Source organism: Schistocerca americana, chromosome 7 (assembly GCF_021461395.2).
Source record: "Schistocerca americana isolate TAMUIC-IGC-003095 chromosome 7, iqSchAmer2.1, whole genome shotgun sequence".
NCBI classification, from domain to species: Eukaryota; Metazoa; Arthropoda; class Insecta; order Orthoptera; family Acrididae; genus Schistocerca; species Schistocerca americana.
Genome location: NC_060125.1, coordinates 353,982,156 through 354,054,244, shown reverse-complemented (window position 1 = coordinate 354,054,244; position 72,089 = coordinate 353,982,156).

Here is a 72,089-nt window from a genome sequence, read left to right as displayed (position 1 = left end):
AGGGTTTAAAAAAATGAAATGAGCGTGTGGCGTTTTTGTCCGGGAATCACTATCCGGGGAAGTTCGGCCGCCGAGTGCAAGTCTTATTTCAGTCGACGCCACATATTGATACATATAATGGAACTTTGCATCTATTGCATTCCCTCGTTGTTTCACTATTTTTTTTATCTTACTTGCAATTATTTCCCGGCCGATATTCCACGGGTCAGGATCGTGCAGTTTACATTTCATCCGAATGATGTACCGCGATTGAGACCTGTAACGTTATATTTCGCACCACCGACGTACCGCGTGCCAGATGTTGTGTAAGCTACTGTGCGAGTCAGCACACACACAAACAAGGAAGGAGGGAAATTGCAATGGCCGGGGGCAGGAATCCATAAATGATCTGTACATAGCACTTGCAGATTAATAGAATGTTTTATTTCTAAAAAGCGAAGAATCATAATTTAACTTCTCGTTATGGGGTGGCTCGATGTGCTTCCTGTGCCTCCTTCATACAATTATTTTTACACTTTATTACTACTACTTTCACAGCGCAAAGTAAGTATCGTCTTCGTATTACTACTGATGCTCTCGAAGTCTCAGACCGAACTGGGCCGACAAGCGACGGGCGGCTGGTTAAGTCAGCGTTGGAAGGGGGTGCTGAACTTTGTTTTCCTGGATGTGCGGTGCTGCCCGCTCTTTCCACTGACTCACGGGTGAGCGCCTTCTTGATGCCGTTTCGCGGCGCGGCGCTGGTGGGTCTGCAGGCGATGCTTTAGGACAGCACGTCGGGCTCGTGATAGTCGCATTTGGCCCTGATACCGGACCACGAGTCTCACACGTGGTTGTAGGTTAAGGGGTTAAACATATGATCTGTGGGGCTGGCGGAACCTCAGCTCAGGGGGCGTGGCACTCTGGCGGCCGGCGGCTGATGTCTGATGTACCGCGATTCAGACCTGTAACGTTATAATTCGCACCACCGACGTACCGCGTGTCAGATGTTGTGTAAGCTACTGTGCGAGTCAGCACACACACAAACAAGGAAGGAGAGAAGTTGCAATGGCCGGGGGCAGGAATCCATAAATGATCTGTACATAGCACTTGCAGATTAATAGAATAGAATAGACCCTGCTACTGTCGGAAAGCAGAGGAACGTCTTGTGCCAGCTTCTGTACCCGGAACGATTGCCCCCTGTGTGGAATTGATTGGCTACAATACCACAGGTTGCTCCGCCCACAGCCTCGGACATTGTAGGATGGGTGTTAGGAAGTTGGATGTCTACTAGACGGGCTACTGGAGACTAGAGTCAAAGACGCTTTATACGATGATAATAATTCCAATATTTACGAGCGCCCATCATGAAAGTAATTTTAAGACCGACCAGAAATCTCCATGCAGTAATAATGTAACTCCTTCTGACCCTCAGGGACATCTACACTGCTGGCCATTAAAATTAAAACATCCTGAAGGCGGCATACGTAAAATGTCAAATTGCTTGATTCGTACTACATGCTTGCATATGGAGACTGTTAGAATTTCACCGCAACCATAGAAAGTAGCTATGAGGAGGAAAGTGAGTACGAGGTAGCTTTATAAGAAAAAAATTCTATTGTGAGTTAGAAAACGTTAATTTCCTCAACATATTTCTTGAAGTCAACAGATTTATGTCATCTTGGTTCCAGCTTCTTCACACATCTAAAGAAAGATTTAAATTGTGCTGCAAATCACTCATCCACAGCCTTTCTGGCTCCATCAGTGTTCAGAAATCGTCCTCCCTTGAGATGTTTGTTGGGGTTTTGGTACAGATAACAGTGCTAGTCGGCCAAATCAGATGAACATGGTGGATATTTGAGGATCTCATAGTCAGGATGTGCCAACTCATGCTGCATAATGTGTGGAGGAGAATAGTCTCGCAGAAACAAGATTCTTTTTTTCAGCTTTGACACTTGGAGACCAATTGTTGCTTGAGTTTGCCGTGCAGTTCAGCATAGTATTTTGTCGTAATAGCTGTACCATGGTCTGTGTAGTCAATAAGTAGAAACTACCTTTATCTCATAAGACAGAAGTGAACAACTTGTTCGCTGATATTTGTGCTGAACTTCTATGAACGTGGAGAACTACCGTGTCTCCATTCTGTGGACTGTTATTTGAGTCTGGATCATATTCATATAGCCATGTTTCATCCATGGTGTCGAGATGATCCCAAATTCCCACAGGATCCCGTTGTTACTAAACAGAAATAGACTCTGAAGGAACCACTCGTTCACGCTTTTGGGCTTCATTGAGATATTTGGTAACCCATTTGGTTGAGAGCTTCCTTATGTCCAAATTCTCAAGGGTGATATAGCCCACATGTTCTAAGGACACGCCCAGTGTCTCTGCTGTGTTTTTTAGCTGTACTTCGACAATCCAGGATCACGGAATGAAAAGCATGGTTTATGGAGCTCAGACTTGAGTTGACCTTGCAGGACGGCCCTGTTTTAAATGCAGCAACCCAATTCTCGATAGTGTAGAAGGAAGGGAAGTTACCACCAAATGTACCAGACACATTCTAATAAATTTATTTGTCCGTGTTCCCTTTTAAAATAGATACTTAATCACAGCACGACCCTTTGTCACTTTGAATTTTCTGTTTCTTTTGCGGCATGTTCACTTCAAACTTGTACAGAATACTGAAAACCAAAGTTCGTACAGCGAATATATTATCACATATAATATAAAGGACTAGGTTTAGTGCCAAAATATCAGAAATAATCTACATGAGTTTATCTAGGAAGAGCTAACGACTTACCGGCACTGCTTCGCAGTAGTAACGTTATGTGCATTGCTTGTAAAAGGAAAGCTTGCACCACATATTTATCTTTCCGAATTCTCATTTGTATCTTATTTGTTTGGAAGAATATTGTGTTATGCTCTGTGTAAGATCGAGGTATGTCCAGCATCACGTGTCGCATTTCGACAGCGCCATTATCGTGGCCTTTCGACACAGCAGTCAGTGTTCTGCAGTGTTGTTTCTTGAATAGGTCAGTCACCAACAAACGTTCTTGCGAATGTGGAATTGATGGACGCAGGAAGACCATGCTCAGTGCCACGCAGGATCTCAAGGGCCCCGGGGAACTAGCGCTTGAGAGATTACACGTATAGTTTCCTCGACAATGCAGATTCGTACATCTACGTCACGTACTGTAAGTAAAGAAGTGAACTTGTTGGCAGCAACGTTTCGTGCTATGACATCTACAGCACCATGAGCTGTCAGCACGGCCACCATAGTCACAGCTTAGATTAGTGTGGTTACTGGGAAAGGCACGAAGCCAGAGATGTGCCGAGCGACAACATTGGACACTATGTCATTCTTTCGGGCTTTCCAGGCTCTGCGTACAGCATCAGGAACGAGGAAACGTAAAATGATCGTATGGAATTTCTGGCAGGGAGATACCCTTTTGCGGTCATTCGGCCACCTAGTGCAAGTAGTTTTATTTGACGCCATTTCGGAGGCTTGTGCGTCGGTGATAAAGAGAATGTTGTGTCTAGACAAGACAGCCTAGACACAATGAGAGGAAGCCGAAAGGCACGCGCTAAGTTAAAGCAGGATGGCGGGAGGTCTGAAACAGGTTATGTAATGAATGCTATAAAGAAAAGTACGTAGCTTCTGGAATACTTAACTTTAATCCATCCTTTTGGTACATCTGGAGATTGTGGCGACACAAGTGAGACTCTTTAGATACATGCAATGTTACTAATGGCACCTTGCTAGGTCGTAGCCATTGACTTAGCTGAAGGCTATTCTAACTATCTGCTCTGCAAATGAGCGAGGCTTCGTCAGTGTGCATCGCTAGCTAATGTCGTCCGTACAACTGGGGCGAGTGCTAGTCCGTATCTCGAGACCTGCCTTGTGGTGGCGCTCGGTCTGCGATCACACAGCGGCGACACGCGGGTCCGACATGTGCTAATGGACCGCGGCCGATTTAAAGCTACCACCTAGCAAGTGTGGTGTCTGGCGGTGACACCACAGAGAACAACACAACACTCAGCCTCCGAGAGGATAAAATCTCCGATTCGACAGTGAAAAGGACTACCTCCTCCCCATCCCTCTACCCAGTATGACAGTCAGACGAGCTGATCGATCACCTACCGAACTCTGCGCAAAATTATGAGCATTTAGCTCTATGTGAACTTTTATTTAATTTTGTTTTCGAGTACATTTGTATGTAAAATTTATGTTTTCAATAGACCAATACATATTTAGTGAATTGTTGAATTTCTTATTCGTTTCACTCTCCTCTGCCTGTGCTTGCTCAGAAATTCTGTCCCTCAAATAACTAATGATTGATTCCACACTTGACAAAGAGGAACAGTGAGTGAGAAAAAATGAACAGTCTCCACAAAGGAACGGTCACCAGTGATTCAGTTCCCACAGCACAACCAGTTTCCCCACCCCTAGACTGGTCACATGAGGCACTCGTGAATAATTCTTGCCCACATGTTGACGCTGAACCAGTGCTGATGGTTGGCTGCTACCACGTCACGGGAATTTTCTGCAGCCCACAGGTGGACGTTCAGAAGGTTGACGATAGCGCTCCTCGTAAAGCTAAATCTCTTCTGCGGACGGACAGCAGACTTTCCAGCATTGTGGAGGCCTGTGCGACGAACCAACGACGAGACCACCACGGCGGAAGCAAGTCCTCAGGTTAGTAAGGCTGGTAGGCGCTGTAAGTTATACAGTTAGTGGCAGCTGTGGACAATGTTCCGCACTGTCATCTGCTGGTGTTGATATCGGGTCATATTGTACACGGCTCAGCAGCTCTTCCTCCAACAGGACTGTTGCTAGGTTTTTTGCAGTTCTAGGTGAGAACTGAATAATGACCCCCTCTTTTTTACCACCATCGTTCTCCCCAAAATCCACGTCGATCACCACCAACATCCAACGGCACAACAACGCAAAACTTCTACTATACTTTTAATGATTAAACTAAGGTGATCAGACGTACTCATTTTCTGAAGACCGTCCTCAGTGTTTACTCTTTGTCCTCTACTCCTTTGAAACTGGTTGAGGACAACAATGTATTCATCTTATTATTTTTGTTCTCGGTTCTTGTCCCCAGCTTTTAGAATTTCTCAAAGTATTTTAATCAAGAATAGGAAGAATGTGCCAGACAGAGTTGAAGCAAGGTCTCGTACTCAGTAGTTTTGACGTAGGTGTCGTCAAAGTCAGTAAAGTCTTATTAGGTAAGTGTTCCGTATGCTTTTGGAAACAATTCGATGATTTTATTTTTCCTCTTTTTCACATTTTTGCCTTACTTGCTCAGTTTTTTTCGCTATCTGACTTGAAATTAATTTTTTCCGCCTAGTCTTGCCTAACGGTAGAAACGGCTTTGTCCTCCAAGCCTCATGTACGGACAGGAAGTACCCTCCTTTCATTGCTACCCATTCACATAAACGAACCTGTCTCACTCAAACGACGGAGCACTGTTCCAAACAGTTTATGATGTGTTTGCTGTCAGCGGAGATACTTTTCCGGGCACAGTCGCACAGCCCCCACCCATTGCCATTTTCCTGTCCGTATGTGAAGATCATGTCGACCTGTTCCTGGCTGGTGTACCGGGCCATCGTCTCTCAGCGCCTCGTCACACGACAAACGTTCACGCCAGACCGGGTCAGCAAGTGCTGAGATGCAGATACCCCATACTACCGATGTGTGAGCAGGCGGCCGTCATGGAAAGCATTACTGCCGCCTTGAAGGTGGAGCTGTAACACTGTTGCAGACAGAACAATCGCATTTAACTGGTATTTTGTCATGCGTGCTTTCCATTATTGAAACTTGTGGTATAAAAGACGAGAGGGGCGTTTAATAAGTAATGCAACACTTTATCCTCGGCTATTTTCGGTTGAAAAAATGCGGTATTTGTTGTGCGACATCCTTGCACTTCAGCCACTATTGTTTCGTGAGTTTCCGATAAGTGGCAACGCTATACGTAGATTTCGAAATGTCGTCTATGAGGGAGATGCGCTCTAAGCAGAGCTGTCATTGAGTTTCTTTTGGGTGGAAAACCAGAGGATAACAGGTATTCATAAGCACTTGCAGAATGTCTAGGAAACTTGGAAGTGACCATAAGCACGCTGAGTCGTTGGGCGAGGTGTCTGTCATCACGGCAACAAGTTCGCGCAAACAGGTCCCGCGTGCAGGCCGGCTGCACACAGAAAAGTGAAGAAACAACTTCAGCGCGCTCGTCGCCACAAAAATGCAAACGAACTACTCTTTTTCCATGCCAACGCAAGGTCCACACATGTCTGCGCACAAAGGAGAGCTCACAAAACTTCATCGGATGGTTCTTCCTCACCCATCCTTCATTCCGGATCTCGCAACTTTCGACTGCCATCTACATCTACATCTACATGGTTACTCTGCAATTCACACTTAAGTGCCTGGCAGAGGGTTCGTCGAACCATTTTCATACTACTTCTCTACAATTCCACTCTCGAATGGGGCGTGGGAAACAGGAACAGCTAAATCTTTCCGTTCGAGATCTGATCTCTCTTATTTTATTATGATGATCATTTCTCCCTACGTAGGTGGGTGTCAAAAAAATATTTACGCATTCGGAAGAGAAAGTTGGTGGTTGAAATTTTGTAAATAAACCTCACCGCAAAGAAAACCGCGTTTTTTCAGTGACTTCCACCCCAATTCGTGTATCATATCAGTGACACTCTCACCCCTACTACGCGATAACACGAAACGAGCTGCCCTTCTTACCACATTTTCGATGTCCTCCGTCAATCCTACCTGGTGAGGATCGCATACCGCGCAGCAATATTCCAGCAGAGGACGGACAAGTGTAATGTAGGCTGTCTCTTTAGTGGGTTTGTCGCATCTTCTAAGTGTTCTGCCAACAACGCGCAGTCTTTAATTCGCCTTCCCCACAATATTAAGTATGTGGTCTTTCCAGTTTAAGTTGCTCGTCATTGTAAGTCCTAGGTATTTAGTCCAATTGACAGCCCTTAGATTTGTGCGATTTATCTTATACCCAAAATTTATCGGATTTCTTTTAGTACCAATCTGGATGACCTCGCACTTTTCTTTGTTTAGTGCTAATTGCCACTTTTCGCGCCATACAGAAATTCTCTCTAGATCATTTTGTAATTGGAATTGATCGTCTGATGATTTTACTAGACGGTAAATTACAGCATCATTTGCAAACAATCTAAGGGGGCTGCTCAGATTATCATCTAGGTCATTTATGTAAATCAGGAACAGCAGAGGGCCTATGACACTGCCTTACGGAACGCCAGATATCACTCCTGTTCTACTCGATGATTTACCGTCTATCACTACTAACTGTGAGCTCTCTGAGAGGAAATCACGAATCCAGTAACACAACTGAGACGATACTCCATATGCACGCAATTTGATTAATAGTCGCTTGTGAGGAACGGTATCAGAAGCCTTCTGGAAATCTAGGAATATGGAATCGATCTGAGATCCCTTGTCGACAGCACTCACTACTTGTTGCACAAGAAAGATATTTTCTGAATCCGTGTCGGTTATGTATCAATAAGTCATTTTCTTCAAGGTGGTTCAAAATGTTCTAGTACAGTATATGCTCCAGAATCCTACTCCAAATTGAGGTCAGTGATATGGGTCTGCAATTCAATGGGTTACTCCTATTTCCTTTCTTGAATATTTGTGTGACGTGTGCTACTTTCCAGGCATTATTAACAGACCTTTCGTCAAGTGAGCGGTTGTATATGTTTGCTAAGAAAGGCGCTATTGTGTCTGCATACTCTGAGAGGAACTGATTGGTATACCAACTGGACCGAAAGATTTGCCTTTCTTAAGTGATATGAGATGTTTCGCAACACCTAAGATATCTACTTTTATGTCACTCATGCTAACAGCTGTTCTGGTTTCGAATTATGGAGTATTTACTTCGTCTTCTTTCGTGAAGGAATTACGGAAAACCGTATTTAGTAACTCCACTTAAGTGCCTCCATCATCGGTAACATTTCAATCGCTATCGCGCATCTCTGTGGCGCAATGAAGGATGCACTACTTGGTTGACGAGGAGTTTATTGATGCAGCAAGAAGCTGGCTCCATCCTCGACCAGTAGAGTCGTACCATGCGACCATATAGGCCAATCCACTAAGGTGGCTTAACGCGGTCGCATTGAAGTGAGATTGCTCGTATGTTGAAAAATAGGGTTTTGTAGACAAAAGAATGGGGAATACTATGATTTATTGCAATCCTGAATAAAATCAACTTGCTTTCAGAAAAAAAGTGTAACATTACTTACTGAACGCCCTTCGTATTTTACGTCCACCTTCAAATGAGCATACCTTCCTTGGAACCCATTCCTAGTCATATGTCCATGTGACCTTTTTTGCTACTTGTCTTCTCGCTGATCGTTACGTGCAATATCTCCCCATTTTGAAGTATCATCCAGTGTAAATGATCTGATGAATAACGTCAGAAGCACTACGAAGCTGTTCACAGGTGACGCTTTTGTGTACAGGAAGGCTACAGAGCCGAAGACAGTAGCGAAATGTTGGTAGACATGGAGAAGATCGTCGACAAGTGCAGGGACTGATCATGAGCGTCAATAGATGTAACGCATTTCCATAGATCGGTGAACAGATCCATTCTGTCCGGTGAAGCTGTTGACCAAAAATCACTGGAAACAGTAACAACCGTAAAACAGCTGGCAGTAAACGCCCTAAAGTGGAATGACCACATCAAAAGTGATTATAGAAAAATCAGATGGCACGCTGAGATTCAATTAAAACCACACGCACGACCGTTTCTTGTGTATTTTTCATTATTCTAGGAACCTTACCAGGTTGGATTAATAGGACGGATACAGGAGATTCAACAAAGAGCGTCGCGCCTCGACACAGGATCGTTTACTAAGCGAGAGCTGTACGGAGACACTAAGTTGACGGCAGTGGCAGACTCTGTAAGCAAGACATTATGCGTCACGAAGCGGCTTACTCCGCAAATTACAAGAGCGTAGGGTTCGAACAAGTGTCGGATAACACATTACTACCTTGGACGTATAAACTGCGAAATGGTCGCGACAACAAGAAAAAAGTGAAATTAGAGCTTACACGGAGGTTAATCGACAGTCGGTGTTTCCACGCGCCATTTGTGATTGGAACAAGGAAAGAGTGAGGGGAGAGGAAGCAAGACAGTTTTCCACTATACATCGTCAGGTATTGTTCGGAGCTTAGATGTAGACGTGACAGGAAAAGTAGGGTGCTTCATACAGCACTGCGTTGCATACATTGGATAATGTTTTCTAAGAAATTAGCCAAGTACTTGGCGTTTCCCACATATGTATTTATTCCAGTTCTGTCGATCCGTCTTCTCTTTCCCCGTCTTTTTCTCTACTTCTTCCGCCGTTCTCTTTGTCCATTTCTACTGTCATTCCTCCTCTCTCCTTCTACTATTCCCTCTCTCTGTTCTTCTCTTCCTCCTCTCTGTCCCTCTCTCTTTGACCAGCTCCTCTTCCCTTTCTGTGTTTATTTCCTAATTCCTGTCCCTCCTCGCTATCCAGCTCCTTCTCTTTTCATTCTCTGTCCGTTTACTCTTCTCCCTTTCTCTGTCCACCTCTTCCTCTTCCCTTTCTCTGTCCATTTCCTCCTCCTCCTCTCTGTGTCCATCTTCCCCTTCCCTCCCACTCCATCCTTCTCTCTCAAAGTTGTTGTCAACCCCATCCCAATAGGAGGTTGCTAATCTTTACCCTACACTATTACTTTGCAGATAGTAAGTAATAATTGAACTAAGTTTGGTTGAAATCAATCCAGGGGCTTAGGAGGAGCTTCTTAGCCACTGCTTTGCCACAGTACGCACATGCAACGTACCTTTTACATTTGCTTACAAACTGTATCTGTAGCGAAATTCACTCTGCAGTCTCACTATCACGCAGCTCAGTCGCTAAGATTGCCTCCTGAACAATGAGTCGTGCAGTTACATTGATTACTATAGATGAATACTGCGACAAAATGTGTTGCGCTTAGAGTTAGCAGTAAAGAAGTAATAAATTAAAATTTCATGCTTGACGCCTGAGTTTCTCGAGTATCTCAGTATTTATAACGTCATATCTCCTGAACTATACGTCGTACAATGATACAATTTTGTAGGTACATTCAGCGGCCTATGAGGATACTGTCTGCAAAATGTGTTCTTCTTGGAGTTAGTTGTAGATAAGTAATAAATTTAAACGTCATGCTTGATGCGGAAGTTCTTAACGCATTTCAGTGTTCATGGCGTCATATCTACTGAACTTGAAACGTCCCCTTAGAACAATTATACATGACTGTGCTTAAACTGATACACAATATTTTTTTTTTACCGCAACGCAATCTGACTTTCAAAAATCCCTACAAAAAAAATGGCCCTGACTACCATTATCCTATGCGATTCACAAATCGCTTACCTCACATAAATCTTGGTTACTCGAACTACTACAATACAAATGGCTCTGAGCACTACGGGACTTAACAGCTGAGGTCATCAGTCCCCTAGAACTTAGAACTACTTAAACCTAACTAACCTAAGGACATCACACACATCCATGCCCGAGGCAGGATTCGAACCTGCGACCGTAGCAGTCGCGCGGTTCCGGACTGCGCGCCTAGAACCGCGAGACCACCGCGGCCGGCACTTCAATACAGCAAGCGTCACTACTGCCAGCTAAATAAAAGATTCAAACTATGGAAGGCACTAACTACTGATAGGGATAGTTAGCAAATGAAAGATATTAATAGAGAACGAACAATGTATTTACCTTGATATCATCATATATAAATATAGCAGTTCATGACAAATTTCAAAACTCCGCCATCTCTCTCCCCACATCCACCATTGCTGGCGGCTCACCTCCAACTGCGCAACGCTACGCGCTGTTCACATCCAGCTGCTGCTGCCCAACACTACAATGGCGAGTATTACAACAATGCAAAGCAGCCACAGACTGCACACAGCACAGCCAGTGATTTTCATACAGAGGTGGCGTTACCAATAAAAAAACCTAAACAGCCTACTTACATAAAGAAAACATAAACAGCCTACTTACATAGCCCCCATGCTCCCCACAAAAAATTTTTACAAATTGGATTGGGCAGTGGCCAATACAGATTTGAAAAAATTTTTTCATAATTACAATAACAAAGAAGTCAAATGCACACACTTATTGATACAATGTTGGTCAAAAGCTAAAATTTTCTCACAGTCCATAATGATAGTCCTGATCATTCATCATAATAGTAATTACAGTTTCTCATTAGTAAAAGAAATTGCACACAGAAGTAGTGGATTTCCATACAGTCTTGAAGAAGTAGTGTTGTCCTTCCAACGGAAAGACAGTGCTGACTCTTGACATGCTGACAGGTAATGGGCCACAATGGAGCAAACCCACAGCAGAGTCATTCGAAGTTTTGAAGAATATTGGTAGGTAGCTCATCACAGAGCAGACCCACTGGAGTCCTGGTAGAGATTGTGGTATTGGTGGGCCACCCGAGGTGCAGACCCACTGCAGTCCTTGTAGAAATAATGGTATTGATGGATCATCAAAGATGTAGACCCACTGTAGTCCTTGTAGAGATAATGGTACTGGTGAGTCATCAAAGATGCAGACCCACTGTAGTCCTTGTAGAGATAGCCAGCAGCCATCTGTTGTGACTGTGCAGGTGCACAATCACCATTGAAGAGTCTTGCGGGTAATATAGCAAGTCCATAACCACCACTTGTGCACTCACAAAGTTTTCAGAACTGTCCTTAGAACCAACAATGCTGTTATCCAGTCCCTTGCTGAATTATTAACACACGTGCAAACACTAACAGTCCCTACTTCTCACATATTGTCCATATACTATGACCAACAGAAACGTGTGCAGTGAAATGTAACTTACAAGTTAATAATAAGATGAACTGGTGTCAATTACAATTTTATAACACGAGAATACAATTACAAAGGTAAAAAATACATCATTAAAGAACATAACAATACAGAGAACATTTGTAGTACAAGCTTTACAAAAGAATCGAAATAACATATACGTCAGTGTTCCAGGAATTATGACATGAGTACATACATAAAAGATCAGAATAACTTTCGAAACACCAACTTCACACATGAGCATTAACACAAAACAGAATAAATAATGTCTAAACATCTTTACAAAGTAAATAACACATTATTAATGCCAATTGTATTTGAGGATAACAGTATTCCTCATCATAGTGAATGTAACTTAGTATTAGAAGAGAAAAAAGTTCTATGAAACAGTACACAGAGACAGGAAGAAAACAAATACACAAGGGTACACAAACATATAGTGGGCTAACACAAAAGGGAAAGGACAGGGTTTGTTTTACTGCAGTATTTTGCATGGAGATCTCCCTCTGTTCATCATTATTCCCAAAAAGTCCTATCTAAGCCTGCTTTCTGTATTCTGTTCATATTTCTTTCAAAATAATTATTTCTGATTGTACAATACTCATTTGGGCCCAAATCTTTTTTCATATAACTTCGCAATGCATTCTTTACCTATTCTCCATAGTCAGTTTCTTATATAGTCTACCCCCTCTTAAGCTAACATAAATCTACTGAGCTCAGATGCTAAACTAAGGGACGAGGCAATGCAGCAGCACATAAAACAATTAATATAAACAGCAATAAAAAAAATGGAAAATCGCAAAGCAAGCTACAGTAAATCTAAATTACCAAGCAATTCAACATTACAACTAATATGAGGCAATGCGCAGCAAACAAAAAAATAAATCTGGCTTAGCAGAGTAACATAAATTAAAGTTCAGTAGCACTATGCCTGGCAAACAGCAGCTTATATCTAAACATGACATAGCTCAAGCAGAAAAAATAGTACACTAAAGATAACAATGCAGATAAGGGAAATGTATAGTCACATCTTAATGTCTAAGTAATTAAAGTGGTGCACCATAACAACTTATTGTAAAAAAAATAATACCATGTACTTGAAAAGAATATTATGTATGCAGTTACTGTTACTAGTCCCTTCTTATTGTTCTTTCCTTTCCAAGTGCTCCTTTTTTGAAGAATGTGGATCACAAAATTATTATTTAATAGATCTGTTGACAGAAAGTGTTCACATTAGCAAATGCATTTAATTTTATATTATGAAACCAATGCTGCAACACAGCTGGAAAACAGATGTCAAATGAAATAAGCAATTATGCAAACCAAAGCATAAAAATATCATTCAATAGTCATGTGACATTTCATAAGTTACTAGAAATTCTCTCAACTCTCGTAGAAAGACACTTGTCATTATCAGGTTTGCAGATGTAAGAATATTTCCCATCATTTCATTAGGCATTTCAGTAAATATCACAAATTACGAGCTCCACAGTATGCTTTCAACAAGGAAATGTCAATATAGAGGATAATGGCCTCCCCCTTTTTTTTTCTACCTCTGCTTCCGGAAAGGCACACCCTAATGGCTTGTTCTCCAGGTGTCTGACACAGCGGTGTACCGACGACGCACGTGCAGGTGGTCACTTAACTTTCTTACGGAAATATTTACGACACCATTTTCCGCTACTGTGACAGTCTCATATACCAAATTTCACGGGTCGAGAATTTGCGTTGCAAATGTGTAGAAACAAAACCCTATAAATATAACAGTGTCCAAAAAATTTTCGCCGGCATTGTGATATATTCAAGCATTTACACACATTTCATAACTCTTAAAGTACGATTCTTGGTTTCCAACAACCTTTTCCACAAATCAGAGTCCCTAATCACTACTCATTATTCCTTACTTTATTCGTCGACACTTCTTCGGTATTTCATCATAAGAAATACGTAGCATAATCAAACTTTTATTCGTCGACACTTCTTCGGTATTTCATCATAAGAAATACGTGGCATAATCAAACTCCTCATATACGGTATCATCATCTTATTGATCATAAACATAACTCAACAGCATAATACACATCGTCGTCGTAATAATATCATAACATCTCAGTCAACTCTCAAAATCGTCGTAGCTTCCTCCAATAATTTCAAAACCTAAAAAAATTCTCTGCTCATGTCAAAAGTGTCATCTGCCTCAAACGTACTTTAAAAATCATGATCCCATACCAAATACATCATTCAAAGCTCTCATAGTATCACAATGATTCCGAAAAAATATGAACAGTTTACAAAGTACAGACAAAATACAGTTTCATAAGTGTGAAGTTACCCAACTGTGTATTGCGTAAACATGTGTCACTGATGTAGTAAAAAAATGTTTATCTCTCAGTTAAATGATCAGATAGCTGTGTAATTTGTGTGTTAGAGAAATATGGTACCGATGCGTAAAGTTGTATAAGCAAATACCATATTAGCTAGGGTTCCTTGTGGTTGCCACACACATGGTACACAAAGTAAGCGTGTACCCCCCTGAGGATTAATGTAATTATACCCTCAGGTGTTACAGAACACAGCAATGGAATGAAATGTATCACGGAAAACTTTCTTTGTAATTCAAAAATCGTTAAAAATAAATGTTTTAAGTATAAAATTAATCACTCAAATACGTGTACTGTAGCGCTAAATATGCGTCTTGCTGTAAGATAATCTCTGTGGAAGTATCGTAGTTATCGTCCTCCAAAAGCTAAGTTCTGCAGAAGTCAATGTACTGACCTCATGATAAACAAAGTGAAATGCTTTATATATAGATATCATACTTATTACGCTTGTTGCCACGATGAAGAAAGTACTGTGCTGTAACGTATTGTTGTGCTACAGAAAAGGCTGTCTCCTTGTAGCTATACCACAAAAGTTACTACTAAAACATGTTTTACTTTGCAGAATGAAACAGAAAAACTGTGCAGAAATAAAACAGAAACACTACAAAAGCAACATTGTAAATTGTCACTCATTAGTAGCGTCGTGATAAAAATCGTGTAGCTGTCACATAAACTAACCTCTGTGTCATCTGGTTTCTCTCAGAAAGCACTTTAAATTCAGAATGTATTTTCAAATAAACCAAAATGTTGCATTAAAATCTCATTAGCAGTACTGGTAAATGTTCTAAGTATGTAAGCCTTATAGTCGTTCCATAATCGTGCAACTAACAAGCAAGAATGTACACACACAATAACACTGCGGCGTCTGTTCACTATAACAATGCATTCGTCATTTCTGTTTAAATAAGTTCTCTTGGTTCTTGATTGGATATTTAACTTCAAACATTGTTGTATGTTAACAGATTCTAAGTCTGACAAAGCATACTAGTAATGTAAAGTGAAAAGTTATATGGCAAAGACAAAGTTAAAAAGCAGATTATTTTTCAGTAAACGGTTTTACATGTGAAATGTGGTGTAAACCTTTACTCTTCCTAGTACACAGAGGTTCAACTTGAACGGAATTATCATGCGGTATACGTCGGTGAGGAATGCTAAAATTTTTCTCAAGGTTAGCGTCTATGTTATTTTTCTCTGAGCCAGCCGGCGCACGCGGCTGCCTGCTGTGCGAGTCATTGTCTGTCTCTTTGTTGGCACGCGTCGTTATTGGGATTAGGAGACCTGACTTCTACAAATTCACCTTGACGAGAGGGCCCTGCTCTGTTTGAAGCTCGCCAGTTCTGATGGAATTTGGGTCTGTCGTTATGTCGGTAGTTTACATAGTTTCTTGTTTGTCGGTCATGTGGTGGAGTATTTCTACCAGAATAGTAACTGCGTGGTGGACCGTTGCGTCTGAAGCTATTCTGTCTCCCTTGATAATAATTATTTTGGTTCCCATACTGTCTGTTTCTATGGTTGTCTCTGTCAAATTCATTACTATGGAAAAGCGATCTTTCTCTGTAACTATTATTCCGCCAACGGTTGTCATACAGATGGTGTCTGTTTTGGTCACGATTTGTGTTGTGAGAATAGCCTTGTCACGTCCAGTTATTATTTCTGTCATCGCGGAATTGTGACGAATGTGACCTGTAATTGTTGTGCTCCTGTTTCCGCGTTCCGCGATTGTCAGTGTCAATTTCCAGTTCTTGTAACAGTCCCTGAAAAGCTTCAATGTCTTCTTTGCAATGTCCTGCTAAAATAATATGTCGTATATGTTCAGATAATTTGATTAAGCAAATGCGGATGAGTTCTGAGGGGCTGTATGGGTTTGACAGGTACTGATTCTTGTGCAACATGTCTTCAAAATATTTCACAAGACTGGAGAATTCAGATTGTTCGAAATGTTTCATCATTATGATACCATGTTTTACTCGGTCTTGTGTGGCTTGAGACCAATATGCTGAGAGGAAGGCATGGTAAAACTCTCCTTCACTGTGGCAATCGTGAATGACCGACCGCATTCTTACAGCTGGTTCATTCTCTAAGTAGCCACACATAAATTCTAATCTGAGCTCTAATGACCAGTTGGGAGGAAAACAATGAGAGAATTGATGGAGCCACGCTTGTGGATGAATGTCGTTGCCAGAATTCTTAAATGTTTTGAATTTACGTGTAGTAATGAACAGCTTATAGTCAAAATCATCGTGTCGGCGAGTCGCATGTCGGTCATTGTTACGTCGTGTCGGCGGTTCAATCTCAAAATTCGGTGCACATTGCCAATTTCTTTCATAACTTCCGAAGTGTCCTGTGTTATTATTTTGTGGTTGTTCTGTATTTCTAAGTCCCTCTTCCCGTATTGGAGTGCGAGTGGCCTCTGAAATACGTAATTCTTGTATTACCTGAGTCAGCTGATCTTGTACTTCCCGGATTTCTCTTTGGTGTTGTGTATTAATTTGATTCTGATTTTGTTTGAATTTCCTAATTTGTTTGCACTCTTCTGTGTCATTAAAGACTACTGGTTTTGTGTCGCTCAGATTATCATCGACCTTCGTAGATAAGTTAGTGAACTGATCCGAAAGTTCGGCTATTTTCTCCGATAGTGAACACATTTCCTCAATATGTTTTTCTGAACCTAGTTTCAGAGTGTCCATTTGTGTTGAAATCGAATCTACAGTGTCCTTTAAGTTTTCCTGAGTTTTTGCAAGTTGCGTAACCGAATCGGTAGATGCAACTGAGTCCATTTTAGCCCACAAGGTCTCATGATTTTCATGAACAATGGTTTGCAGTTCTTTTATGGCTGCTTCGTGATTCTGTAATATATTTTCATGCCGCGAAAAAATGGGTTGAAAATGCTCACAAATTTGTGTTTTTACGTCATTACAGACTTTTTGACATTTCGATTCAATGTTATGTAGCTCAGTAGTTAAATCTTCACGCGTTTGTTCAAGAGTTTGTTCCAATGAGTCTAACTTTTGAAGCTGTTGTTGTGTTTGTCTCTGATTTTGTTCCAATGTGTCTAACTTTTCAAGCTTTTGTCCCATTTGTTGCATTAATTGTAATAATAATGCACTGGTGTCTGAAACATGTTCCTCAGTGCTTCTCGGCAGTGAAGTTGCACCGGCAACATTCACATTTTGACAAGTGGAAGATGTGTCTTGACTCATTTGAGAAAACGGTGGGAACCCAAAACCTGAGTCTGCAGTATTTGCAATATTGTGTTCTGTCATTCCCGATTCCTGAGGCGAGCTGTTGCCGACCAATCGATCGATAACGCTTCCCTGTTCACTACCTGTTTCACTGTCTACACCATTGTTTGCCGCCCGCTCCATTTCCCTATGCGCAATTACCAAATTACTACTTTGAACATTAGTTAATTCATTACTCTGCGGCGCTAACACACTGCTTTCGTCTTCACTGTCATTTCTCAGTTTACTTTGGAGCCTAGTATTACGTTTTTCACACGCCATAATTGTCACAATATTTCACACGATAACACAGAAAAGCGCAATTTGAAGAGCAAAATAAAATAACATAGCAATGGAAATAATGTCTACTTAATTGCCAGCGCAGCTGCGAAATACTTGGTGCAAATCTACATGCATGCCACAACTGTTTTACTGTACAACAATGAAAAAACTACAACTACAAAGGAAATTCTCTCTATGATTACGCGCTATCAATAAACAATAGCTACACTAATTACACAAACTACAAGAAAAAAAATCAGAAGATTCCAGTGAGATATCCTCGGCTAAGGGTCGACATATGAAACGTCCCCTTAGAACAATTATACATGACTGTGCTTAAACTGATACACAATATTTTTTTTTTTAGCGCAATGCAATCTGACTTTCAAAAGTCCCTACAAAAAAAAATGGCCCTGACTAACATTATCCTATGCGTTTCACAAATCGCTTACCTCACATAAATCTTGGTTACTCAAACTACTGCAATACAGCAAGCGCCACTACTGCCAGCTAAATAAAAGATTCAAACTATGGAAGGCACTAACTACTGATAGGGATAGTTAGCAAATGAAAGATATTAATAGAGAACGAACAATGTATTTACCTTGATATCATCATATATAAATATAGCAGTTCATGACAAATTTCAAAACTCCGCCATCTCTCTCCCCACATCCACCATTGCTGGCGGCTCACCTCCAACTGCGCAACGCTACGCGCTGTTCACATCCAGCTGCCGCTGCCCAACACTACAATGGCGAGTATTACAACAATGCAAAGCAGCCACAGACTGCACACAGCACAGCCAGTGATTTTCATACAGAGGTGGCGTTACCAATAAGAAAACCTAAACAGCCTACTTACAAACTCTCTGTCGTACCATGACATAATTTTGCAGGTACATTTAGTGGTATTTGTGAATGCTGTCAGAAAATGTGTCGTGAATACAATTATTAGTAAGGATGTAGTAAATTAAAACGGCATGCGAGATGCGGCATTTTTGCAGCATGTACAGCGAGAATGTAATAAGCCATAAATTCCTTTCCTTTGATCATTTTGTGGTGATTGTCGTCGAGAAAGAGTTTCGTAAAAATTTCAGATTATATATAAAGTTACTAAGTTTTTTCTCAAAAACTGGATGAATAAATTTTACAATTTTTACAAGCTGCGACATCGTCGCGAAAAAACAGTGACCCGTATATGTAATAAGTCTCCTTTAATTTAATTCTACAATTCTCACTTCGTGGGCTAGACTACTCTTTCACCTGTCTGCAAAGCTTGGCGGAAATCGGTCTAGTGGTTTAGCAGTAGGTGTGGAACATACATACATCCATAAATATTTAAATACAAACGAGTACGTACATTCGTTTCTAAAGTATGTATGGATGGTGTAGAAAATCTACAATCTAAATATCTGCATACAGGTTATGAGATTTCTTTAACATTTACGTAGCCCATACTCTCAAAACTAATAATTTATGCGGCTTTAGTGTGACAGCGAACAGGTTTATTTATGAGTTGGTGGCTAAAGCAGAAACGGAATTACAGAGCAAACCGGTTATCATTCCACATTTTGTAGCCAGTCGTTCCGGCAAAACGTTCATTCTTTCTCTCCCAGATCGCCAAATTATTCTACTCACACGTCAAAAAGTTCTCCGTCCTACAGTGGAGAACAATGTGTATTGTTTGAAAAGAATGGTTTCAGTTAGCATGGAGCTGTACGTCTGTGTGTCGCATCATCATCAAACGTCTTTTCTTTCTTGTAGGACAGTAACGAAAATAAATGCAGTACTGCAAGATCGTTGAATGTCGTTATCGGCAAGGCTCGGTGTTATTTCTTACAATATATTATTTTTGCGAACCATGTACAGCAATGAGTGTCAACCTGCAGATAATCATCCCCCGATGAGTAAAATTTAATATTCTGAGTGTTAAAAAGCGAATGTTTAACTATGTTTCGGTCGGGAAAGTACACATATCAAAAAAAGTTTTGCATTACCTCGGTTACGGGAGTTCCGGAACCTGTACAGAAAATTAGGATAAAGATCAACATAAATGTCATTTCCGCCCTTTTTATTGCTCATGAAAATCACACATTGCATGTTGTACCACCATACAGCGAGACTTTCAGAGGTGATGGCCCAGATTGCTGTACACACCCGTACCTCTAATACCCAGCAGCAAGTAGTCTTGCATTGATGCATGCCTGTATTCGTCGTGGCATACTATCCACAAGTTCATCAAGATTGTCCCACTACTCAACAGCGATTCGTCGCCGATCCCTCAGAGTGGTTGGTGGGTCACGTCGTCCATGAACAGCCCTTTTTAATCTATCCCAGGCATGTTTCATAGGGTTCATGTCTGGAGAACATGCTGGCCACTCTAGTCGAGCAATGTCGTTATCCTGGAGGAAGTGATTTTCAGGATGTGCACGATGAGGGTACGAATTTTCGTCCTTGAAGACGGATGTATCGCCAATATACTGCCGATATGGTTGCAGTATTGGTCGGAGGATGGCATTCACGTATCGTACAGCCGTTACGGCGCCTTCCATGACAACCAGCGGTGTACATCGGCCCCACATAATGCCACACCAAAACAGCAGGGAACCTCTACCTTGCTGCAGTTGCTGGATAGTCGTGTCTAAGCCGATCAGCTTGACCGGGTTGCCTCCAAACACGTCTCCGACGAATGTCTGGTTGAAGGCATATGCGACACTCATCGGTGAAGAGGACGTGATACCAATCCTGAGCGGTCCATTCGGCTTGTTGTTGGGCCCATCTGTACCGCGCTGCGAAGATGGACCTCCCCATGGACGTCGGGAGTGAAGTTGCGCATCACTAAGCCTATTGCGCAGGCTTAGAGTCGTAGCGCGACATCCTATGTCTGCATGAAAAGCATTATTCAACATGGTGGGCTGTCTGTCAGGGTTCCTCCTAGCCATAATCCGTAGGTAGCGACCTTCCACTGCAGTAGTAACCCTTTGGCGGCTTGAGCGAGGCATGTCACTGGCAGTTCCTGTATCTCGACCATGCCCGAACAACATCACTTTGGTTCTCTCCGAGACCCTTGGACACTTCCCTTGTTGAGAGTCCTTCCTGGCACAAAGTAACAATGCGGACGCGATCGAACAGCTGTATTGACTATCTAGGCATGGTTGAACTACAGACAACATGAGCTGTGTACCTCCTTCGTGGTGGAATGACTGGAACTGATCGGCTGTAGGACTTCCTCCGACTAATAGGCGTTGCTCATGCATGGTTGTTTAGATCTTCGGGTGACATCTCTGGACAGTCAAAGGGACTGTGTCTGTGATACAATACCCACAGTCAACGACTATCTTCAGGAGTTCTGGGAACCGGGGTGACGCAAAACTTTTTTTATCTTTGTATGTTACGTGTAAGAGATTACTACTATTATCACTACTTCGAAATATTGAGATACTGATTACATAAGTTACCAATAATTACACTTATTTTAAACACTATCGTTAACACATGATACAATGTGATAGAGATTTCGTCTTGTGAAAGGAAAGTACAAAAATTTTGTTCCTCAAATATTCCAGCCACTACGCTTTGTAGTGTGCACCAATTGTGGTAAAATTGAGGTATAGACTTAACATACACTTAAATGTATCATGACAATGCTTTCTTGGAGTTGTAGGTGGTTCCCACAACTATTGACAGCACAACAAAAAAGCAACTGTACAATGGCTGTTGAACTGCTTTAGGACTTATAGTTGATTAGTTTTATTGTTGTTATTGTTATTATCACTTTTATAGTGACATTTGTGAGACACACAGCATTGAGAGCTTAAAATCTTCTAATTTCTGCCAACTCTCAGGTAAGGAAATTAGTAACCAAATATTTTACATACGGTAGGTCTTAGTATTGTGCACACATTTTAATATGGTTGATTTTAAATGTGGGGAGCGGGAGGTGCAGGGTGTGGGTGAAGCACATGTCGCTAGGGAGAGGAGTGGTCCAGAAAATTCATGTTTTGTAGCAAGTGTCTACCCTCAAAGTGGATAGTTGGCTACATTTTCTGAGGAGTTACTAATGTCAGTCGCTATGACCTGAGAAATGCTTCATCATTCTATTAAACAAAGTTTTTTAGAAATAAGCTACACTAATTGTCTCACTGAATGATTATTTTGAAGTTTAATAAAATTCCTACGAAAACTAAATATAATTTATATTTTTTCGTTTTAAAAATGAAAGGGTTTAAAGGAAATTCTATTTCGTTCTAAAACTACTGTTTTTATACCATGATATTTGAGTCTCTTTTTTTTAATTACGGGCGCTAAACAACTAGGTTATTTGAATAATAAAGAGCGTGTTTGGAGATTAAATTAATCTCCCAATATTGTTATGTTGCTTGTCATCTGGAAGCACAGGTAAGGAACATTAAAATGACACCATAGTAAGTTTTGTAGCTTCCACAACTTTGAAATTGCAATCGAATTTATTTCTGAAACTGTTGGAAAAAAATCAGTGAATTTCCCCGTTTTTGTAAACCAAGACAAAAGCCATTATATTTTGCAGTTATTGTTATCAGTGTTGATACTGTCAAATATAAAATATTCATGGCCACAGAGATCTAAAATTTAATGAAAATATGTTAGTCTGACATGGACTACCCAGATGTGGATGCAGTCATGGATTCGTTCCATAAGGCTCTTCATAAGAAACTTTGAACTTCAAAAGGATTGCATTTAGCTATACAGCGTCCCGCACGTACTGTTCCATCAATGCACTCGTTGATGAATGTTAAGGGCAGTCTACAATCTTTTTCTACAAAGGGCCTCTATAGTCCCGAATCGCAATGATTTGGGGTGAGGTTTATCCTGTTTCATAACAATACCAACAGTAGTTCGTAATACTAAGGAACCAGAGCAGTGGGCAAAGGGGTAGGGATGAGAGCAGACGATGACACAATCCATGATGCAGTGCTACTTTATGAAGTATCAACATTAACATCACTTGCTGACGTCATGTTTGGTGATCTGCCACAGGACGCACGACATCCTCTACTTCTCTTTACCCACTTCTTGCAAGCACTCCTAATTGTAGTAATGTTACATCGCGTCCTGTCTGCATTCCTGCATATGGTGACATTGTCCGTATGTTCAATTTTTTGCCCCTTCTCAGATTTTGGATTTGTGTAACTTGTACACGGAGGAATACTTCGAGATGACGACGGACATGGAACACGATTGCATATTTTATACTCATGAAGCAATTCTCATAAGGTTCATTCCCCATTACTGAACTTTTGAATGTGCACATAACACACTGAATCAGAATCGTTAACATGACACCAGATTCAATTATCATATTTTGTACCATTTAAATGATCATACTGCAGTGTGGCAGTTACTATAAACATCTAATTAAATAGACAGTTGTAACAATTGTGGGGAAATAAGCTTACAGAATAGGCCGTGCGCATGCGCTTTTGGTATCCATGAATCATGAAGAATTTGAGATTTTCGTTCTGTGTGTTTGGAGGAATATGTCGAAGGAATACAAAGACGCATAGTTACAGTTCTGTAACCTGACGATTCACTTGAGAGAAAACGAATGTGAATAATTGCTGAGACGATTATAACATGGCGTAATATTGCCGGAGAACGAACATCTCAGATAGCCTGTTACTGAAGTACGCCCCCCCCCCCCTCCCTCCGCCGGTCCTCCCACCACCCCCCTCGTGCTACAGTATTCTCCTTCATTTTCCGCAAAACACAAAGAAGAAGGGAAAGAAGGCATAGGATGCGTTTTGAGGCTCGTAGCCACCAGTGCCTCTTTAGTGGAGCCAGTATTGGCGCCAGTATCTGTTCTTCACTATCATCGTGCCACGACTTGTGGAATACGAGAGCCGATATACACTCAGACGGAAAATAATCGCAACCCCAAAAATTAGCCGTACGACATGAATGAAAGTTGGTACGCGTGTTTCTAAATTTGAAAGATGATGTCTGTTCAAATTTCACGCCAGTCGCTTAAGAGTGGCTTTAGTAGCGCCACTATGAGGATGCATATCATGTTTGCTTTAAATACACGCTGTAACGGTCGTGAGCGTTGGCTTCCTTTGAGATTGGACATGGTGTGTTTATCTCGGTCCAGAATGCTTTTAAGGCTTCAAAGACGTCATTATTGACATCTCACTGAGTCTGCACGAGGTCGTGTAATAGGGCTACGAGAAGTTGGATGTTCTTTCTGCGATATTACAGAAAGACTTGGCAGGAATGTAGCCACTGCGCATGATTGCTTGGAGCGGTTGTCACGAGAATGTACGGTCACAAGAAGACCGGGCTCCGGACCGCCACCAGGCACTACCGAGAGGATGTTCGGCATATGGCTCTGGCGCATCGTACTTCATCTGCAGCAGTTAGTTATGCCTCGGTGCCACTGAAGGCTGTGTGTCGGTTAGAAGGGGGTCAGTTGAAGGCCTGCAACCAACCTGTCTGTGTCCCTGACTCATGGGACCTACAGCTGGAGTTATGGTCTGCGGTGCGATTTCGTATGACAGTAGGATCACTCTAGTGGTTGCCTCATAAAACTATGTACGTCAATCTGGTGATTCGACCTGTTGGTCCTGCCATTCATGAACAGCGCTCCAACGGCTGTTTTAGAACAGGATAACGCTAACCCACGTACCAATGTTGTAGCCCAACGCGCTATACAGAGTGTCGACATGTAGACTTGGCCTGGTCGATGACCATATCCGTCTCCAATCGAGCACACATGAGACATCATCGAACGACAACTCCGGCGTCATCCACAAACAGCATTAATCGTCACTGTATTGACCGACGAAATGCAACAGGCCTGGAAATTCATGCTACACACTGACATCCGCCACCTGTACAGCACAACACATGCACGTTTGCATGCTCGTATTCAACATTCTGGTGGTTCCACCGGTTATCATTGCACCAGAATTTCAGATATGCAATGGCTTATCTCGCACTTACATTAACCTTTGGTATTGCAGTATACGTCCCTTAAACATGTTAACTAGATAAACATACTGCACAAATTTCATTGCTCTACATTATTTTTGGTACGGCGACTTTTTTCCGTCAGTGTAGTTCACAACGCAATGAGATGGCTGCACGGATATTTACGTTATTCAGGCAAGAGGCTCAATTCTTATGCCTTGTGGTTCTCTGCCGAACTATACAGTAAATTAGGGAGGAACGTACTGCAATAAGATACGCATAACTGTCTATGTCCAAAATTTTTGTCTTCAAACAGGAATGAAAAGAAAAAAAAGGACTGTTATTGTTATACATCAGGCAGATTGATGAGGGATTAAGCACCACATCAGATTCGATAAAGAGTGCTTGGAGGGTTGACGGCGAGGAGGAATCTATCAAAGGGACCATTACGAAATTCACATAACGTGCCAGCTAGGAGTAAACAAATCTGGATATCTGGATGGGTATTTGAAATCAGCTCCTCTGGTGCGGTAATATTTAATACGCCATCATGTCTCCTTTGGCGTGATGTTTCAATAACAACCAAACGCTTACGTCTATCCAGAATGTTGAGGTAAGAGCAGCGGATGTAGGGGAATGTTCGATACGAGTCATCCGCTTTGACCAGTAACACAGGAAACATGCGACGAACGCCGTAAACAAAATGACGACTATAAGGTTACGTAACTAGCGATTTTTTTCAAACGAGTCGAGCTACAGATCAGTCTGTCACCAAAACCAGGTTTATTTAGCTTCACATTTGTTATCTTCACCAACTCAGAACCAAACTGTTGCCTTCCAACTTAACCTATGCCTCGGGCTAAGTTAGAGATGAATTTTTCACCGCAACTTTTTTTTTATTTTTATTTCTTTTAAGTATTCGTTGACTAAGGACACAGTTGTGAATATGGGCACGACAAGGTGATATGACAGCAGCCATTTGCGTTATGCCACTGGCCAAAGCCTACGACTCGTATCGAACGTTCCTCCTGACACAGAGTAGCTTTGCTAACGGATGTATAGCGACGCTCAGTGTATAGATATTTGCTATAACGGCTTCCGTAAAAGTTAAAACTAGAATATATTTTTAAGGAAATAAAGCCGTTGTTTATTTCAGTAGTTGTCATATATTTTTTTAACAATAATATTAATTTTGTAACAAGAGAGAGAGAGAAAGAGAAAGAGAGAGGAATTCTGACTTTTTCTGGGGGAGCAACGGCGTTGTCGCATGATATCGGCAGCATAACAGAAAATTGAGAACATCTAGACTGAATGAAACCTTTGGCAACCTTTTATCAGCTAGTTATATAGATTAATTTAATCTTGTGGCCTCTGTCTTGGTGAATTTGGAAGTGCCAGTTGACATATTGTCGACTTTAGCATAAATACTGCTTCACTTGATGACAGTAATCAAGTTCTCGATAAAAGAATTACGTTTTATAACTGAACAGCAGAAATAAGATTAACTCTTCAGTGTTGTGTAGCACCGGAAGCCTTCCTTACTGTTCGGCAGCAGCTGTTTGGAAACTTTTTGGATATTTGTTATAAGATGTTATGGGACCAAACTGCTGAGGTCATCGATCCCTAAGCTTACGCACTACTTAATCTAACTTAAATTAACTTACGCTAATGACCGAGGGCGGACTCGAACCTTCGAAGGGAGGAGCCGCGCGAACCGTGGCAGGGCGCCCTAGAGCCCGCGCCCGCAACTGTTTCTTATGGATACAACAGAAACGCAGTTCTTCACAGCTCCGTAGGCAGCAACCCAGATATGTTCCAAGAGATTGTAATAAACGCTTTGCGACCTGGGATGTAATCACAGATTCACATCCTGTTATTCGTACCAATCTGATACAGCTTCGAAGCGAGGAGATCGGTGAATTCACTTGTCGATTGCACTGTGCTGCCGTGGAGTGATATTTGTTGCATAAGTTACTGTACACAACGACTTGTAAATCTCCGTCTCCTCACTAGCGAGTAACAAGGCCAGACGTTTTGGGAGAGACATATCATTGCAACTAAAAGTCCTGCACGTGAGTATACCATAATCGAACTGAATTCTACTCTACGTGCGCGGAAAATGCTGCACTGTTTCCATCAGTGTTGTTCCACTTCAGGCTTTGTTAAAAACAGTTTATCCTTTCGTGAAACAAGAACAACAAGCGGCTATTATAAATAATCTATTAGTTTTCAAATCTCTAAATACTCCAAAGCATTATACATACAAATTTTACTCATGCATGAATAGAACTGACCGACTTTGCAGTTCGCACCCTACAAGTGTTTCCTGAATGTCCCTCTGGACACACAACACACGTCCAAGTAGTAGTCAAGCTCGTTCCATATCTTCTGTAGCCACATCCTGTCAATGCTCGTCACACCAGCATTCATGCGTCCTTTGATCCAGTATTCTCCTCAGTGCGACTACGTAAACACAACCCTTCATGTGTCCCAAAACGAAAAAGTTCAGATCAGGCGACCTTGGGGGCAGAGGTAACACAGTCAAATCAGCTTCACCACTACGCCCAATCCAGTGATGCGGAAGTTCCTCCTTTGTGGAGCGACGAACATCGATACTTCAATGAGTGCGGGCTTCCTCTTGTTGATCATGATATTCTCGGAATCAGGAGGCAGTTGTGGGAACAACCTCAGCGGCAGAATATCAACGTAAGAGATGCCTGTCACAGTCTGCTCACAGAAGAGAAACGACCCATACGTCTTCGCCTGTGACGTTGCACAGGACACATAAACAATAACGAGTTTCGCTCATGCGCTACAATTTCATGAGATTTCCAGCGCCCCACGCTCTCACAGAGCGACAATTACTCTTTCCAGACAAATGGAAGCTTGGTTTTTCACCCAATATCAACTTGTAGGCGAAATGTTCATCCTCTAGTGCTTGCTGCATTGTTATGCTAGATTGAATTTGCCGACAATAATCTTCTGTTTTTAATTGTTGCACGGGCTTCAGACGGTACGGTTTAAATGTAGCCGCCGTCGAAAAATCTTCCACAAAGTTTGTTACGGTATTCAAAGTTCGTGACTAGCGTGGACCGTTGATTTTCTTGGACTGCGTACGAAACTTTCCCTCGCCTTCTCCACGGTTGCCCCTGACACATTTGGTCGACCGGTACTTTTCTGTTTACAGAGAGAACCAGTGTCCTTAATTGTCGAGACCAACGCACGGGCTCTATTTACATCCCAGTTCTTATGCATAGCTCCAAATTGCACGCTGCACTGTTATAACAGGTAATCACCTCGCATTTTCCAATACAAGGAAATTCTTTCCTTGCTTTGTATCCATTTTGTGATGGTAATTCACTGCTAACGCCGCTAGTGGGCACAATGCAAACTCGGTCTAATTACGACTCTATTCATGCATGAGTCACATTTATACCTGTAATATTTTGGAAAATTTAGAACTCTGAAAGTAAATGCATCTTTTATAGCTCCATGCACTTAACGTTCTGTAAGAGTATGAAATAGCACCGTCAAAAATTATCAATCAAAGTAAGTTTCCCTGCACACATAGCTCAGGTGCATATCCAGCGATCACAGCAGTCCATTGTTTTCACTGTAGTGAAACGAAAAGGGTGAAATCTAGCGCTTCACGACTTCTGGGGGTGGATTTTTCCAACATAAAGGATTGTTGTGTTTCCATTACAGATGTGGGTCAAGTACACTTATCATCTCGCACCATAATCTTTTCTTACAACGACAGTAAGAAGCATTTACAGTTCTTTTTATAACTTCCTCTGCTTAGAATACTACGTTAATGCATTACGGCAGTTGAATGGTGCTGCACTTCATCTTTTTGGGTCGACTCAGTTCTTTGATAATTATTTATTATAGTAGTTACGTAAATGTGTGAGAACGTAACACGCAAATTCCATTAGGCTATTAGCATTTCTTCCGTTTACTGGTGGTGGCACTCAGCGTCGCGCTGCTCCTGGTTCTCTACAGGTCGTTCGCGTAGAAGCACCTCCTCAGGACAATAACAATTTACTGTCCGCCTTTGCTTTATGAAAGAGGCTTGGGCAATTCTTAGCAAACAGAACGGTATGGAAGTTTTCAGACGTAGAACTAGCTTTGGGCTGACTTCGCATGAGTCTTGTAGAACCGTTACAGTTCATAATATCTCTAAATAATCGAAGATGAAAGCCCCATGAGGCCGATGGCGGGTTATTCTGTTGTATGTAGATAAATCATAACGAAATAAAGGTCGACCCACAGATACGTGGTGAAGCTAAGCCTGAACGTAAACAAATTTATCATATTACGCATAAATAGACAGAAATAACTCTTTGTTTTTGATTACACTATATCGAAAAAAAACACTGAAAAAACAGTCACATAAATTACATATCTGGGAAAATGCGCACGGAGCGCTTTAAAGTGGAACGATCACATAAAACTAGTTGTCGGATAGGCAGATGCAAGAGAATAATTGGAAGAATCCTAAGGAAGTGTAGTTCACCCACGGACAAAGTACCAGAAGTAGCCTTCGTTCTACCGACACTTGAGTAACTTCTTATTTTGGAACTCTTACCAGGTAGTATAGACAGAGGAAACAGAGCAGATCTTAAGAAGAGCATCTCGTTTCGCCACTGGCTCCTTTAATGGGCCTGAAAGTATTGCGGGGATTTTCATGCAACTCCCGTGGGAGAAGCTTCAAGATATGTGTTGTGCATCACTGTATGGTGTACTGCTTGTTTGCGTTCCTAGAAATCTCAACCAATATGTTACATCCTCCCTCATGTAGCTCGCGGAAAGAGCATGAAGGTATGATTCGAGGGTTGCGAGCTCCCAAAGAGGATTACCGACAGCCGTTAATCTAGCGTACGATTCGTAAGTGGAACAGGGAAGGGCTGATTGACGAGGTACACGAAGTACCCAACCCCACATACATACCAAAAGGGTCTTTTTTGGTCCACAGACGCAGATGTAAGAACTAAGGCGACAACAGTCTGTTGTATCTTTTTCTTTTACTGCAACTAGCGAGAGACGAAACAGAAGACTACTCTCAATCAAATTGTTTGTTTTGGCTGCGAAGGTCGTTGCATCTAAAAATTGTAAGGAGTGACAGATTAATGCGTCGTAAATTTCGTCTTAGCAGTTTCTGAGGCGTAATAGCTACGGATGGTCATTCCTTTCTTCCTTATACCGTACGGCTGTATGTGGTATCCCGGGTTCGATTCCCGGCGGGGTCAGGGATTTTCTCTGCCTCGTGATGACTGGGTGTTGTGTGATGTCCTTAGGTTAGTTAGGTTTAAGTAGTTCTAAGTTCTAGGGGACTGATGACCATAGATGTTAAGTCCCATAGTGCCCAGAGCCATTTGAACCATTTTGTATGTGGTAACATTTATTTTAACAAAGATTTTAGATGACGTTTTCCGGTGGACCCATTTCAGCTCTCCACACAGTTTTTCAGTGTGTCAGGATTAGGGCAATAACTCGCTCGCCGAGTGGCGCGACGGTTGGCGGCAAAGCGGCTCCCAATTTCTGTATTGTGATATGAAAGACAGTACATCAGTGGTTGCCGATTAACCGCGTAGGCGCACTTCCTACGCTGTCCCTCGCGGAAAACTCGACAAGCGCGCGATCACGCGCAGGCTTGGTTGCCGACTTCGGCAAATTTGCGCAGGAGACAACACACGATCCCCCGTTTCTGGCCTGACTTTTACCACGATATCGCTGTGATGGATTTCAAAACATAGAAACTCATTTTCGAAATGGGAAATCGTCCATCCACCTATAATATGAAGTTGAACAATTACAGTGACACAGTTCTAAAGTGTAAATTGTGGAAGGAGATTATAGACATATCTGGAGAAAAAGACGTGTCACAAGATGAAAAGAAAAAGGTAAGTAAGTAGATCGGCCTTTATTTTTATAATATGATTACATTTTTTACACGTGTTTGAATCTGGTGCTTCAGGTGTTAAGCGAATCGATCTTGCCATTGTAGTGGATTGACATTTACAATGTAATCTGCTAGTACATCTCTGTTGTGAGAAAAAATGGCTCTGAGCACTATGGGACTTAACATATTAGGTCATCAGTCCCCTAGAACTTAGAACTACTTAAACCTAACTAACCTAAGGACATCACACACATCCATGCCCGAGGCAGGATTCGAACCTGCGACCGTAACAGTCTCGCGGTTCCGGACTGCAGCGCCTAGAACCGCACGGCCACCGCGGCCGGCTCTGTTGTGAATAACTGATCCGTTTCCTCACTGAGCTGTCCCTCTGTTAGTATCCTCCAAACCTTCTTGTGGCATGTGCAAAGTCTGCTCAAAATTAACACCGTGTGTTTCGCGAATAGGTTGTGAAGAATACAGCAAGCTTTAACAATGTGTCTCGCCAAGTTTATGTTACCATTTAGAAGCCGGTATAATATCCGCCATTTATTAGCCAAGATACCAAAAGTGCATTCAATGTATCCAAGTGCTCTGCCGTGCCGATAAGTAAATATTGTTTCGGTTTTACTTACGTTATTTCCTGCATAGGATCGTAAAACACCTTCTGATAGGCAGAATGCTTTGTCACCTACAATTAAATAAGGAACTTGGCCTTCAATACCTTCTATTTCCTTATCGTTAAGTATTCCTAAATTTGCACCCATCAGTTGTTTATAGAAGAACGAAAATTCGAAAACCGACGGCTTCATTGGAGTCTTCATCAGAACCTAGCACTGTCTGACGCATACCGCGGTTAACGTCAAAGTACTGAACTGCGTATGGAAGAGTTACCATATTTCCTCGCTCTGAAGCGTCTGAAGAAGCAGAAAAATGAACGGATTTATGAAGCTCGTCTATGACTACATTGCGACTGCAAGGGCCAAGAATATTTTTCGATATAGTTATTGCCTTAGTCCTTCCACGTGAAATTTTAGGCCTGCCGCTGTGGCCGAGCGGTTCTAGGCTCTTCAGCCCGGAACCGCGCTGCTGCTACGGTAGCAGGTTCGAATCGTGTCTCGGTCATGGATGTGTGTCATGTCCTTAGGTTAGTTAGGTTCACATAGTTCTAAGTCTACGGGACTGATGACCTCAAATGTTAAGTCTTATGGTCCTTTGAGCCATTTGAACCATTTTTTTTTGAAATTTTAGATGAAGTATTACTGCCCGTAATCAAGCAATGATGCAGATCCATTTCGCCCTAAAATGACTTGTAACTAATGCCGTGTTTCACCCTGAGATAAACACATCCAACTTGAGCATGTATCACGGCATCGTCTTCAGACGTAAGTTTATTCTAAAAGAAAGTCGTATCTGTTTTATCTTTATGGCACTTGTTGTACCGGAATGTATGCTTGTGACTTCTGATGATCCACTACAGCATTTCTTCCGTCAAATTTTGTCGAAAACGTGGCGATACAAACCACACACTTTGCTGTAAAATCATTTTCTTTCATGAAACACATGAAAAAATTCTTTCTTTCCTAGTCAGTATTTGTTAAAAGCTGTATGTCTTTTAACTATCTTTTTCGGAAACAGATGAATTTGACGAGCTGTCATCAATATCAGAGGAAGGGCGAAACATCTCCTCCGAACCCCGATCCTTTCCTTAACTACCTAACAACCCCTAATTTAAAACGCAAATGTGTAATTCGAATTGTATATAGTCATTGGGGGAGCAAAATCACACATCGTTCTTTCTATTCGTTCACATGATTCGCAAACTAGGCGAAAAACATGATGAAAGTGTGTCCCGATTACCGTTTGCCCGGGATCCTGCACAGTACTTCAAATTCCGAGGCAGTCCCGCCGAAAACTGGATTTGTGGCAACGCTTGTCAAGATGCTTTTGGAAATTGGCTTCAATAGTTGTCCGGTGTTTGAATGTAGCACCAGGCATTCAAATACAGCGTGAACCAGAACTGCACCGACACATTTTCAGAGGTGGTAGTACTGACCAAATCAAGAAAATATGGTCTCTAACACACGAATCTTAAGGGCTATGATCACTTGTTCATCTTTGATACCATAAATCATTTACCTTCTACTGCAAGCTTTCTGCATTCCATATTTTGAGAGGTGACAGATTGGATCAAACCAAGAAAAAAGTGGCCGATAAACATGTGCTCTAAAATGCATGTCTTAAAAAGGCATGCCTTAAGAGCTGTGAGGACTCGTTCTTCTTCGCGACTGTGTTCTACAGAAAAAGTGCTCATAGCACTTCAGATAAGTATTTTAGAGCTCGTGTCTACTAGACATGTTTTTCTTGTTTTGGATCATACTTCCAACCTGAGAGTTTGCTGATTGGGTTCTGTTTCACGCTTTGATTGCAGAAGGTCCCTGTCTTAACATTTTATTTGGGAAAGCCAAAATACTCTAAACGAAAAATTCTTGAATTAGTTATTGTTTTGCATACAGCCGTATTAACAAGATTTTTCTAATTTTTACTTTTATTTTTCGCAAATGTAGGACCTTGTGTCTACGAAAAATGCCAGTGTCTGGCATGTGTTATACATGTACAGCTACAATTACAAAATGTATATTTCAGTCTTCAGTCCGTCCGTGAAACACAAACATCTCTGCCTCCTTTCATTTCTTTTCGTATTAGCAGACAATGTTGTCTGCTGAACTACGTTGAGATTTTTCTCTCTGAGCACCTTGTCCATTACTGCAGATTTGAAGAGCTAGTTGAAATACAGTAATGACAAGTCGCAAACACAGTGTAACGAAATCTTGAGCTGAGTTTGAAGAAATGTCTTATCTTACCCTATTGTAGAAGTCGAATTTCTCTTACCCTGGCTTCTAGTTTTGTCATTATTTGACGTTTTAAGCAAAACATACAACACTGTGCGATTATTTTCCTCAAATTAAGCACTGTCACTTTTTGATTCTGTATCTGATTCTCCTATTAGCGTACCCGAGTTCCCAGAAGGAATAACACACCGGCAGTAAGGACAATATCGGCTGACATCTGATAAGATTTCAGGTTCTCCTTGTGGGTCACCATCAAACAGATATACGAGGTGCGGCTAGAAAAAACCGGACTGATGCTGGAAAAAACATTTATTTACAAATATTTACAATTTCATGTTATCTCCTTCAATGTACTCTCCTCCTCGGTCTCTACACCGCTCCATACGAATTTTCCACTGTTCATAGCAATGCTGCAGATCATTTTCGGTAAGTCTATACATTACTTCCGTCGCTTTTTCTTTTACTGCTTCAACAGTCTCAAATCTAGTTCCTTTCAAAGCTGACTTGACTTTAGGGAAAAGAAAAAAGTCACAGGGGGCCAAATCAGGTGAGTAGGGTGGATGATCTAAGATGGGAATGTTGTGTTTTGCCAAAAACGTCTTCACTGACAACGCACTGTGAGCTGGGGCATTGTCTTGGTGAAGGATCCATGACTTTTTTCTCCACAAATCGTTCCGTTTTCTCCGTACTCGCTCACGTAGGGTAGCCAGGACGCTAATGTAGTAATGCTGATTCACTGTTTGTCTCTCTGGTACCCAATCAATGTGCACAATCCCTTTGATGTCAAAAAAAACAATCATCATTGCCTTGAATTTCGATTTTGACATTCGTGCTTTTTTGTTGTTGTGGAGAACCAGGAGTTTTCCAATGCATCGATTGGTGTTTGGTTTCGGGATCGTAAGCAAAAATCCACGATTCATCGCAAGTAATAACATTATGTAAGAAGGTGGGATCACTTTCAATGTTTTCCAGGATGTCAGAAAAAATCATTCTTCGGCGTTCCTTCTGTTCAATTGTGAGACACTTTGGAACCATTTTTGAACACACTTTGTTCATGTTGAAACTTTCATGAAGAATCTGCCTAACACTTTCCTTGTCAACTCCTGTTAACTCAGACACTGCTCTGATTGTTAAACGGCGATCTTGTCGAACAAGTTTACCGATTTTTTCAATGTTTGCATCAGTTTTTTTGCTGACAATGGTCTACCAGTGCGAGTGTCATCACTGGTGTCTTCGCGGCCATCTTTAAATCGTTTAACCACTCAAACACTTGTGTTCGCGATAAACAATCATCGCCGTACACTTGTTGTAACATTACAAACGTTTCACTTGCAGATTTTCCTACTTTGAAACAAAATTTGATGTTAACACGCTGTTCTTTCTGTACACACAACATTTTCCGACGCACAGACAAAACGTCAACTACTTACAACAGACGCCACGGGCAGACTGAGTGCAGGAGGCAGATGAAACTCGAGCAGTAGGCGGAGCGAGAGTCACGTGACAGGCCACGCGACTTTCAGCCTTATTGCATTCGTTTTATTGTTTCACCAGTACTAGTCCGGTTTTTTTCCAGCCACACCTCGTACTCAAAAAACCTTATAGCATACCACCATTCGTTGTGTATTAGAAATACTGTACTAATATTTCCTCCCACACAAACTGTTCATAGATTTGTAATGTTGTCTACAAGTAATATTCTTTTAATTGCTTCCTTAAAATATTCCAGACTGTCCAGTCATAAGATACATCAGATAGCAATTCACCTTTACAACGTCTCCTAGTAAATAAATCGAAGGATTGCTGTGGATCAGAAGATACACACAGCAAAAAGAAAATACGTTTACTAACACGTTGTACCCCTTACACAAACGGACATGCAAATATTCTAACTCGGAGACTTGGTGCTGACATTGCTTGCGACTATAAGTACTGAATACATTTGGATCAAAGAGAGTAAATATTCGTAGGATGCATCAATAACATTGGAAGAGCCAGAGGTGTATTCATTTCTCTAAACTGCTATCGATTCTCTTTTTGCTTCAGAGCAACATCGCCAAATACAGGGTTGAAAATGAGGCTTCATTTCATTTGAGAGTACTTAAGAAACCCCCCATCCATAGCGCTACTTTTCATATAAACCGGCTTGAGTGAAACACCGCAGTAATGAGCGTTAATAAAAGCAATCCACCAGTATAAAAGCCAATCTGGAGCCATAGATTTCGCATCTGACTGCTTTCAAATATGCTCCACCGTTACAAATGCTGCAGCCAAAAGCAAAGAATATCAAATGACCAACTAAAAAATGCCCCTTACATGGCACAAAAAGGTCATTATGCTTCTCTTCGAAAGACTTAACACAAAAGTGGACTAGCCAGTTGCCAGAATACTCAATCCGCCTTCCTCACCAAAAATTGTGGCATGCGAGCATATTCGCGCTCTTTTAATGCACAACATTCCAAATCCTTTTACCCAGACTATTTGTTATGAAGCCCTCATACTCAACATCTTCCATCATCAAACGGTGCTTTCACAAGCCGCCGAAGATCAACCCCAGACCTCATCTAATATAAAAGAGCCAACTGATCTGCTCAAATTGCCAGGGTTGGAGGAAGTGTTTAATGTTTAAATTTTGACTCTGTACTGCAGGAGAGATTGACTTCCGATTGGTAAACAAATGGTCACTAGGCCAATCGCTATTCACTGTACTTAACAGCAACAGAACCCGAAACATCAATCCCCGAAAAATCACATTTTCGCTCGGTTTTTGGAACGTATTGGTATCGTGCACTGTCGTGTCCGAATCGATAATCAAAGAGTAAAGGTTTATCTCAGCTTCATATAGCGATATAAAAACAGTACAGTGCTGGAAATTACTGATAACAAGATAAAAATACTTTCATATCACTTCGATATGTCAAATAAGCCGCATGATTTAATCAGTCTTCCCGCGCTCCATAGGTGAATGGAACGATAAAATCTCTAGAATCCGGCACAATGGGACGTATGCCGTGCCTTGCGCTTCGCAATGGTTTGCAGAATATCGATGTAGAAGTAGATGTAGATCACTGAAATAAAATAGGAACGTACTATTTAAAAAATAGGCAATGCGTCTCATAGAGGTAGCTTCCTCACAGTCTTTGAAAAAATATGAATGTTAACTTCAATAGCTCTGGCCTAATTTTAATTTTGTCAGTCGAGAACGAATACAGTACAAAGACAGACTATTCCACTCTCATAAATTTATTGCGATACAGAGGCGGGTGTGGGTTCCGTGCTTTTCAGACGATCTTTTTTTTTCCTTTTGTGTGGGACCAGGTGGTGAATTCAGGTCACAGCTATGTGCTGAATTTCCGTATAAGCCTTACAGTTTATTAATGTTTGTTCATTGTGAACAATGTCAGCCATAGTAAGGGCCTTCCTGTAATAACACCACTGGTTTATAAAGCCAGGTATACGTTATTTCGACGATGACGTCTCGTTCAGGCAGCTGGGACATTTGTAACATTTCAGCTTTGCCTTGATAATGGCTATAAAGCCGAAATCATGATTGTGCGAAATATATGAACAGTAGTTCAAAGTCAAATGGCGGAAATATCCTTCTGAAAGTCTCAGACCATTGTCCCGTGCCTCCACCGCGATGTTCACCTGTCTCCCGGTTACTGCATTGCCGGGAACTCTCAGCTGGGTGGCGGCTAGGATGCTGAACTTGGATCGACTGTTTTTTCCAAAAACATTAATAAGAGGAATATTTCCCTGTTGTCAACCTTCTCCCATCGCTCAGCAACACTTTGATATTAATCTTCCTAGCTTGAAACTTGAAATTTATATTTTGGTAGGGAATAAAAAAACTGTATGTAACTGGACCGTTACAACATTTAAGTTATATTTAGCAGTCTCCCAAGCGTTCTGTACGTCGTTTAATGAACTGGGAATCAAAGGGTATGCTACGTCTTTTCTTCACTGTTATATGAAGGCTTTCGTTATGGGATCAAAAATGAATCGTTGTACAATCATTTGCTTTCGTGTTTTAGGTACTGCACCATATTGACTAGTCATCGTTTTCCCCTCTTTTATGACAGGAAGACCTAAAACTGAGCTGATTTGTCATTATTCAGTCATTGTTTGTCGTTGACTCATCTTTCAGGGAAACATATAGTTCCGTCTATAAGGAGCGCTAGGGTAAAAGACAGTTCGCAGGTAAACAAAGAGTCATAGCAAGAAATAAATGAGTAAATTAATAAGCATTATTTGATGCCCTATGTGTTCAAACGTGGCTTCATTAACAAGTCGGGCGATTTACTTCTATCAAATAGTCAAAGAAAGTTAATGGTTAAATACTTTGCATTCTGCAAAACAAAGTTTCTATTACTTGCATTGTTTACCCAAATAAGTTTAGACACCTATATACTGTGTTCAGTGACTCTCATCTAGATCCAAAAAAATTATTATTCAAACTTTTGGTTAGTTCTCTATTTCAGTCCCAAAACTATAGCACGTGTATTTCATTTTGACATGGTTACTCACCTAATACTGCATTAATTTTAAAGGTGGGATAGTGCAAGTGAGCCTGCTTTTATCTTTAATACTTGGCGGAATGATATATGTAGGTTTGTCGGAAGAATATACGAGTCTCATCCCAAAACTAAGGTCTCCTATTTTTTTATAAGTACAGAACTCTGTTTGTGTGGCAGTTGGTCACACTGTTATTAAGAGTGCCTCACTCGCTGTGCGTTAACATGCGCACGCCGCGCTGAAGCGCTCAGTCTTGGCTTGGCGGCCGTTGAGAATGGAGCTGCCGTTGGATGTTACCGCCAAGTGCGAATTGCGTGCAGTTATTCGGTTTTTGAACGCAAAGGGCACTGCGCCTATTGAAATCCATCGCCAGTTGACGGAAGTGTATGGTGAGTCGTGCATGGGTATCAAAAATGTTCGTAAGTGATGTAGAGAGTTCGCAGCTGATCGGACCGAAATTAACGACGAACAAAGGAGTGTGAGACCGTCATTTTCTGAGGAGACAATGTTGAAGGTTGAGCAAAGCATGCGTGAAGATCGGCGAATCACCCTGGATGATCCCTGCACTTCGGTTCCTTAGGTTTCCCGAAGCATCGCTCACAGAATTTTAACGGAAACATTGAACTACCGGAAGGTGTGGGCAAGATGAGTGCCACGCATGTTGACAGAGGACCACATGCAGCAACGAGTTGATATTCCCGCGCATTTCTTCACCGCCTTGCAGCATAACAGGACAACTTTCTGGACTCAATTTCACTGGTGACGAAACCTAGGCATACCCATTTATACCTGAGACCAAGCAAGAATCACGCCAGTTCATAACTTTCTGAACAGCATGGCGGCGAGCTAGTATGACATAGGCATACAAAAACTGCCACGGCGTCTACAAAAACGCATCGACAGAAATGATGGTTATGTCGAAAAATAGCTAAATGTTCCAGCTGTAAACTGATGTAAACCATAGTAGAAATAAGAAGGTCTATGTACTCATAAGAAAATAGGAGACTTTACTTTTGGCATTACCCTCGTATTTCTTCACTCAAGGAGTAATCGTTTTTGTGTTTTTTCCCCGCGAGAAGTGGCGTTCTGTACTCGCTGTTCCCTCGTATTATGCATTCTTCTTGGTTTTTCTGTGTGCTGCCATTGTGTAACAGTTTTTCACGTTACTCTCATTCGGTATCACATGTTTTCATACAGAAAGTAAAATTCGGAAAAAATTCGTAGAGAGATGTTATATTGCTGTCGCTGCTCGCTTGTTCATTGTTGTTGCTTTTGTGCGGTGTAACGCTAATTTGGAGTGTTCAGTGCGAGTTCGCGTGGCGCAGGACCTGAGATACATATATTCCACTTCTGTGTGTGTGCGTGTGTGTGTGTGTGTGTGTGTGTGAGTGTGTGTGTGTGTGTGTGTGTGTGTGTCTGTGTGAGTGAGTGGTGAAGAGGGGAGAGGGGGGGGGGGGAGAGAGAGAGAGAGAGACAGAGCGGGGAGGGGGGGGGGGGGAGAGAAAGAACATGACAGGCAGAGCGGGGATCGGCGACTGAGAAGCATGTGCTTGATAACAGTAGATATCTGAATATTGGGTTTCCTTTAAGTACATGTCTTTGTAGGTATATGTGGCAAATAGTGTTTTGTTGTGTAGTATTGCGAATGCCATCTGTGAAAAGCCTGAACAACCACTTTTTACAACGTGACGTTGATGGAAGAGTTTAAGTTAAGTTCTGGAATTTGCCGACAGGGACGTTGAACCATGCCATTTCCATTGCTACTGTCGCAAACAGCCCGATCGAGGCTGTCCAACTGATTGTCGACTGGCCTTAAATCCGGGGAATTTAGTGGGCAGGGGAGTACGGTAAACTCATCTGGTGCTCTTCCAACCACGCATGTACACTGCGAGCTGTATGACACATTGCACTGTCTGCTGGCAGATGCTATCGTGTCGAGGAAAAAACTCACTACATGTAGGGATGGAAATGATCCCCAAAGATAGATGCGTACTGTAGCTCTCAGAACGATCAGTTCGCCCAGGCAATGGCACGAAAACATTCCCCACCCCATAACGCTCCCTCCTCCGGTCTGGTCCTTTCCGACAGTTGGTGCAGGGTTTTTGCTTTCCAAAGTTTCACGCCGGACACGCCAACGGCCATCTCTCATCTGGAAAGCCCATCTGTCGTCACTCAGTGGACGTCAAGTTGTATTACTGACGTGCAAATACCAGCCTTCGACGCCAATAAACAGCAGTCAGCATTGGTGCGTGAAACACGTGCCTGCTGCGGTGGCCAATACGCAGCAACGTTCCGTGAACCGCTCGTCGAGGAGACGCTGTTGGTAGCCCACTGGTGCGCTACAGTTGCGCGTTTATTCGCCCGTACGCGTCTCCGCAGGCGTCGTTCACGCCTGTATCTATGGCCCGTGGTGCACCACAGTTGCCTCGGAACCGATTTCGGATAGCGTAATTTTGCTATGTACGGTATAGTTTAACCACAGCGCCACGTGAACGGTTTACAAACTTTGGCGTTTCGCAAAATCTTGCACCCTTAGCCTGGAAGTCAATGATCGTACTATACTGGAAATTAATTGTTGGTATGGCGGGTGCCATGTTGAGATTCAATGGGAGAGTCCTAAGAAAATGTAGTCCATCAACAAAGGAGGTGGCTTACAAAACACTCGTTCGGCCTATACTTGAGTATTGCTCATCAGTGTGGGATCCGTACCAGGTCGGGTTGACAGAGGAGATAGAGAAGATCCAAAGTAGAGCGGCGCGTTTCGTCACAGGGTTATTTGGTAAGCGTGATAGCATTACGGAGATGTTTAGCAAACTCAAGTCGCAGACTCTTCAAGAGAGGCGCTCTGCATCGCGGTGTAGTTTGCTGTCCAGGTTTCGAGAGGGTGCGTTTCTGGATGAGGTATCGAATATATTGCTTCCCCCTACTTATACCTCCCAAGGCGATCACGAATGTAAAATTAGAGAGATTCGAGCGCTCACGGAGGCTTTCCGGCAGTCGTTCTTCCCGCGAACCATACGCGAGTGGAAAGATAGGTAATGAGAGTGGCACGTAAAGTGCCCTCTGCCACACACCGTTGGGTGGCTTGTGGAGTATAAATGTAGATGTAGATGAACCGATCCGTTACCGCATTATGCGTCAGCATTGGTTCCCACGCCCCTCCGACATACTTTATATACCCTCCACTGCTAGTACTGCCACATGCCGTCTGCGAGTGGTTATTGCATGTTGACTTCGAACATAGGCCGTGGTCACGTTAGTCTGACTGTCCCCTGTATTATTGCTATTATAATGAGTAGGTGGAACTTATCCCCTCTTCAGACAAATTTTGGTGAAACAAATATCACTTAATCTTCTACTTCTCTTTGTTCCTCTTTTCATTTTCTCAGTCAGTCAGGCCATATCTTGATTTTCCGTCCTCTTTCCTTTCATTGTGTTCCATCCACGTTTATCTTCTCTTCCTTTCCCCTCTTTTCTTATCTCTTTTTTCCATTTTTATGCTACTACGTTCCACATCTAAACATACCTTCTTTTGTTTCTTTGCTACGACATTTCACATCCTAACCTACCTGCCTCTAATGTACCTATAGTATCCACTCTTGACAGACATGTATACACTTCGCTTTCTCATTTTATTCTGGTCATACTATTCGTATTATAAATATCTCACAGCTGTGGGTTCTTAGACTAAATGCAAAATTTAACAAATCTGGTGACTATTGTGTCAAAATGAACATACTGATCAGCTGTGAAAAATGTGCACTTAGATATGAAAGTGGGTCTCATTGCCCTAGCTTCTCATGATAGACAAGTGAATAGCTGCATTACAAGGGTGTAGGGTCGTCATCTGAGACAATACTGCCTCATAAACGTATCATAAGCTCTTATCAGTATATCGAAAATCAGCTTAATTCACGTTTAACAGTAGTTAGGTCTTTCCGGCTAAAATGATACGAATGGAGACCGGGTTACACACAGTATAGTATCAATCGCATTTTCCACTGGCGGTAGAAATTACCTAGCACAATCTTCGCGAGTCCAATAAAATCTAATGAAAACGCAGTTTTATGATGCAGAGAAGTGTCTTAGTGGTGGAGAATACAGACGTCGGTTTCACAAACGATATATCATTAGCTGCACGACCTCATGAACATTTTAGTGCATCGTTGAAAATCTTGCGATGAAATTTGCATGTTGTTGTTCTTTGTATGAAGCTCTGACCAGAGGAATGATCACATATGGTGTACTGCCCCGTACAGTAAGGCTACTAGATATAGTGTCGCCGTTTCAGATATGCTCCGTTGTTGATGACAGCTGCTATAACCATCCGTTATACTGTCCCGTGCGGCACCATCTGAAAGCGGTAGTGGCGATCGAGGGGTTTTGGTGCGATGACATTACTGATCGCCGAATGTTCAAAATGGTTCAAATGGCTCTGAGCACTATGGGACTTAACTGCTGTGGTCATTAGTCCCCTAGAACTTAGAACTACTTAAACCTAACTAACCTAAGGACATCACACACATCCATGCCCGAGGCAGGATTCGAACCTGCGACCGTAGCGGTCACGCGGTTCCAGACTGAAGCGCCTTTAACCGCACGGCCACACCAGCCGGCACGCCGAATGTCAAAGGCTTAGACTGTGGCAGTTATTATGCATCATGGTTAAACTGATGGTCATCTGCGCCTGTGTTCCGTTTCCCAGGTCTTTTAGCCTCGTTTTTTGGTACATTCAACTCTTTTCTACTGCTGCTAATAAGGAGCTAAAGTTAGCTGTTTATTGAATATAGTCACTGCAATTCCAAAAAATGTTCAAATATGTGTGAAATCTTATGAGACTTAACTGTTAAGGTCATCAGTCCCTAAGCTTACACACTACTTAACCTAAATTATCCTAAGGACAAACGCACACACCCATGCCCGAGGGAGGACTCGAACCTCCACCGGGACCAGCCGCACAGTCCATGACTGCAGCGCCTCTGACCGCTCGGCTAATCCCGCGCGGCACTGCGATTCCAGTTTACACGTTTTGTCATTTTCAAGCAAACTGAAAGCAAGGTCCACGAGATGTCCGTTGCGATTAGCTGCTTCGTAAGTGTTATCTGAGTTTAATTTGCATTGGTATACCGTGTACCACTGCCGTCATACCACAGACAACAAACTTGTATGGTGTGGATGCAGAGTACACTCGAAAACTGAGTGGAATGATAGTCGCTTCTGTTTGCGGTTGTCATATCTTCGTCAACGAGCTTTAGACAACATTATGAAATGTCGAAGGAAACAGCAATTATAGATTCGTATGCAATTCCACTACTGCTATGAGAAATGGCTGTAACCACTATGGGAAGTAACATCTGGGTCATCAGTCTCCTAGACTTAGAAGTACTTAAACCTAACTAACCTAAGGACATAACACAAATCCATGCCCGAGGCAGGATTCGATCCTGCGACCGAAGCAGCAGCGCAGTTCGAGACTGAAGCGCCTAGAACCGCTCGGCCACGGCGGCCGGCTGCTATGAGAAGCTATGGGATGTGTCTACATGACTGGTTAGGTAATTATCTTAGGGAGCCTGAATGTTCGCCTGTATGTGGAAAAAATGTTAAATCCTGTTGTCACACCTTAGTGAGCCACTTACCAAAAACGTACGAGGGTGTTCAATAAGTAATGCAACACTTTTTTCTCGGCCAATTTAGGTTGAAAGAAAAAATGCGGAATTTGATGTTGGACATCGTGGAATACTGCCGATTCTGTCCCTATAGTTTCACGAAGTTACGATAGGTGGCGACGCTATACATGGCCTTCGAAATATTGTCTGCAATGGAACTGCGTTCCAATCAGAGAGCTGTCAAAAAGGATAGCAGAGCATCGCAGATATTCATAAGCGCTTGCAAAACGTCTACGGGGATCTGGCAGTGAACAAAAGAACGATGAGTGTTTGGGCGACGAGTCTGTCATCGCCACACCTAGATCGTGCAAGCCGGCGTTTCTCCCACATGCTGATCGGCCGCAAAAAATGTGGCTCCTGCAATACTGGAACGTACAGACACACTCTTTAGAGTGACCAACGGATCACAATCACCTTGCGACACAACTGGAAGTCTGCTGGTACATCTGACAAACTCGTCCACCAGCTGAGGTACTCAAAGGTGTGTGCCCTCTGCGTTCCTCGCCGCCTAACAGAAGACCATGAAGAGCAACGAGTTTGACCCGATGAAGGACGCAGTACGTGGGAAGCATTATGTGGATGACGTGAAAGTTACTGATGTAACAAGACATCGGCTCCAACGTCGTAGGAGAAGGGCATATAGGCCCTCCCGGTAAGGTGGCTTAAGTGCGAAACAATATTGTGTACTGTAATCTTCAATAAAACCACCCTGCTTTCAGAACAAAAAGTGTTGCATTACTTACTGAATGCCCCTCTTACATTCCTGCAGAATAATACAGGAAGACACACTGCAGTTCACAATATAAACGCACTGACAAATGTAAAAATGATTGACTGGCAGGCTTAGTTCCCTAATTTTTCATCCATAAAACATTTTTTTGATAAATGGGAACATGTATAACTTCATATCAGCCCACAGCCAGCAGTCTTCATGAAATGAGATTGTAAGGATTTCAGACATGGCAACAAATTGCTCAAGATTACATTCGGAGACTAACGGTCCGTACCATCGAATACAAGAGTGTGTAGGTGCTTGTGGGAGGGACACATCACTCTAATGTTGATGACGGACATCGATTCCAATTCGAATGAAAGTGTAATCATGTAATACCCACTATGTTATGAACATCTCGACAAAGATTGATACATATCGGACTGGTCCTTCGTCGTGCAACACTTTCATTGCTGGCGTGGGCATTATCGTCGGACGGACATTGCAATACTTGGCTACACGCTGGATCAGTTGCTGTTGCCAGCGATGTTCTGTTTACAGAATTTCTCCGATAATCGGCCACGCGTCCGGAACACGCTTCTAAACGAAACTGTGCTTTCTACTTGAAATGAAAATCAGTTTCAACAACAACGAATGCAGGCGACAGTTAGTACAATACGCTACCATCAGAGATTTTCAGTGTAAGCTACACTCGCAACATGGAGCCATGGGGATCTCGATTTGTTTGTAACCACATGCTTCCTGTCAATCCTCTCATATGAGATCATCTAAGGCGTTCGATAAAGATTTGATGTTATAGGATAAAACTATTCATTCTAGGGTTCTGAACCAATATATTGCATGAACTTGCTTAATAATGGTTATGCTGAGAAGTTCTACTAGGAGCTAAAGTGAATTGAAGCTCGCATTCGGACAGTTACGTTCTAACAAAATCACGCCCAATTTCTGTAGTGCTATAAATTTCAAACATACGTTCAAAGTTTTACCGACTAGTAGGGAGCAGTTAGTTTACTATCAACCCTAGCAAGTGGATACGTTACTTCATTCCGTCCCCTCCACTCCCCATACCAACACTATGTAGTGGAACAGGAGAGTCAGTCAATTTCGTGCTACATTTTCAATAATGTCTTGTTTACTTGAACGTACACTGCAATACGTTTTTGAATGGGTTTTGTGAAGAGGAAATGGATTTCCGAATAAAACATATAGGATGAGGTTTGAAAGTCATAACAAAGGTTACCATGCTGGTAGCTGAACTACGTTTACTTGATAATTTTGTTTTGTTTTGTTTTTGCTTCTGTACGTCTCGTTTTTTGCGGTTGTCAAGAGACAAGGGACACCCTGTATACATATGACATATGAATTACTTTAATAACAGTAATTCGAAAGAAACTCTTCACATTTACACGAGATATGTAACGAGACTGAAAAACGCAATGAGAATCGTTCAGTCAAGCAGTTCACATTAAATATATCGGGAGATGTTTTAGCTACTTTAGACCTGTTTTATCCAAATTTACTGCAGTACATATCTTCTGTTGTCACACATTTAAAGAAATAGCTGTATCGTCTGCGACCTTTCAAATGGAAGTATATTGGTTTCTTTTGGTTATATCGTGTGCTGTGTCTTACGAAACAGGTTTAGCCGCATTTCACATTACGGAACCTGTTAAGTAAGTTTTGGGGAATTATAATATTTTTCAACCAAGGATATATGTGTGTTGACTTTCTAATCGATTGCAGTTTAATGCTGAAGTTCATGCCTGCAGACTCAAATAGGGAAATAGGATAGGTACAAGTTTGCTCTTCTCTCGGTCTTAAGTCAGAAATCATATGGCGTATTACTAAGTACAGTTACCTTCTCTTTATTGTTGATTGTGGGAATTAGCTTATAAATCGGTAAGTGGTTTCTATATCGAGTAGGCAAACAATCCACCATAGGGGTAAACGGAATACTTAAAGTTTCATAAATATATAAAATAAAAGAGCACAAGAAAAATCTTCTTGAAGGTATAAGAAAATCAGCTTATAATATAAATTAACGTACCTTGCTTCAAAGTCACTTAAAACCACATATTTTTAAAGCTTTTCGAAGATGCGCTGGCATATTTTCTGTTATACTTAACCCAGGGGGCAGAATAGGAGAGAGCATCTTTTTGTGGAATTGATGCATAAATGTTGTAATTATTAGAAACATTATCTTAAATCTAAGACGTAAGTTGTTTAACGAACAATTATGCTAAAGAATAAGAAATCAGCCAAAAAATAATTAGTAATAAAAAAAATTTGAATGTCACTGTGAGAAATGTACAACTAGTTTTTTCTTAATACTATGCTTGTGTTAATTTTACTGTTACTACACTGAATGCCATCACTCGTCCACATGAACTATTTTCTGCTTACGAATACACAACATAAGATGCCTAATAATAAATCCTATAATATAGTCTTGTCCAGCCAAACAAATATCTTCATCATATATGAGAGGTAAGCTATTTTTTTATCGGATAGTTGTTTTGGACCAATTACCTGACAATGAGACGTTTCATCGTTGACTGAAACTTCTGCTGTCCATTGACTTCTGATACGCTACTAATGAACACTGCAGTGAAAACATTTTCAAGTTTATTATCTGGTTTGTGAATTCTGTATTTGGGATTATTCTTTGCGTTACGAACGTATCTTTCCAACATTGATTATGGCACGTTAAACTCCTTACATGCTTTAAATCTCCCATTTCAGAAGATAAAACAGATGGAAATGACATTTACATTGATTTAATATCCAGTTGCTACCAGTGTTTCTAATATAAGTCCACACCATCTGAAAAAAAACACGGAAAAAAAAAACAAATATATAGTTTGAAACCCAGAAGAGCAGCGTTTTTAGCAGCTGTAGGTTCAAGAGTGTGGATGATTGGCTGATCTGTCGTAACATCAATCAAAATGGCCTTGCTGTGCTGGTACTGCGAGAGGTTGAAAGCAATGAGCAAACTACAGCCGCAATTTTTCCTGATAGCATACAGCTCTAATGTATGGATAATTGATGATGGCGTCCCCTTGGGTAAAATATTCTGGGAATAAAATAGTCCCCCACTCGGATCCACGGGCGGCCACTACTAAGGAGGATGTCGTCATCAGGAGAAAAAAACTGGCGTTCTACGGACTGTAGCGTGGAATTTTAGATCCCTTAATAGGGCAAGTAGGTTTGAAAATTTAAAAAGGGAAATGGATAGGTTGAAGTAAGATATAGTGGGCACTAGCGAAGTTCGCTGGTAGGAGGAACAGTACTTCTGGTCAGACGAATACAGTAATACAAACACAAATACAATTGAAGGTAAGGCAGGAGTAGGTTTAAAAATGAATAAGAAAATAGCAGTGTGTGCAGTGCCGGCCGATCGTATGATTCTTTAGGAAAGGTAGATGGACTAGTTCCGCGTTCTGGCCGTAGATGGGCTAATGTGGCCCTTCCAAGCGCCGTGTTCCATCTGCCAATGGTGTCATTTGACGCGGTGTGGAGGCTCATGTGGTCACCGCACCGTTCTCCCAAGCGCAGCCGGTTTCTTGAACTTGGAGACCCTACTCGTAGATCGAGTAGCTCCTCAGGAGGCCTCACGAGGCTTAGTGCACCATGTGCTAGTTCTCTCACGGAGGAAAAGTCCCTGTCAGTGGCGGGAATCGAACCTGGCTCCCCTGCATTGCAGACAGCCGCGCTGACCATTCAGCTACAGAGGCGGAGTACAATGAGGTGACAAAAGTCATGCCACACATCCTAATATCGTGTCGGATCCGCTTTTTCCCAGTGAAGTCGACATGGCATGGAGTCAACTAGTCGTTTGAATCCCTGCAGTACTACAGAGTCATGGTGTCCGGCAGTCCGCAATTGCGAAAGCGTTGCCGGTGCAGGATTTTGGGCAAGAACTGACCTCTCGATTATGTCTCATAAATGTTTGATGAGATTCCTGTCTGACTGTCGGAGTGGTCAACCATTCGCTTGAAATGTCCATAATGTTCTTCAATACAATCACGAACAATTATGGCCTGCTGACATGGCTCACAGTCACGCATAAAAATTCCACCGTTGTTTCGGAACACGAAGTCTATGAATGGCTACAAATGCCCTCCAAGTAGCCGAACTTAGCCATTTCCAGTCAATTTTCGGTTTAATTGGACCAGAGGACTCACTCCATTCCATGCAAACACAGCCCACACTATTACAAAGGCACCACCAGCTTGCACAGTGCCTTGTTGACAATGTGGAGCCATGCGTTCTTGGCGTCTGCGCCACAATCGAACCCCACCACTAGCTCTTATCGAGTGAAATTGGGACTCTTGTGACCAGGTTACAGTTTTCCAGTCGTCAAGTGTCCAAACGATATGATCACGAACCCTGAGGAGGCCTTGCAGGCGATTTCGTGGTATTATTAAAGGCACTTGCGTCGGTCTCTGCTGTCATAGTCCACTGATGCCAAATTTCGCCACACTATCGTGACAGCTACTTTCGTCGTGAGTCCGACATTGATTTCTGCGCTTATTTCGCGCATTGTTGCGTGTCTGTTAGCTCTGACAAACCTACGCAAACGCAGTTACTCTCGGTCGTTAAGTGAAGGCTGTCGGCTATTGCGTTGTCACAAGTAAGAGATAATGCCTGAAATCTGTTATTTTCGGCACACTTTTGACATTATGGATCTCGGAATACTGAATTCCCTAACGATTTCCGAAATGGAATGTCCCATGCGTCTAGCTCCAACTACCATTCCACGTTCAAAGTCTGTTAATTCACATCGTGCGTCCTTAATCACATGATTCACATGAAACACCCGAGTACAAATGAGAAGACTGCCAAAGCACTGTCCTTTTATGCCTTGCGAACGCGATACTACCGCCGTCTGTATATGTGCATATCGATGTCCCAAGAGATTTGTCGTCTCAGTGTATTAGCACAGATCCCTGATATTAAACAGCGTATCTGTACAGTCTGTGTGATGCGGTCCAACAACACGGAGATACGGTGAGCATTACTTTCATAAGGAACTACATTAATAATCATACTGACTCTAGTAAACTTCTTTATCTTCTGAGGGAAATAGTTATACAAAGTGGAATTTGTGAGATTAGGTGAAATATTTGTAAAGCAGTTATCATGAACATTGGCAATTTGTTATTATGGTTAACCTCCCAATCATACATATGAAGTAACATTTATTCAGAAATGAAATTAAATCCCGTCCTTATACAGTTATTACGTTTGGACCAAATATTGCAAGAGAAACCAGTGTAATGAATTCAAACACATACAAGAAAAATTGGAAACTATGTAAAAAGATGATAATCCTGGACTGACATCCTAAAAAACGTACACGTAACTCAACAAATGAAAGAAACAGTTAATTGTATCACCACTGAAACTGCGTAGGTGAGCCAGAGTGATTTCGAAGTCAAAACCAAAGCCTTTCCACAAAAAGTCATAAATTACATAACCGTCATTCTGTTTGAGGAACATCATTTAAACTGCGGGTTGATTGCATAGAATTAGGTATTCTACACAATGGTATAGCCTGCACTTGCAATGTCATTACGTCGATCAAATATAGCGGTGAAACCGGGCAAAGAGATGTACCTCAGGAATGAAAAAAAAAAAAAAAAAAATCCGAGACGGCTCGATCTGATTTATGTAATCAAACGGGAAGAATATGGGTTATTGTTGAAGACAGCAACTCGAATCAACACGCGTAAACGAAATATTACTCTCCACACATTGTTCATTACACGGACCTTAATCCGATTAGGGTACAGGAAATCATTAAAATAATTGTCGTTATTCTTGCAAATTTAAATGGTACATTAATACTAAAAAGCAAGGTAGTTATTCAGTCAAACAAAGATCAATGCTCATGACACATGGTCACTTACTGTGTCAACAAAGGCGAAGTAACAATTCAATTATTAATCACGAAAATTAACTGAACGCTACTCGACGATACTCAACGAAATGAAACAGGTAGTACTCCTGAACATTCTGTGAAATAAATGAAATTTCTTCATAAGAGACAAAAACCTGTCTCCACTATCCGGATGAAAACCTATACCAAGACGTGTTCCAGCGAATATAAAATCTTACCAGAGCGGCGGCAGGATCCAAAGTGCCACTTCAAACAGCTAGCCGAGGCGGTTGCCTCGGCAGCCCTATTTATGAAGGTGGTGCTGGAGGTAAATCTCCTAACATTTGACGAGAAAAAACAGAAAGCGCCGTGATTCGCAAAGAAACATCTCTCCGGGGAAAGCTATCGATATCGGTACTGCACAGCTACTGCACACAAGGAAGTCTCTGCTCCCCACACCGGTAGATTTACACACAAGCATCCACATATTCATACTCAGCAAAGATTATCCGAGAAAATGGAGAGGATATGGGGAGGATGCAGGCTAACACACCAAATAATTATAGTGCAACCAGCGTATTCTCTTACCACGGACGTACAACACACGAAATAACTGCCCGTGCAACCTATACGGGTTAGTTCAGCATATCAAGCAGTAAAAATGAAAGCTGGCTTATACAGCTATCTCTCAAAGGCCGAATAAGGAGGAAACCGACAGTTGCATCGACGCAATACCGCCGCGTGTCTGTTTCACGTGTATCGAGTACTGGTTACTTTAGGAAAGGAAATCACGCAATGACTTACATATTCTATTTCTTACCGAGGATGCAGAAGAAACTTGAGAAGAATAGTTCAGTTGCACGGTCGAAGATATTCTAAATAGGTGGTCTACAACAAGAATGATACTAAAGATAATGTTATAGAAATTGTTATTGAAAGGGCTCAGGAGTACTGCGATAAGGACAAGGGTCAAGCCTGCGACGGAAGTGCGACTTCACCAGCATATTATCCAAAGGATCAGCACTGAATTTAAATAACTTTCGCTCTCAACCTTCAGCTGTACAAGTACACCTTTATTCTCTATTGTTCTCTGTTAAATAACCATCTTTACAAGAAGAGTGTAAAATACAGAAAAAGAAAAAAGCATATGTAATATATACGGACAAAAGGAGAACATATGTGAAGAACACTCTGTACAATGACAAGTAACGGATACATTATGTTAAAATCAACTCTAATCACACGTTAATAAAACTGCTTCGTAAGCTCAAATGAACTGAAATTAATTTGTGAGATACAAAAAATAAGAGTGTATAAGACGTAATCCTTAGCTGCTACAACTGATTATTTCAAACTGAAAAAGGTATACACTGACCAGCCAGAACATTATCACCACCTACCTGGTAGCCAGCATGTCCACCTTTGACACCGATAACAGTTGCTACTCGTCATGGCATGAAAGCAATCGGCCCTTGGTAGGTCGCTGGAAGGAGTTTGTACCATATCTGCACACACAAGTTACCTAATTCCCGTAAATTCCGGGGACGGGTGCAACGGGCTCTGACTCCATGTTCACACACATCCCAGATGTGTTCCATCAGGTTCAAATCTGGCGATCTGGTGCGCCAGCACATCAACTGGAACTCGCCACTGTATTTCTCGAACCACTCCATCACACTCCTAGCCTTGAGACATGGCGCATTATCTTGCTGACAAATGCCACTGTCATCGGGAAACATGATGGTTATAAAGGGGTGTACGTGATCGGCAACCAATGTACGACAATCCTTGGCCAACATGGTGTCTTGTACGAGCTCCACTGGACCCATGGAGGCCCACGTAAATGTGCCCCAAGGCATAATGGAGCTACGACAGCTTGTCTCCATCCCGCAGAATAGTCGTCAAGAAGCTGTTCTACTGGAAGACGACGGATTCGCGCCCTCGCTTTGGCATTATGAGGGAGGTATCGGGATTCATCTGACCAGCCAACGCTCTGCCACAGCGCCAATGTCCAGTTCCGATGGTCACTTGCCCATCTGTCGTGGATCCCGATGTCATGGTGTTAACATTGACACATTCGTGGGTCGTCGGCTGTGGAAGCCCATTGTTAGGAGTGTTTGATTCTCTGTGTTCTCAGACAAACATGTACTCGACCAAGGATTAAAGTCTGATGATATATCCACCACAGTCTGACGCCTGTCCTGCTTTACCAGTCTCCCCAACCTACGACTTCCGACGTCCCTGTAATAAGGGATGGTCACCGAACCCCACGACGTCTGGAAGTAGTTCCACTACGTGTTGAAGAAATCCACCACAGCACTCCTCAAACAGCCGACATGTCGAGCAGTTTCCGATATGCTCATTCCGAGCCTCCGGGCCATCACAATCTACCCTCGGTCAGACTCAAATAGATCGCGCACCCTCCCAGTTCTACACACTTGACTGCATGCTCACTGATACTACATGAACCGTGCGTGTGTCTGACTAGCAGTCATTCCTCGCCAGGTGACGCAGCAATCACCTGGCCGGGTTTATATGGTACTGATATTAGGTCGGTGGTCATAATGTTCTGGCTGACCAGTGTATATATTACAAGCTGAATGTCAAAGACAGTATTGTCAAATAAATAATAACAGTATCTATAGTTCAAAGAGTATGGGCCGTATGTTCTAGTCAAGGTTGGCAGACACCAATTGTGGTGTCACCGCCAGACACCACACTTGCTAGGTGGTAGGCTTTAAATCGGCCGCGGTCCATTAGTATACGCCGGACCCGCGTGTCGCCACTGTCAGTGATAGCAGACCGAGCGCCACCACACGGCAGGTCTAGAGAGACGTACTATCACTCGCCCCAGTTGTACAGCCGACGTTCATAGCAATGGTTCACTGACAATTACGCTCTCATTTGCCGAGACGATAGTTAGCATAGCCTTCAGCTACATTTGCTACGACCTAGCAAGGCGCCATATTCAATTGATATTGAGATTCTATTAATGTATCTTCAAGAGCGATGTTCTACAAATGTGGATTAAAGTTAAGTATTCCAGAAGCTACGTACTTTTCTTTATAGCATTCATTACGTATCCTGTTTCAGACCTCACGCCAGCCTGCGTGAGTTTAAGCGCGTGCCTTTCGGCTTCCTCTCATTGTGTCTAGACTGTCTTGTCTAGACACAACACCAATATTTTTGCCAACAAATATGCCGCCCATAACATCGATATACTTTTGGAAACTCCTTGTGACACTACGTCTAATTATAAATATCGCATGAGAATAAGATAACTGTGTGTGTTTAGACGTACATCATGTGAATAATGTCTACGAAGCAGGTGATAACTTATAGATCGGCCACATGACAGAGAAAACACAACCACAGTTGTTAAATGGTAGAGTACAAAGTAAGTCATCCACACCAACAGACATCTTACTATCATTTACAAACCTGGCATTACTACATTGTTAAAATATGAAGAAAATCTCATATTAGTTTTTCATAGGGACATAATAAAATCGCTATGTTTACATGTATGAATTGTAACGTAAACATTAGGCTTTGTCAGTATAATCGTAGTATACAACTGGGATAAAAATTAATAAAAGTTAAGAGCAATATAGGATCATGAGCCAGTTAGGTTCAGTATATTGGCACATCAATTAACTAACTCATCTTGGTTCCACGGCACATCAATTAACTAACTCATCTCGGTTCCACGGCACATCAAACCTAGACGTCGGGTAGCTCAGTATTGAATTAAGTCACAGAACAGTACATTCTTTCTTCGAACAATTCTCTTTACCGATGAAGCAATCTTTAGGTGTCAATGTGCAGGCAGGCAGAACAGCAGCGGGAGTGGACGTGGACCATGCAACTAGTCCTTACTTCAGTGAAGGAACCTTAACCTGCGATGTCCCTGCCACTTTAACAATGTGGATGTACTGATACCAGCGCGGTATGTGCCAGGTTCACTACTCGCCTAAGACAAGAAAAGCGATCACCCAGCTATATCCTGAACGCTGATTAGAACATGAAGGCAAAGATGAAGCCCGTTCCAATAGGATTCAAAACATCACATTGTCGAAGCGTGTGAAACGTTATCGAGGAAATCTCTTCTGCTTATCCCGAAGTCCTTGTAGCAGCTACTGCAAACGTGTATTGCATTAGAAAGTGAGCATTTGAGAACTCATTCAGATAAAAGGTATTTTATGGTAATACTTACGGTCATTTTCTTTAATGTTTTCCTTGTTATTTATTTGCCTGCTACTGAAACCTGAAAAGAACTTGTGAAATGCGTCAGCTACCAACTTATATTTTTCACACCTGCTAACTCCCGAACGATTTTACTAAGCTACTCTGTGCCCACTAATAGATGAATCTGACAAAAACAGTCTTTGCTCAGTCGAGGTAAGTAGCTACGTTGCTTTCTTCGGGGAGGTGTATATCTCACCCAATGGGAGATCTGCATGGCCTTGGCCGTTCGGTATTTGAATGGGACACAAAGAATCTTGTCTTATTCTTGGTCCGTAGCTTGCCTGATGCTTGTAAACGGAGAAGTGGAATGCCGGTAACAGCTTGAGTTTGTTTTGGTGATACACTACTGGCCATTAAAATTGCTACACCAAGAAGAAATGCAGATAATAAACGGTTATTCATTGGACAAATATATTATACTAGAACTGACATGTGATTACATTTTCACGCAATTTGGGTGCATAGATCCTGAGAAATCAGTACCCAGAACAACCACCTCTGGCCGTAATAACGGCCGTGATACGCCTGGACATTGAATCAAACAGAGCTTGGACGGCGTGTACAGGTACAGCTGCTCATGCAGCTTCAACACGATACTACAGTTCATCAAGAGTAGTGACTGACGTATTGTGACGAGCCAGTTGCTCGGCCACCATTGACCTGTCGTTTTCAATTGGTGAGAGATCTGGAGAATGTGCTGGCCAGGGCAGCAGTAGAACATTCTCTGTATCCAAAAAGGCCCGTACAGGACCTGCAACATGCGGTCGTGCACTATCCTGATGAAATGTAGGGCTTCGCAGGGATCGAACGAAGGGCAGAGCCACGGGTCGTAACACATCTGAAATGTAACGTCCACTGTTCAAAGTGCCATCAATGCGAACAAGAGGTAACCGAGACCTGTAACCAATGGCACCCCATACCATCATGCCGGGTGATACGCCAGTATGGCGATGACGAACACACACTTCCAATGTGCGTTCACCGCGATGTCGCCAAACACGGATGCGACCATCATGATGCTGTAAACAGAACCTGGATTCATACGAAAAAATGACGTTTTGGCATTCGTGTACCCACGTTCGTTGTTGAGTACACCATTGCAAGCGCTCCTGTCTGTGATGCAGCGTCAAGGGTAACCGCAGCCATAGTCTCGGAGATGATAATCCATGCTGCTGCAAACGTCGTCGAACTGTTCGTGCAGATGGTTGTTGCCTTGCAAACGTCCCCATCTGATGACTCAGGGATCGAAACGTGGCTGTACGATCCGTTACAGCCATGTGGATAAGATGCTTGTCATCTCGACTGCTAGTGATACGAGGCCGTTGGGATCCAGCACGGCGTTTCGTATTACCCTTCTGAATCCACCGATGCCATATTCTGCTAACAGTCATTGGATCTCGACTACCGCGAGCAGCAATGTCGCGATAGGGTAAACCGCATTCGCAATAGGCTACAATACGACCTTTATCAAAGTCGGAAACGTGATGGTATGCATTTCACCTCCTTACACGAGGCATCACAACAACGTTTCACTAAGCGTCGCCGGTCAACTGCTGACTGTGTTTGAGAAATCGGTTGGCAACTTTCCTAATGTCAGCACGTTGCAGGTGTCGCCAGCCTTGTGTGAAAGCTCTGAAAAGCTAACCATTTGCATATCACAGCATCTTCTTCCTGTCGGTCAAATTTCGCGTCTGTAGCACGTTATCTTCTTGGTGTAGCAATTTTAATGGCCAGTAGTGTACTTGCAATTTTATTTTCTTCCTTCATTCTCTAGTTAGGACCTACAAAGTAAGAGTAATCCACTGAATACCACAGCTTGACGTTTTACAGTAGTGCAGATAATTCATGTCTGTACTGTGCTGTTATGAGTGACACAATGCGAAACGTTTTGTACTGCAGGGAATCCAGTCTCGATTCAGTTCACCAGAATTCGTTATATAGCAAATCTGAATCATAGGGGAACTATATAACTCCTGCCTTCATTCATGTAACAGTTCGTAGTGTTTTCGTCGGTTTCGTAAATATTTTGTGGGTACAATGTTTGTTCTGCAGTGGTATAGGTTGCCTCATTCTTAGTATAAAATCAAATATGCTCTTCCATGTGCTGTGAGCTGTGTTTTAAGATGAAATAATCAGTAATTCACACATGTCCTCTCCGTACTTCTATACAATCTTTGCGTTTGTTAAACTCACAGCATGCATTTAACGATTCCATTCAGTAGGCGATATGAACTACTTTATAAAGTATGCGATAGTGGTGATTCAACCTTCAGCAAACGTACGTATTAGCTGATAGTTGCTTGCACAGTCAGCAATAATTTGAAGAGTACAAGATTGTTAGGATGGTTTTTGTATGATTCTTTCAGCTGTAGAAAGTAAATTTTCATAGAGCTGCTAATGTTTTACCAGGATCCATTCACCGTTCTTCTGATAGGTTTTCAGTCTCTACATGCAAAAATGACCATTGTGACTAAGGATTCCATAGCACACGCTTCGTCTACAAGTTAATGGCTTATACATTCTGCAAGTCAAGTGATGAGTTTATTTATATAGGCCAATCGATCATTAAGGTGCTTTTAAATATTAATTTAAGCTCATTGATTAGAAGTGTAAGTAGGCTGTTTATGTTTTCTTATTGGCAACGTTACGTAGCGCTCTGTATGAAAATCACTGGCTGTGCTGTGTGCAGTCTGTGGCTAGTTTGCATTGTTGTCTGCCATTGTTGTGTTGGGCAGCTGGATGTGAACAGCGCGTAGCGTTGCACAGTTGGAGGTGAGACGCCAGCGGTGGTGGATGTGGGGAGAGAGATGGCGGAGTTTTGAAATTTGTAAGACTGGATGTCATGAACTGCTATGTATATTATGATTTTTCAACACTTTTAAGGTAATTACATTGTTTGTTCTCTATTAAAATCTTTCATTTGCTAACTATGCCTATCAGTAGTTAGTGCCTTCCGTAGTTTGAATATTCTATTTAGCTGGCAGTAGTGGCGCTCGCTGTATTGCAGTAGTTCGAGTAACGAAGATTTTTTTGAGGTAAGTGATTTGTGAAAGGTATAGGTTAATGTTAGTCAGGGCCATTCTTTTGTAGGGATTTTTGAAAGTCAGATTGCGTTGCGCTAAAAAAATATTGTGTGTCAGTTTAAGCACAGTCACGTACAGTTGTTCTAAGGGGACGTTTCAGAAGATATATATATATATATATATATATATATATATATATATATATATATATATATATATATACACTCCTGGAAATTGAAATAAGAACACCGTGAATTCATTGTCCCAGGAAGGGGAAACTTTATTGACACATTCCTGGGGTCAGATACATCACATGATCACACTGACAGAACCACAGGCACATAGACACAGGCAACAGAGCATGCACAATGTCGGCACTAGTACAGTGTATATCCACCTTTCGCAGCAATGCAGGCTGCTATTCTCCCATGGAGACGATCGTAGAGATGCTGGATGTAGTCCTGTGGAACGGCTTCCCATGCCATTTCCACCTGGCGCCTCAGTTGGACCAGCGTTCGTGCTGGACGTGCAGACCGCGTGAGACGACGCTTCACCCAGTCCCAAACATGCTCAATGGGGGACAGATCCGGAGATCTTGCTGGCCAGGGTAGTTGACTTACACCTTCTAGAGCACGTTGGGTGGCACGGGATACATGCGGACGTGCATTGTCCTGTTGGAACAGCAAGTTCCCTTGCCGGTCTAGGAATGGTAGAACGATAGGTTCGATGACGGTTTGGATGTACCGTGCACTATTCAGTGTCCCCTCGACGATCACCAGTGGTGTACGGCCAGTGCAGGAGATCGCTCCCCACACCATGATGCCGGGTGTTGGCCCTGTGTGCCTCGGTCGTATGCAGTCCTGATTGTGGCGCTCACCTGCACGGCGCCAAACACGCATACGACCATCATTGACACCAAGGCAGAAGCGACTCTCATCGCTGAAGACGACACGTCTCCATTCGTCCCTCCACTCACGCCTGTCGCGACACCACTGGAGGCGGACTGCACGATGTTGGGGCGTGAGCGGAAGACGGCCTAACGGTGTGCGGGACCGTAGCCCAGCTTCATGGAGACGGTTGCGAATGGTCCTCGCCGATACCCCAGGAGCAACAGTGTCCCTAATTTCCTGGGAAGTGGCAGTGCGGTCCCCTACGGCACTGCGTAGGATCCAACGGTCTTGGCGTGCATCCGTGCGTCGCTGCGGTCCGGTCCCAGGTCGACGGGCACGTGCACCTTCCGCCGACCACTGGCGACAACATCGATGTACTGTGGAGACCTCACGCCCCACGTGTTGAGCAATTCGGCGGTACGTCCACCCGGCCTCCCGCATGCCCACTATACGCCCTCGCTCAAAGTCCGTCAACTGCACATACGGTTCACGTCCACGCTGTCGCGGCATGCTACCAGTGTTAAAGACTGCGATGGAGCTCCGTATGCCACGGCAAACTGGCTGACACTGACGGCGGCGGTGCACAAATGCTGCGCAGCTAGCGCCATTCGACGGCCAACACCGCGGTTCCTGGTGTGTCCGCTGTGCCGTGCGTGTGATCATTGCTTGTACAGCCCTCTCGCAGTGTCCGGAGCAAGTATGGTGGGTCTGACACACCGGTGTCAATGTGTTCTTTTTTCCATTTCCAGGAGTGTATATATATGGGGTTGGTTGGTAGCCACATTGGACGCCTCCCCAAGTGGCTGATAGGGGAAACCTTCCTAGATATAGATGGTACTGTAGAAATGAAATACCCAGGGCGCAACAAAAAACACAAACCCAATGGTGTCTGTTCAGCAACTGGCGGCCAGGGGTCAGCGTCTGCACTTCTTGAACTCAAAAATCGAGTCGTATACTTGTGGTCTCAACAGAGATCACCACAAAAACCAAAATTCAACTTTAACGCATGATGGAAAACACGACCACAGAGTCACTACCCCAGACACCATTCGATAATAGACTGGTTTCACATGATCATCGGATTATGGGGGATCAGGGACACCATGCGGAGAAGGATCGGAGCTTCTCAAAGACTTCTTACCCTTTCAAAACGAAACGTAAAAACTTTATTGGTATTGTTAATGTGAACACTCTCACTAAAACAGGCAAATAAAAGGAACTCACTAAAGCAATGAGAAAATTTGACCTGAAAATCACTGCACTGCAAGAGAAAAGATTCATGGATGACGGACACTTGAACACAGAGAATTACAGGATCTACGAGGGTAAACATGCCATAGAAGTAAGAGACTTTCTACCACTTTTCGGAACTGGATTCGCCATACACACTTCTGTACTCGATTCAGTTACTGAATTAACGTCTCCCAATGAAAGAGTCTCCCTGCTTTCAGAAAAATCAGCTAATAAAGCCTACACTTATATCAATGTGCACGCCCCACATATAACCACAATAAAATCGTCCCTGAAACAGTGGACAATTTCTAAGAAACACTAGAAGAAACAACAAATAAAATATCAAGGCACCATGTGAAAATCTTATTAGGCGATTGTAATGAACAGCTAGCCAAGGAAAAAAAAATTCAGAGATACCACTGGCCCCATTACCAAACACAAACGTACCAACAAGAATGGTGAAAAACTAATCGACTTCTGCTGAAACTTCGGACTTAAAATCATGAATGCCCAATTTCAAAAACATGAATACAAGTTAACCACATGGTTATCTCCCAGTCTTATACAGTGCGAATACCAAACTGACTACGTCGCAATTTCTAAGGAAAACATAAAAGAAATTCTAAATGCCAGAACCCGAAAATGTGTCTTTGAATCAGATCATCATCTTCTCCAAATAAAAACAATATTCCAACCCAGCAGAATGCTAAAAAGACCTCTCAAAAGTATTAAACCAGATCCGGAATATCTGAAACTCAACAAAGAAAAAATCATCATGCAAATCAATCACGAAAAATCAACAGACTAGGAGAAATTAACAGAACAAAATTCAGAAATAAATCAAATTAGGGCAACCACCCGGCACCAGGAAACATCGTTGGTAGAACGTAGCCTGCGATCAGGCAGTCGACAACCGAATAACGGCGTGGGAAAAATTTCAGTCACAAAACTGAAGAAAACTGGGAGAACTTTCTTAAAACACAAAAGCAGATCTAAAAAATAATTATGAAAGGAGGACTGGGATATGACAACAGCAGACTCTGCGAAATCCAGCAAAATTTCATCAAAAGTAATACCAGAAATTTCAGTAAGACTTTCAGAGAAAACTTACAGGAATAACAAGCGCCTAGCTTGTGCTTCAAAAAACCCGATGGCTCTTTGTAAACTAACACGAAAAATAACTGCAAAATCTTAGCACAACATTTCAATTCCCTCCTCAATTGCGAACCACCCCCAGAAATACTTCTTTCTCCAGTATTCACACACCCAGACTCACATGCCCCAGATCTCGAAGAAATTATGGAGATAGTCAACCAGCTGAAAAATAACAAAGCACCAGGAGAAGATGCGATCATTGCTGAATTCTGGAAACCGAACGATCCTACACTTATGCAGAAAGAGCGCTAATTCACCCACTACACAGAGAGGGCGAAAAGGCAGACATCATCAACATTTACAGAGGAATTTCCCAGCTCCCAGACGCTTAAAAAATCCTTTCCAAAGCACTTTTAAACAGGACAGAATCCCAAGCAGATCCACTAATTGGTATTACCAGGATGGATTCAGAAGAGGACGATTATGTGCGGAACAGATCTGGTGCTAAAAGACAATATTACAAATGAGGAAACGCAGAAACACAGTAATTACATTCATCGACTTCGGGAAAGCATACAATTCAGTGAACCGTGAAACACTGTTTAAAATTAAGGAAGAATTTCGGATCGACCGAAAGACACGAAAAATCCCAGAAGAGACACTTATAGGAACAACATCTAAAGTGATATTCAAGGGCGATATACCAGAACCCTCCGAAATCAAAAATGGAGTCCCACAGTTGGACAGACCATCCCCAATGCTTTTCAGTATTGTTCTAGAAAAGATCATCAGGGAATAGAAATCTCAGGCATAGGACATCCAAATTGGTATCAAGAAATAGAACTGAAATAAATTCAAGTGCCTAGATTTCGCTGACAATATTGTAATTACCTTCAATAACAAACAGAAGCGATTCACGCAGTGGAAAAACTACATGAAATTCCACAAAAAACCAGACTACAGATATCTTATGAAAAAACCAAATGTGTGGAAAGACAGGCAGAAAGTAAATCACCTTTAATCACAAAACGGGGTAAAATTGCACAAGTCTGCCACTTAAAATACCTCGGAGAAACTATAACGTCCTCAGGCTTAAAACGAATCGCCAATGAATAAAGAACTGCCAAGCTCCAGAAGGGCTACAAGCTAACATGGACGCATTACAAGAAGAAATGTATTTCAACAGAAGCAAAATTAAGGCACTATAGAACAGTGATTCTTCCAGCAGCAATCAACGCAGATGAAATTCATTCAAAAATTAGGGAAACAGAACAGCACGGAAGAAAAATCCTCAGCAATATTTACGGGGCAATCAACAAAACCGGCATTTGGATGAAGCGACCACAAAACGAGCTCTCTATAAAGACCAACACAGTAACAGACGAAATCAGAAAATGCTGAGACAAATTTTATACACATATCTACAGGATGGAAGACTCCAAGAGAACTTCTTAATATTATAACCAAGAGTAAATGCGGCACAGAATGACTGAAAGAAGTCCAGATGGATCTGAAGCAGAGAACCATAAAATATCTCGAAGACCGCACTGAGTGCCGGAATAAAATCACAAGTTGAAGTTTGAGGAAAGAACATCGCGCCAGCATGGTAGGCAATGGACAGAAGAACGGAGGAAGGAGCATTCTGAAAGGACGAAGAGGTTCTGGGAAGCAACGAAGAAAAGTGTTCCGGAGATGAAATTATGAATTCAAGTTCATTCGCTCTCCTAAACGGGAACAATAGTTATAATAATAATATATGTATCAAATCCCTGTTTGAATATCCATGCAGTTTCTATATTCATCATCGTATTGGAGGAACAAGAACGGAATTATTTCCGAAGTTAATTGATGACTCATTCTTGTACCACAAATCCTTTGCTTTCTGGTTGGTGTGTCAGTACAACCACATATAGCACATAAAGGAAGGGTCGATTGTTCCACCATACAAATATAAATGCAACAAACATTCTTTTGAATATTATTTTTCCTGTAAATGAGTTTTTGAACTATTTGGCTCATCGTTAGTTGGGCCACATGAAAGTGACATTTTTTGTTTCCTTGGAGTGATAGTGGTTACTGGCTTGCGGAAATTTGGGCAGTATTGTAGTTAGCATCCACCTTTCAGGTTCCACTTTAATTGCCTAATCGCCGAAAATTAATCACTTTCCACTGTAGATATAAACAGTTACTATCACTATGGTGACGGAAATAAATAAGTAAATTACATATGCTTCATCCGAAAATTAGCCTGAAAATACCGAAAACTAGTTTATGGGAATAAACAAATATTTCAAAACTTGACCGATCGAGGTTTCCTGTGATTGTATTCAATACACAGTCTCAAATTCAGAATAACTTTAATGTGTAAGCTTGATCTGCTTGTTAACAGTTTCAAATTAATCTTTTACCATCTATTTCGAATCTGTAAGCAGAAAACCTTAGCTGGGTCAATCTGGAGCGCACTGTCATCCATCATAGTTTGATTTCTTAGATATTATTTATCAGATGTAATTTTGTAGTCCTTCACAACCGGAAATAACGTCTGTACAGTGTTATTCAGCTGCACCTGCCAATGTAGTTTTGCGCAATCCACAGTATGTCTTACGTTGAAAAACTCGCGCAAGATTCTCATATTCTCCCGCTCGTTACGCATGAACTATTGGTCTAGAGAAAAACCTAACAGGGTCTTTTGTGGGAAATGTAGCTAAATTTTATGTTGGGATACGTTTTCACTGGAGGCCTGGTTTTACAGTTATTCAAGAAAAACATAGAAAAAGCAGAAAACTGACTTTTCAACGCACGTTCACCACCAGGCTCATCCCTCAGTAGTCAGGACTTCTAGTATGCTGTTCGTGGCACTCCCTCCCAAAAGAACTGTAATGGACTAATATTACAATGGTCTGAGCTTTTGTAGAGATGCTGAACGCAGTTGGCACAATACTGTTGACTGCTACATTAATAGTTTTGTAAATGAGACAATTACGTCTGACTATGGATGAGTCTTGGACAGTATTGTGGCTAAAATTGTTAGGGACTGTTAATGACTGATTTCCGAAAATATATGTTATTCAATTTCATGTATGAGTCCAGCGTTTTGTTACATTTTTCTTAACCCCACTCTTCATACTTAAAGATTTGTGTCCACGCAATTTGTATGGATGGGTGAACTGATGATCTTTGGACAGAAGATAAGCAGGTGCATGAATATCAAGAACTCAGATGGTAAGGTAACTTTAAACACACAAGGGGTCTACATCTACATTTACAAGATTGCTCTGCAATTCGCAATTAAATACCTGAAAAAGGGTTCATCGAACCACCTCCAAGCAGTTTCTCTACCGTTCCGCTCGTGAACAGCGCACGGGAGATATGATAATTAAATGTTTCCGTGCCAGCTCTGTTTTCTCGTATTTTCTTACGATGATCATTCCTTCCTATGTGGGTGAGCGATAATAAAATATTTTTACGCTCTGAGTAGAAATCTGGCGATTGAAATTTCACGAGAAGATCCTGCCGCAACGAAAAACGCCATTGTTTTAGTGACTGCCACCCCAGTTGGCCTATCATATCCGCGGCGCTCTCGACAATACAAAACGAGCTGCCCTTCTATGTACTTCTCTGATGTCCTTCGTTGACCCTATCTGATGCGTATCCCACGCCGCACAACAGTACTCCAGAAGATGTCGGACAAGCCTAGTAGTCTCTTCACTAGAAGTGCTGCATTTTCTAAACGTTTTGCCAATAAAACGCAGTCTGTCGTTTGCTTTACCGACAACGTTCTTTTTGTGGTCGTTCACAATTAAGTTATTAGTAATTGTAATCGTTTAGTATTTAGCTGAATTTTTAGGCTTCAGCTTTGTGGTTTGTCGTGTAAGCGGAATTTAGCGGATTCCTTTCAATACTCATTTGGTTGACTTCTCACGGTTAGAGTCAATTGCCACTTTTCATACAATACAAATATTTTGTCTAAATCATTTCGCAATTTTTTATCGTCTCCTGGGTTTATAAGGCTGTGAAAAAAACACATCACCTGTAGGCAGTCCAACAGGCCTACTCAGATTGTCTCCTAAATCGTTTGTGTATATGAGAAACAGCAGACAGCGTATAACACTTCCTTGGGTAACATGAGATATTTCAGTTTTACTCGATGACTTTTCGTCAAGTACTACAAACTGTGACCTCTCTGAGATGAAATCACGAATTATGTTGCACATCTGAGACGCAGCTTCATTAGAAGACGCTTGTGAGGCATGGCGTCAAACCCCTTTTGTAAATCTAAAAATACGGAATTGGTTTGATATCCCCTGTCAATAACATTCATTACTTCGTCAGAATAAAGAGGTGAAAGGCGAAAATAATATATAGAATAGCTGAACAAGAGAAATGAAGACACGGTTATAGAATTGAAAGGTGAAGTAAGTGAATATGAGGTGGGAGATTCGTCACCGCTAGAAGCATTCGATAGAGTACTGAAAATTTAACTCGAAGGAAGTCCCGTGGGGTAGATGACATTCTCTCACAGTAAACAAAATCCTTTAGAGGGCCAACCATGACGAAACGTCTCCACCGATGCACAAAATATAGGAATCTTGGAAAACGTGCACAAGTCTTCAGAAGAATGCAATAATTCCAGTTCCGAAAAAGGTGGGCTCTCAAAGATAGGAATGTTACCGAACTATCAGTTTAATAAGTCATAATAGTAAATTAGTGATACGATTTATGTTCAGAAGAATGGAAAAATGCTACAGGCTGGCCTTGGGGAAGATCAGTTTCGGTTCCTGAGAAGTATAGGGAGACATGGTCCAGTACAGTCTTTATGACTTGTCTTAGTGAACTGGTTTAAGAAAGACAAAGTGACGCTTATATCACTTGCAGATTCAGAGAAAGATTTTGACAATGTTGACTGGAGTGTATTCTTTGTAATTATGAGGCTAGCATAGTTACAACACAGGGAAGGAAAGTCATCTTCAATTTTTTTAGAAACCAGAATACAGTTATAAGACTCGAAGGGCACGAAAGGGCAGCAGTATCTGATAAGGAAGTGAGACATGATTATAACCTCTCATTGAGATTACTCAATCTGTACACTGAGGGAGCAGGAATAAAAAATCAAGGAGAGGAAGTACCAAAATTTCGGTCTGACTCTGACATTGTAATTCTCTCAGAGTCGGAGGGCAATTGACTAGAATGGATAGAGTCGTCGAAAGAAGTTATAAGATGACTAACAGCAGAAATAAAACACGAGTAATGGAATGTAGTCGAATTAAATCAGATGATGGTGTGGGAATCTGATAAACAAATGAGTGGTAGTTGCTTGGTTGGTTGATTTGGGGGAAGGGGACCAAACAGCGACGTCATCCGTCCAAACGTATGAGGGAAGGACGGGAAAGGAAGTCGGGCGTGCCATTTCAAAGGAAGCATCCCGGCGTTTGTCTGAAGCGATTTAGGGAACTTTCTTACTGTGTACGAGCCTTTGTCTCGCTCCTTTATTTTTAGTCCCCTCACCGACACACAACACACTTCCCACCACTACAAAACTGACGATTCACTGGTGCCTCAGGCTTAGTCGTATCATCCTACACCTTCTTTAAGTCAGGTTGTGTAGCATTCAATATAATCTCCACTAAGGTAATCTTCATTTATGTTACTGCCCATATAACAAAATTCAACTACTACTGTCCCGTGTCCGGCCATCGTGATTTAGGTTTTGCCTGATTACCCTAAGTCGTAATTTACGTGATGCAGTGAGACATAACGATATACCGGATGGTTATGATTAAGCTATGCCTTTTTAACACCTACGAGTGCCAAACTTGGTAGCGTTAATGCCCGGTGTATGGGATGCACGATTTCTATAGATCACATCGCCACCGTCCACTCACAACTATGGACTCCAAGTGCCGTTATCAGTAATGGTGATTCATAGTCTCACACACCTGACCATTGTCAATGCACTTGTTGACGTGTCAACATTAGATTGGACAAAAGGTACAGGGCATTATCGGTGAAGTTCTGTTATCAAAACAACAGTAATGCTGCAGCTGCACTTCGAGATTTTCGCCGGATAAAGGGATTGCGGAAGGGTCGTCTTTCTCCACCTGCTGCACGGCACATGCTAAGTTCGAATCACCTGCAGAACTGAGCGTCGCTCTCGGAAGAAGCCTGCGACCGGTTGCACCACAGGTGGGTGATGAAATCGCTGTTACTATGGAAGACAACGCTGCAATCAATTCCCTATCTTCAGGCAGTGTGCATGCTGTGTCGCGACGGTTGAACATCCCAAGATCCACTGTAAGGCAGGTGCATCGAACCATTCTCAAATGGAATCCATACAAGATCCGTATCGCGCAGCAGCTTGCACTACAGGACACCCGACGACGAGTTGGCTTCGCTCTCCACTTTCTCGCCAGGACTGAAGTTGACAAGGGCTGGCCCTGGACCATCTTATGGACAGACAAAGTTCTTTTTTCTCTGATAGGTGAGATGAACAGACAGAATTGCGAGTGTGTGGGTCTTCAACTCGACTCACTGTACATGAAATTCCTCTGAACGGGGAACATGTCAACGTATGACGTGGCTTCTCAGTTACGTTCATCATTGGCCCATTCTGTTTTGAACAGGCTGTCGCTGAAGGACCAAAGACGTGCGCTGTGACTGGCCAGAGCTACTGCAGTATGCTTCGTCAGCATGTCATACCTACCCTACAGAAGAGAGACGCGCTGAACTAAGCAGTGTTCATACAAGATAGCGCACCAACGCTCATCGCTAGTGAAGTTCACCTGCTTCTACAAAACACATTTGAAAACAATCGAATTATCAGTGGATCGGTTCCAAATATTTGGCCGACATGACCACCTGATCTCACTCCCTGTGATTTCTGGTTGTGTGTCTACCTGAAGGGCAAGGTTCACTGGTCCACTAGGGTAACATTCACACATGAGCTGGTCTGAAGCGCAGCATATTAAGAGACTTAGCTAGCATACCTACTGACATACTTTGTTCTACAGTGCAGAATGCTGTCCAGCGCTTTCAGATTCTTCTGGACACCAATGGGTGCCGTATTGAGACCGTTTTGCAGCACCGGTATGTAATGGTATGACGTACTGTAGCAGGACATTAAAAGTGTTTCAACTGAATTGATTCTGGATTATTCCTCATCCGCACATCCTTGACATTATACTACCAAGTCTGGTCGTCGCGCGGTAATTAGTTTCTGTGTTGTAACGTGTTAACTTGGGAAAGTTTAATTACGAGGACTATTCAGAAAGTTAGGAAAGATAGGTCGCGAAATGGAAACCACAGTGAAAATCAAAACGTTTTTATTTGCAACAGTTAGCTACAACTTCCAGCTACTTATCCCAACTGTCGCCGATCCGACTTAGACGTCTGTGGTAGCGTTGTACCATCATTCCAATACCCTCGTTATAGAAGTCAGCCGCCAGCGCTTCCCGCCAATTCTCTACGCTGGCCTACAGCTCTTTGTCTATTCTAAAATGTTGTCTTCGTAGCCAGCGGTTCATGTGAGCAGAGATGAAACTCAGATGGAGACAATTACGGGCTGTATTGTGGGTAATCAAACATTTCCAGTTGAAAACGATGCAGGAGCGTTCTCATTGCCCCTGCAGAATGCGGCTGAGAATTGTCTTGAAGAAGAAAACGCACGACAGTTATGTAATGTTAGATGCATTGCTTCAGGCGAAATTTCTCACCAGGCCTTCGTACTTTGTGGGAGACACTATTGTTCTAGGTATCTTTATGCGCTCCCTGTGCAAAACTTCGTCGGATTTTCACTGTGGTTTCCATTTCGCGACCGATCGTTCCTTACTTTCCGAATAACCCTGGTATAACCACCCAGTATGGAGTAAACATCATAAACTACGACACCCAAACCTTCTCCAGTCGACGAAGGCAAGGAGACCGGATTGCAGTTCGGATTCTCGTATGGTTTGGAACAAAAGCTGCTGCAATGGGAACACTTAACGAAATATGTCTGCCTGGCAGGCCACTGAAACGTTGGGATTGATAAGCCGTAAAAGGTATGCAGCAATTGAGGGACAAAGGTAGTTCGGATGATAGAGAGCAAGAATGCTATTACTAGAGGCAGACTGCGAAGAAATGTTTTAAGTTTTATTTAGAAAAACGCTAACAATTATAAGAGGGCAATCTTAATTCTTAGAGAGAAGACTGAATTTCTCTTAGCACATCGCCTGAAGCGGGTACTGCGATTAGAAGATCCAGCACTGGAGTAAGATGAGGTGCCCATATTATGTGGGAGAAAGAAAACGATATACGCTTATAACGAAAAGTGAAGGAAAGGAATGGAATTGAAGAAAACAGGGAATAAGAAATGAAAGAGATAAGAGACCGAAAAGAATACAGCGATAAACATTGCATGTTATGCTCTTCCATAGGAAGAAATTTGTTCAGATATAGCTAGAAGAAAGTGAAAGAATAGGTACTGTATAGTAATTCATTATACGCTTTATTTTAGTCTGAAATTAGATCGTACAGCAGAGCTCATCCCAGACATGTAGCTCAGTGGATAAAATAATAGTTACCGTCAGTAAAGGACATTTTTGGAGTGCTGCAAATGGTGTAGAACTGGTTCTGCGTAATTGTGGCTCCTCCCACCACTGACGTAAGCTCAAAAATGGTTCAAATGGCTCTGAGCACTATGGGACTTAACAGCTGTGGTCATCAGTCCCTTAGAACTTAGAACTACTTAAACCTAACTAACCTAAGGACATCACACATATCCATGCCCGAGGCAAGATTCGAACCTGCGACCGTAGCAGTCGCGCGGTTCCGGACTGCGCGCCTAGAACCGCGAGACCACCGCGGCCGGCCTGACGTAAGCCATGGCATGTAATGCAGTGTTTGTGCCAGTCGCTTCTGTGCATTCAGTGCAGTACGATGTATCGACATGGAGACGTGACTGAATAGCAGAAAGGAGTGTTTCGACGTGTAGATGACCCTACCATAAATGAAATAGCTAGATTTGTTTATGTTTCAACAAAGACTGTCGAACTAGCCTACAAGGAATGTAGACATAGCAGTATAAGAACACTGGTAATGACGAGCTCCACAGACGAGTGTCACTGCTATTCAGTGACAATAGGTCTTCCAACCGTACAGGAATTTCAGTCTCAGCGAATTCACGTCCATCTACCCTGAGGAAATAAGAGTAATGTGATATCTCCTAAATCGTGTCGGACCTCAGGTTGTCCTGCGTAGTCCAGCAACTTACTACCGTGGCTCAAGTCGTTGGAAGTCCATTGGAGAAATATTGAGCCTCGTTGCCTTTATAGCAGTCCATAACCGCGAGAGTGTTGCTGGCGTAGGATTTTGCGCAAGAACTGACCTCCCGAATATGTCCCATAAATGTTCGATTGGATTCATGTAGGCGATCAGTATGGCCCGATGGTTCGCTCGAATTGTCCATAATTTCCTTCAAGCCAATCGCGAACAGTTGTGGCGCAGCGACATGGCGTATCGTCATCTATAATAACTCCCTACTTGTTTCGGTACATGAAGTCCATTAATGGCTGCAAATTGTCCCCAGGTAGAAGAACATAACCATTTCCATTTAATTATTGGTTCAGCTGGACCAGAGGACCCAGTACATTTCATATAAACAAGGCCACCACCAGCGTGTACAGTGCCTTGTGGACAACATGGGCCCACGAGTTCGTGCCGTCTGCGCTACACTCGAATCCTACTATCATTTCTTACCAACTGAAATTGCGACTCCTCTGACCAGATCAGTTTTCCAGTCGTCTAGAGTCCACTCGATATACTCACGAGCCCAAGAGAGGCGCTGCAGGCGATGTCATTCAGTTAGGAAACGCAGTCGCGACGGTCATCTGCTGCCATATCTCAGTAATGCCAAATTTTGCAGCACTGTCCTAACGGATACATTTGTCGTACATCCCACATTGATATCTGCAGTTATTTCACGCAGTGTTGTTCGTGTGTTATTAGCACCGACAACTTTACTCATAGGCCACTGCTCTAGTCGTTAAGTGAAGGCCATCGGCCAATGCGTTGTCCGTGGTGATAAGTAACACCTGAAATTTGATATTCGCAGCACCCTCTTGACACTGCAAATCTCGGAATATTAAATTATCTAACGAATTACGTAGTGGAATGTCCCATGCGTCTAACACCAACTACCATTCCACGTTCAAAGTCTGTTAATTTCCGTCATGAGCCTTAAATATGTCGGAAACCTTTTCACGTGAATCGCCTGAGTACAAATATGAGCTCCGCCGATGCAATGGCCTTTTATACCTTTAAAATTATAATGAAATCCAGACCTTTAGCTGCTTAAAGGCGTTGAAAATGTGTGCCCCGACGGGGACTCGAACACGGGATCTCCTGCTTACATGACTGACGCTCTGTTCGCCTTTTTTTCATTTTGTTCGGTATTGTTCGTTGCGTTTGGTCTGGGCGGACACCACAAGACATCCGTTCAAGTTGATCGTTGATTCCTTTACTCAGTTTTTTATTACAGATGGCGTGAAGCCCTCTGACCAAATACGATCTGAGCCACCGAGGATACACAGGATATTGCGACTGCTAGGACGTATCTTTGGCACGCTTCCCGTGAGTCCTACATCCCCAAAATAATGTCCACAAACTACATTTGTAGAGCCCCTGACCACTACACTCCTTACTCGCGGCAGTCAATTTATCGATTCCCGTAAGAGTTCGGGCAATGTTAGTGCATCCACACTGAAGAAGATCATTGGCCGGTAAGCCTTATCTATATGAAGATCGTATCTGTTTTTTTGGACATGTCCGAAAGAACAGGTACCATTGGTCATCTTGTAGCTCTCGAAGAATGAATTTACAATGATATCCAGACCTTGATATTTATCAACGTCTGTAAGCAACGAAAGGTCTGGATTTCATTATAATTTCATTCTTTGAGAGCTGCAAGATCACCAGTGGTATCTGTACAGATACCAGCTTCATATTTTATACCTTTTGTACGAGATACTACCTGTTATGTGCATATCGTTATCCCGTTATCCCATGGCTTTCGTCATCCCAGTGTATACCAGTCCCAGAGAAAGCAATGGCAAAGAAACTGCATACAATGTGAATTTGGTGTCGGCTACATTACAAAATGTCATTACTCACAGCGACACATAAAGCTGCACTTCTTAAACAGGCCACAGACATAGATATCCTCTGCCAGGCACTTAAATGTGAATTGCAGAGTATCCATGTAGATGTAGATGTAGATAAAAGGCAATAGCTGACTGAATCGTGTTGTGTGTTCTCACAAGTCGCAATTTCACCTCTTTTCGAATAGCGTGTGGTGTCTTCTCTACCGGCGGT